The 61,702-nt window shown below is 48.6% G+C and overlaps 2 protein-coding genes and 1 long non-coding RNA gene across 4 annotated transcripts; 2 read left to right on the top strand and 1 right to left on the bottom strand.

Moving 5' to 3' along the window:
* Positions 1 to 11,368: 11,368 nt before the first annotated feature.
* On the bottom strand, positions 11,369 to 15,114 carry LOC142922074 (uncharacterized). Of its 2 annotated transcripts, none has more exons than XR_012939812.1 (3): positions 14,867 to 15,114; positions 11,855 to 11,999; positions 11,369 to 11,574 (listed from the first exon to the last, which is right to left on the bottom strand). It is a non-coding gene; the product is annotated as an uncharacterized LOC142922074 (long non-coding RNA). The 2 variants fall into 2 exon arrangements; XR_012939811.1 differs by lacking the exon at positions 14,867 to 15,114 and adding an exon at positions 12,684 to 12,878.
* A 12,085-nt stretch (positions 15,115 to 27,199) lies between these two features.
* On the top strand, positions 27,200 to 40,178 carry LOC142922069 (protein LSM14 homolog A-like). Its single transcript, XM_076063208.1, has 7 exons — positions 27,200 to 27,382; positions 28,944 to 29,151; positions 32,004 to 32,156; positions 32,871 to 33,023; positions 34,474 to 34,576; positions 35,774 to 36,023; positions 39,524 to 40,178. The coding sequence occupies exons 1-6, from the start codon at positions 27,224 to 27,226 to the stop codon at positions 35,979 to 35,981; spliced, it is 984 nt and encodes a 327-aa protein (XP_075919323.1). The 5' UTR covers positions 27,200 to 27,223; the 3' UTR covers positions 35,982 to 36,023; positions 39,524 to 40,178.
* Positions 40,179 to 45,649: 5,471 nt separating this feature from the next.
* On the top strand, positions 45,650 to 49,202 carry LOC142922070 (beta-1,4-galactosyltransferase galt-1-like). The gene is made up of 2 exons (XM_076063209.1): positions 45,650 to 46,093; positions 47,356 to 49,202. The coding sequence occupies exon 2, from the start codon at positions 47,440 to 47,442 to the stop codon at positions 48,817 to 48,819; it is 1,380 nt and encodes a 459-aa protein (XP_075919324.1). The 5' UTR covers positions 45,650 to 46,093; positions 47,356 to 47,439; the 3' UTR covers positions 48,820 to 49,202.
* The last annotated feature ends 12,500 nt before the right edge of the window (positions 49,203 to 61,702 follow it).

Below are 61,702 nucleotides of genomic sequence, written 5' to 3' on the forward strand. Positions count from 1 at the left end.
CAGTATGTAAGTGTCTGTATGTAAGTGTCTATGTAAGTGTCTGTATGTAAGTGCCTCTATGTAAGTGTCTGTATGTAAGTGTCTGTATGTAAGTGTCTGTATGTAAGTGTGTGTATGTAAATGTCTGTATGTAAGTGTCTGTATGTAAGTGTCTCAGTATCTGTATGTAAATGTCTTTATGTAAGTGTCTGTATGTAAGTGTCTGTACGTAAGTGTCTGTATGTAAGTCTCAGTGTCTGTATGTCAGTGTGTGTTTGTAAGTGTCTGTATGTAAGTGTCTGTATGAAAGTGTCTGTATTTAAGTGTCTCAGTGTCTGTAAGTAAGTGTCTAAGTAAGTGTCTGTATGTAAGTGTCTCTATGTAAGTCTCAGTGCCTGTATGTCAGTGTGTGTTTGTAAGTGTCTGTATGTAAGTGTCTGTATGTAAGTGTCTCTATGTAAGTCTCAGTGTCTGTATGTCAGTGTGTGTTTGTAAGTGTCTGTATGTAAGTGTCTGTATGTAAGTGTCTGTATTTAAGTGTCTCAGTGTCTGTAAGTAAGTGTCTAAGTAAGTGTCTGTATGTAAGTGTCTGTATGTAAGTGTCTGTGTATAAGTGTCTGTATGTAAGTGTCTGTATGTAAGTGTTTAAGTGTGTGTATGTAAGGGTCTGTATGTAAGTGTCTGTATGTAAGTGTCTGAATGTAAGTGTCTATATGTAAGTATCTGTATGTAAGTGTCTGTATGTAAGTGTCTGTATGTTCGTGTCTTAGTGTCTGTATGTAAGTGTCTGTATGTAAGTGTCTGTATGTAAGTGTCTGTATGTAAGTGTCTCAGCGTCTGTATGTGTCTGTATGTAAGTGTCTGTATGTAAGTGTCTGTATGTAAGTGGCTGTATGTAAGTGTCCGTATGTAAGTGTCTGTATGTAAGTGTCTGTATGTGTCTGTATGTAAGTGTCTGTATGTAAGTGTCTGTATGTAAGTGTCTGTATGTAAGTGTCTGTATGTTAAGTGTCTGTATGTAAGTGTCTGTATGTAAGTATCTCAGTGTCTGTATGTAAGTTTCTGTATGTAAGTGTCTGTTTGTAAGTGTCTCAGTGTCTGTATGTAAGTGTCTGTATGTAAGTGTCTGTATGTAAGTGGCTGTATGTAAGTGGCTGTATGTAAGTGTCCGTATGTAAGTGTCTGTATGTAAGTGTCTGTATGTGTCTGTATGTAAGTGTCTGTATGTAAGTGTCTGTATGTAAGTGTCTGTATGTAAGTGTCTGTATGTTAAGTGTCTGTATGTAAGTGTCTGTATGTAAGTATCTCAGTGTCTGTATGTAAGTTTCTGTATGTAAGTGTCTGTATGTAAGTGTCTCAGTGTCTGTATGTAAGTGTCTGTATGTAAGTGTCTATATGTAAGTATCTGTATGTAAATATCTGTGTGTAAGTGTCTGTATGTAAGTGTCTTAGTGTCTGTATGTAAGTGTCTGTATGTAAGTGTCTGTATGTGTCTGTATGTAAGTGTCTGTATGCAAGTGTCTGTATGTAAGTGTCTGTATGTAAGTGGCTGTATGTAAGTGCCTGTTTGTAAGTGTCTTATGTAAGTGTGTGTATATAAGTGCATGTATGTAAGTGTCTGTATGTAAGTGTCTCAGTGTCTGTATGTAAGTGTCTGTATGTAAGTGTCTCAGTGTCTGTATGTAAGTGTCTGTATGTAAGCTTCTGTATGTAAGTGTCTGTAAGTAGTGGCACTATGTAAGTGTCTCAGTGTCTGTATGTAAGTGTCTGTATGTAAGTGTCTCAGTGTCTGTATGTAAGTGTCTGTATGTAAGTGTCTGTATGTAAGTGTCTGTATGTAAATGTCTCAGTGTCTGTATGTAAGTGTATGTAAGCGTCTGTATGTAAGTGTCTATGTAAGTGTCTCAGTGTCTGTATGTAAGTGTCTGTATGTAAGTGTCTGTATGTAAGTGTCTTAGTGTCTGTATGTAAGTGTCTGTATGTAATTGTCTGTGTGTAAGTGTCTTTATGTAAGAGTCTGTATGTAAGTGTCTGTATGTAAGTGTCTAAGTGTGTGTATGTAAGGGTCTGTATGTAAGTGTCTGTATGTAAGTGTCTGTATGTAAGTGTCTGTATGTAAGTGTTTGTATGTAAGTGTCTGTATGTAAGTGTCTCAATGTCTGTTTGTGTCAGTATGTAAGTGTCTGTATGTAAGTGTCTATGTAAGTGTCTGTATGTAAGTGCCTCTATGTAAGTGTCTGTATGTAAGTGTCTGTATGTAAGTGTCTGTATGTAAGTGTGTGTATGTAAGTGTCTGTATGTAAGTGTCTGTATGTAAGTGTCTCAGTATCTGTATGTAAATGTCTTTATGTAAGTGTCTGTATGTAAGTGTCTGTACGTAAGTGTCTGTATGTAAGTCTCAGTGTCTGTATGTCAGTGTGTGTTTGTAAGTGTCTGTATGTAAGTGTCTGTATGAAAGTGTCTGTATTTAAGTGTCTCAGTGTCTGTAAGTAAGTGTCTAAGTAAGTGTCTGTATGTAAGTGTCTGTATGTAAGTGTCTGTATGTTAAGTGTTTGTATGTAAGTGTCTGTATGTGAATATCTCAGTGTCTGTATGTAAGTGTCTGTATGTAAGTGTCTGTATGTAAGTGTCTCAGTGTCTGTATGTAAGTGTCTTTATGTAAGAGTCTGTATGTAAGTGTCTGTATGTAAGTGTCTAAGTGTCTGTATGTAAGTGTCTCTATGTAAGAGTCTGTATGTAAGTGTCTGTATGTAAGTGTCTAAGTGTCTGTATGTAAGGGTCTGTATGTAAGTGTCTATATGTAAGTGTCTGTATGTAAGTGTCTGTATGTAAGTGTCTGTATGTAAGTGTTTGTATGTAAGTGTCTGTATGTAAGTGTCTCAGTGTCTGTTTGTAAGTGTCAGTATGTAAGTGTCTGTATGTAAGTGTCTATGTAAGTGTCTGTATGAAAGTGCCTGTATGTAAGTGTCTGTATGTAAGTGTCTGTATGTAAGTGTCTGTATGTAAGTGACTGTATGTAAGTGTGTGTATGTAAGTGTCTGTATGTAAGTGTCTGTATGTAAGTGTGTCAGTATCTGTATGTAAGTGTCTGTATGTAAGTGTTTATATTTAAGTGTCTCTATGTAAGTCTCAGTGTCTGTATGTCAGTGTGTGTTTGTAAGTGTCTGTATGTAAGTGTCTGTATGTAAGTGTCTGTATTTAAGTGTCTCAGTGTCTGTAAGTAAGTGTCTAAGTAAGTGTCTGTATGTAAGTGTCTGTATGTAAGTGTCTGTATATAAGTGTCTGTATGTAAGTGTCTGTATGTAAGTGTCTAAGTGTGTGTATGTAAGGGTCTGTATGTAAGTGTCTGTATGTAAGCGTCTGTATGTAAGTGTCTATGTAAGTGTCTCAGTGTCTTTATGTAAGTGTCTGTATGTAAGTGTCTCAGTGTCTGTATGTAAGTGTCTCAGTGTCTGTATGTAAGTGACTGTATGTAAGTGTCTCAGTGTCTGTATGTAAGTTTCTGTATGTAAGTGTCTCAGTGTCTGTATGGAAGTGTCTGTATGTAAGTGTCTCAGTGTCTGTATGTAAGTGTCTGTTTGTAAGTGTCTGTATGTAAGTGTCTGTATGTAAGTGTATGTATGTAAGTGTCTCAGTGTCTGTATGTAAGTGTATGTAAGCGTCTGTATGTAAGTGTCTATGTAAGTGTCTCAGTGTCTGTATGTAAGTGTCTGTATGTAAGTGTCTGTATGTAAGTGTCTTAGTGTCTGTATGTAAGTGTCTGTATGTAATTGTCTGTATGTAAGTGTCTTTATGTAAGAGTCTTATGTAAGTGTCTGTATGTAAGTGTCTAAGTGTCTGTATGTAAGTGTCTTTATGTAAGAGTCTGTATGTCAGTGTCTGTATGTAAGTGTCTGTATGTAAGTGTCTGTATGTAAGTGTTTGTATGTAAGTGTCTGTATGTAAGTGTCTCAGTGTCTGTTTGTGTCAGTATGTAAGTGTCTGTATGTAAGTGTCTATGTAAGTGTCTGTATGTAAGTGCCTGCATGTAAGTGTGTGTATGTAAGTGTGTGTATGTAAGTGTCTGTATGTAAGTGTCTGTATGTAAGTGTCTCAGTATCTGTATGTAAATGTCTTTATGTAAGTGTCTGTATGTAAGTGTCTGTATGTAAGTGTCTGTATGTAAGTCTCAGCGTCTGTATGTCAGTGTGTGTTTGTAAGTGTCTGTATGTAAGTGTCTGTATGTAAGTGTCTCAGTGTCTGTATGTAAATGTCTGTATGTAAGTGTCTCAATGTCTGTATGTAAGTGTCTGTATGTAAGCTTCTGTATGTAAGTGTTTGTATTTACGTGTCTCAGTGTCTGTAAGTAAATGTCTAAGTAAGTGTCTGTATGTAAGTGTCTGTATGTAAGTGTCTGTATGTTAAGTGTTTGTATGTAAATGTCTGTATGTGAATATCTCAGTGTCTGTATGTAAGTGTCTGTATGTAAGTGTCTGTATGTAAGTGTCTCAGTGTCTGTATGTAAGTGTCTGTATGTAAGTGTCTGTAGGAGCCATCCCTTGACCGCACCCGGGCATCGATCAGCCTCCCATTATATCTGTACCATATGGAGATTCCCCCAGTACAGCTATTGAAGGCTACACGAACTACGTGGTCAAAATAGATGTTATATAATGTGGGAGCCAGAGGACATCCCTGTCGCACCCCAAGGTGTACAGGGAATGGCTCTGACTCCCGGCCACGTAGTTTTACCCGGGCCCGCTCACCATCATGAAGGTCCTTAATGATCGTGGTCAGGTACTCCAAAAGCACGAAGAACAACCCAGAGCCCAGGCCTACTGATGGTATCATAGGCCTTGACCAGGTCAATAAAGCAGAGATGTAGGTCTTGTTGGAATTCCCTACACCTCTGCTGTAGCAGACGGACAGAAAATATGGTATCTGTGCAGGACCGCCCTTTCCTGAAACCGCATTGGGGCTCCACAAGCCTCTCCTCAGCATGCCTGGCAAGGCGATGCTGAATAATCCTTGCCAGGACCTTTCCCGGCACACTGAGGAGTGAGATGCCCCTGTAGTTGTTACAGTCTGTGCGGTCCCCCTTCTTAAAGAGGGGGACGACCAGGGCATCCTTCCAATCCTGTGGAACCCGTCCAGCGGCCCAGACCGTTGTTATGATGTCATATAGGGCAGTCTGTGCACAAACGCCACCCTCCCTCAGCATTTCGCTTGGGAAATCATCTCTGCCCGCTGCCTTTCCTGGTCTCAGACTTCGGATCGCCTTCAGTACTTCCTCAACAGATGGCACCTCAGCCAGCCACTCACGGGGGGTGACTTCTTCCAATATTTGAGGCACCACAACCTCAGTAGGGTCATCCTCACTTTGTGCCACGATTTTTTCCTGGCTGAGGGATTTTCCCTCCCCCAGGACCTCACAGAAATGCTCAGCAAATCTGCAAACCTGTTCCTGGGGGTCGGAGATTGGATCACCGTTTTTTCCCCTAATGATGGTAATAGGTGTGGCGCTGCAGGTTACTTTTTTTATGGAGTTAAATAGAGATTTGTGATCACGGGCCACTGAGGCAGACTCCATCTCCTCAGCAACCCGCGACCACCACCCATCCTTGCAGCGCCTCACGGCTCTCCGAACCTCCGAGCGAAGGCTGCGGTAAGCCTCCTCATTCTCTGACGTGGGATTCTGTAGCCGATGACAGTGGGCCTGTCACTTTTTCTCAACCATCCTGAACACCTCCTCTGTCAGCCAGGGTCTCTGTGGAGGTCTGGACCGCGTACCCAAAGCAGCCATTGCAGCTGCATGAGTCACAGTCCTAAACCTCGCCCATTTACCCTCGACATCAGGAGGAGTCGGGGACGATGCCAATCCCAGCCGCAAGCGATGATGAAATTCTCGCTTGCAACTTTCATCAGATAACTGAGACCAGGCCACTTTAGGTCGGAATGGGGTCCTGGGTGTACACCCACCACCGGAGTGGAAGAATGGCAGGCGCATCTTACAGATGACTAGTCGATGGTCAGAGGGCAGATGAGCTCCACGGTAGGTCCTGGTGTCAAGGACATAGGCTCGCATCCGCTGGTCCGTCACTATGTAGTCCAGCAGATGTTCTTGCTTGGACCCGGCATGCATCCATGATGTTGTGTGGATGCGCCGATGCCGGAACAGCGTGTTGGTAATTACAAGCCCATGGGCTGCACAAAAATCTAGCAGCCTCCTACCGTTGTTATTGAGCTGATCTGGCCCATGCCCTCCAATCACTCCAGACCAGGTTCCAGTATCATGACACACACACACAGACACACACACACAGACACACACACAGACATACACACACACAGACACACACAGACACACACAGACACACAGACACACACAGACACACACAGACACACACACACAGACACACACACAGACACACACACACACACACAGACAACAACAACAACAACAACCGCCATTCGCCACTAAGTGGCGGTGACGTCACCACGACGCTTGTGCCAGGCTATGTGCACCCTGAGGCCACGTGAAGTGTCGAACGCCCGCTGGCAGGAGGTCACGGGGCAGACCCAGGTGCCACGGGTCGACTGACTGAGATGACTGGCTGATGCACCACCTGTGCCCCCTACTGTGCCAACCTGCTGTGCTTTAGCCACCCGGCGCTCCGCTCGTTGTTCTGAGCGTCGCTCCTCCGCCCTCCGTTGTTGTTGGAGGGCGACTACCTCCAACTGCCCAGTAGCGTCCTTCACGAGCCTCCTCCACAGATACCAACCTTGACACCGCTGGTACCAGTCATCGACAAGTCCACTCAGCTCCACGTCCTTCTGTACCACATCACTCCATCTCTTCTCTAGCCCGTGCCGCGCCCGTTTAGTCCCCTCGATCCGGCCGAACAAAAGCTGTTTCGGCATGCGGTGGCTGGGCATGCGGGCTACATGACCCAGCCATCGCAGCCTTGCCCGCCGGAGGAGCTCACCGATGGGACCTTGCTCAGATCTTTCAAGGATTTGTGAGCTCCTCACACAATCTAGTCTGGTTAAACCCAGGATGGATCGTAGGCAGGCCAGCCTAACTGTTTCTAACCGGTGAAGATGTTCCATTAGGGGGGTCCACGTTTCGCAAGCGTAGAGAAGGGAGGGAATGACCGTGGCCGAGAAGACCTGAAGCTTAGTGCGGAGCGATAGACCAGGTAGCTTCCACACAGCGTCACGCAACCGATGAAAAGATATTGCTGCTCGACTGATTCGGAGTGAGACCTCTGCTGTTAAACTGGAGCCGGTCATAAGCACACTGCCCAGGTATGGGAAACTCATACTCTTTGGTTCTATTCGGTGAAGTCACGTAGGTAAAAAATAAATATGGGAATCTCTCCACTCTCTCCACAACTGCCCCATCACCGATTGGGAGTTGTGGGGGTGGAGTGTCCGATGGTACAAAATACCCAGGCAGGTGCTTAGTTTTGGTGGGGGTGATGGTAAGGCCCCATCTCTTAGTGGCACGCTCCAGTCTCAGCAGCCAGCATCTCCAATTCCTCCTCTGAATGAGCAGCAATTACCAAATCATCGGCATACATAACGTGGTTGAGCAATAGGGAGCCATCCCTTGACTGCACCTGGGCATCGATCAGCCTCCCTTATATCTGTACCAAATGGAGATTCCCCCGGTACAGCTATTGAAGGCTTCACGAACTACGTGGTCAAAATAGATGTTAAATAATGTGGGAGCCAGAGGACATCACTGTCGCACCCCGGCCACGAAGTTCTACCCTGGCCCGCTCACCATCATGAAGTTCCTTAATGATCATAAGCAGAGCGTTAGGGACTCCGAAAGCACTAAGAACAACCCAGAGCCCAGGCCTACTGATGGTATCATAGGCCTTGAGCAGGTCAAAAAAGCGGAGATGTGGAATTTCCTACACTTCTGCTGTAGCAGACCGATAGAAAATATGGCATCTTTGCAGGACCGCCCTTTCCTGAAACCGCAATGGGGCTCTGCAAGCCTCGCCTCAGCGTGCCTGACAAGGCGATGTTGAATAATCCTTGCCAGGACCTTTCCCGGCACACTGAGGCATGAGATGCCCCTGTAGTTGTTACAGTCCGTGCGTTCCCCCTTCTTAAAGAGGGGGACCACCAGGGCATCCTTCCAATCCTGCGGAACCCGTCCAGTGGTCCAGACTGCTGTTATGATGTCATATAGGGCAGTCTGTGCTCAAATGCCACCCTCCCTCAGCATTTTGCTTGGGAGATCATCTCTACCCAGTGCCTTTCCTGGTCTCAGACTCCGGATCGCCTTCAGTACTTCTTCAACAGATGGCACCTCAGCCAGCCACTCACAGGGGGTGACTTCCTCTTCTATGAGGCACCGCAGCCTCAGCAGGGTCATCCTCACTTTGTGCCACGATGTTTTCCAGGTTGGGTGATTTCCCCTCCCCCAGGACCTCCCAAAAATGCTCAGCAAATCTGCAAACCTGTTCCTGGGGGTCGGAGATTGGATCACCGTTCTTTCTCCTAATGATGGTAATAGGTGTGGCGCTGCAGGTTACTTTTTTGATGGAGTTAAATAGGAATTTGTGATCACAGGCCATTGGGGCAGACTCCATCTGCTCAGCAACCTGCAACCACCAACCATCCTTAAGGCGCCTCACGGCTCTACGAACCTCCGAGCGAAGGCTTCGGTAAGCCTCCTCATTCTCTGACATGGGATGTTGTAGATGATGAGAGTGGGCCTGTCGCTTTTTCTCAGCCAGCCTGAACACCTCCTTTGTCAGCCAGGGTCTCTGAGGAGGTCTGGACCGTGTACCCAAAGAAGCCATTGCAGCTGCATAAGCCACAGTCCTAAACCTCGCCCATTTCCCCTCGACATGAGGAGGTTTGGGATGATGCCAACCCCAGCTGCAAGCGATGATTAAATTCTCGCTTGAAATTTTAATCAGCTAGCTGAGACCATGCCACTATGGGTTTGAATGGGGTCCTGGGTGTACACCCACCACCGGAGTGGAAGAATGGCAGGCACATCTTAAAGATGCCAAGTCGATGGTCAGTGGGCAGATCAGCTCCTGGTGTCAAGGACATGGGCCCGCATCCACTGTTCCATCACAATGTAGTCCAGCAGATGGTCTTGCTTGTGTAGTGACTGTGATTGTCACTGTGTGGTGCCGGGCTTACGAAACCGCAGCGGATAATGTCTTGGCATTATGTGTAGTCCGCTTACTGGGCGAAGTACCAGCCCTCACGGGGCTTGGGTGAGCGCTGTGCAGCGTGGAGGCACCATGTGCGGTGTGCGGTGCGGGCTCCCGGTGAGGGAGCGAGAGGGAGTGTCAGCCAGCCAGGGTTACGTTGGGGCATGATACGCTGGTTGGCCTGCCGACACGTAACCGGATGATATTGGAGGGGGGCCTCCGGTGGACGGGGGCCGCTGGGCGGTCACGTGGTATAGCAGAGCTCTTGGGGAGCCTTCAGAAAGAGCCGGAGAGATCTGGAAGGTGGGCGGGGCGAGGGGCGGAGCCAACCCCAGCCCAGGCCGATATAACGGGGGCCCCGGGAGGGGCTCGGGGTTCTTCGTGTTACTGGTGATGAAGATCCACGTCGGGTTGAAGAAGCCTCTAGCCACGTGGTCCGGGACCCAGCTTGTGGTCTGGGCCGGGATAGCGAACCGTGTCTAGTTCTGCCGTAGCGTGGCTAGATGAGCATTCAACACCCAAGTGTAGGTTGTGTTATGTTACGTTGAGTTTCTGAATAAAGTGTTGCTCCCAAGACAACGTCTGCGACTCAGTTGAACTCGTTACACTTGGACCTGGCATGCATCCATGATGTTGTGTGGATGTGCCGATGCCGGAACAGCGTGTTGGTAATTACAAGCCCATGGGCTGCACAAAAATCTATCAGCCTCTTACCGTTGTTATTGAGCTGATCTGGCCCATGCCCTCCAATCACTCCAGACCAGGTGCTAGCATCATGACCAACTCGGGCATTGAAGTCACCCAACAAGATGACTCTATCCCGAGGGGCCACTTTAGCCAGTATCTTTGACAGGAGGTCATAGAAGCCATCTGACTCATCGGCCTTGCCTGCATCCTTCCAGATGTTCGTCTTCAGTGGGGGCATACATAACCACGACCACCACTCCTTGCCTCTGGTTGATGGGAAGGCGAGCCCAAAGTAGCCTGGGGATTACAGCATCCCACACCTGACCGCCACACTCCCACGCCCCCTTCATTCTTTTGTTCAGAAGAAGAGCCATTCCCTGTTGTTTGGCAGTCTCCTGCCCCGAGTAAAGGACTGTCCACCCCTCATGGTGGCAGGAGCCAGAGCCGGTCCCCTGGACCTCCTGAATACCATAGAGATGCAGGCGGTACCGGTCCAGCTCCCAACAAAAGAATGGAAGCCTCTCCTCCGCAATGAGCGTTCGAACATTCCACGTGGCCATCCGTAGAGGCTTTTTGTTGTTTCTGAAGAAGCCCCGAGGATAAAGATTCAATCTCCTCGCTCCGCCAAATGGGGTTTGGCCAGGAGACGTCATAGACGCCCGTACCCCTGGTGCCTCCGGCACAAACTTAATAAATGCATTACCTCGTATTTTAGTGGTAGTTAATTGAAAGTGGAGGGGTTACCAGTCCCTCGCACCGGTCCAAAGCCCCCTTTTGGCCATTGTGGTGGTAACAAATGCCATGAAGGGAAAGGCCAATCTAAATTGGCCCTCCCCCCACGGCACTGCCCACCACAATTTTGCCGTCCGGCACCTCGAGGAGGTAGGGGGTTGTTTTTGCCGGACAATACACACACACGGACATACATACACATACACATACATCCACACACGTGTACATACATACACATACATAAACAAAGACCCTCCATATAGCCTCAACAGACTGTAGGGGCAAGTGCTGTTAGCGAGCACCTATGAAGAGACCGGAACGGCACACGAGGGGGTTGGTGGCAAGCACAACGCCCGACCACCTTTGTCTGCTCAGTGGCGATGTTTACACACCACACCAGGTACTCAATTGAGGCTGAGTACACCTAGGGGAGGCCCAGGACCATTTCAGATAATCTTCACCGGTGTTGGCCACGAGCGGGAATTGAACCCGGGTCGCCGGGTTCGTAGCGCTAACCACTACTTTACCACTACCCATCTTGGTGTGGGGGTCACCTGAGTCTCGATGTTGTGCCCTTTGAGTGCCGAGCGGATGAAGTGCAGCACGCAGTCCACCAGCCCCTCGCACTGCCGCATGCTCAGCCGCCTGTCCGGGTCTGCCAAGCTCAACTCCCTGCAACGTCACCGCCGTGACGTGAACCCTGACGTCCCCGTCACGTCAACCACGACATTCCCGTCGCGTCCACCGCAACGTCCCCGTCACGTCTGTCTCGGCGCGCCTTACCGCAGGCACGCCAGGGCGTTGCAGAACGCCGCGGAAGGCGAGGCGGGCGAGCTGAGTGAGGAGGGTGAGACGGGCGAGCTGGGTGAGGACGGTGAGGAGGGTTTGTCTCCAACGTTGCTCCTCCAGCCGCTCTCTGGCACCAGCACGAGCTCCACCAGCGCCGGGAGGCAGAGCTCCACCAGCGCAGCCCTCAGAGGCTCGTGGCACGACAGGTTCCACAGCGTGCCTGGGGTAGGGGTGGCGAGGGTGGGTGGGTGGTGAGTGTGAGTGGTGAGTGTGGGTGGTGAGCATGGCGAGAGTGGTGAGCCTGGTGAGAGTGGTGAGCCTGGTGAGAGTAGTGAGCGTGGTGAGAGTGGTGAGCGTGACGAGCGTGGCGAGCATGGGTGGTGAGTGTGGGTGGTGAGTGTGGGTGGTGAGCGTGGGTGGTGAGTGTGGGTGGCGAGAGTGGGTGGTGAGTGGTGAGTGTGAGTGGCGAGAGTGGGTGGTGAGTGTGGGTGGGTTGCTACCGGTGATCTTCTCCAGGGTGTGAGGGTTGTGAGTGCGTCCCAGCAGGCTGGCGAAGGCCGCGATGCCTCCATTGTTGCAGAGGGCCAATGCGCCAACATGGTTGGAGCTGAGGACTTGCAACACCTCACATGCATATGCACGCACCTGTGGGGGCACGGGGAGATGAGGAGATGCACAAACAACAACCGCCATACGCCACCAAGTGGCGGTGATGTCACCACGACGCTTGTGCCAGGCTATGTGCACCTTGAGGCCACGTGAAGTGTCGAACGCCCGCTGGCAGAAGGTCAAGGGACAGACCCAGGTGCCACGGGTCGACTGACTGAGATGACTGGCTGATGCACCGCCTGTGCCCCCTCCTGTGCCAACCTGCTGTGCTTTAGCCACCCGGCGCTCCGCTCGTTGTTCTGAGCGTCGCTCCTCCGCCCTCCGTTGTTGTTGAAGGGCGACTGCCTCCAACTGCCCAGTAGCGTCCTTCACGAGCCTCCTCCACAGAGGCCGATTTTTACACCGCTGGTACCAGTCATCGGGAAGTCGACTCAGCTCCACGTCTTCTTGTACCACGTCACTCCATCTCTTCTCTAGCCCGTGCTGCGCACAGACAAAGATACCCCGTATAGCCTTAACAGACTGTAGGGGCAAGTGCTGTTAGCGAGCGCCTTTAAAGGCCGGCACAGCACACGAGGGGGTGGGTGGCCAGCACTATGCCCGGCCGCCTTTGTCTCCGTAGCGGCGATGTTTACACATCCCTCCAGGTACTCATTTGAGGCTGAGTCGACCTACACACACACAGACACATATCCTTGTGCGCCCCACCCGTGGTCTCACCTGGTCGTCGTCCTCACGGTCAGTGAGCAGCGTGAGGAGTGAGCGCGGCGTCCCAGCCGCCCTCACCACTGCCACCGCCCACTCCTCGGGTTGCTCGCAACCACCACTGCCACCACGGCCACCACCCCCACCAACACCACCACCACCGCCACCACCACCAACACCACCACCCCCACCACCACCAACACCACCACCGCCACCAACACCACCACCGACAACACCACCACCACCAACGCCACCAACACCACCACCAATAACACCACCACCAACACCACCACCAACACCACAGCCAGCGGCGGTGGTGTTGGTGGTGGTGCAGCAGCAGCAGCAGCGTCTGAGAGCGCCCAGGAAGCCGAGCCACCAGCGGCACAGCGGGGAGCCAAGCGGCAGTGCGGCAGTAGCAGCAGGGACAGCAGCAGGAGCAGCAGCAGGGACAGCAGGGGCAGCGGCGGCAGGGGCAGCAGGGGCAGCGGCGGCAGGGGCAGCAGCAGCAGGGACAGCAGCAGCAGGGGCAGCAACAGCAGGGGCAGCAGCAGCAGGGACAGCAGCAGGGACAGCAGGGACAGCAGCAGCAGGGACAGCAACAGCAGGGACAGCGGGGGCAGCAGGGGCAGCAGCAGCAGCAGGGACAGCAGCAGGGGCAGCAGGGACAGCAGGGACAGCAGGGACAGCAGCAGCAGGGGCAGCAGCAGCAGGGACAGCAGGGGCAGCAACAGGGGCAGCAGGGACAGCGGGGGCAGCAGGGACAGCAGGGGCAGCAGCAGCAGGGACAGCAGGGGCAGCAACAGCAGCAGGGACAGCAGAAGGGTCAGGGCGCAGAGCGTGAGACAGGGAGGCCGCGTTGGCCATGGTGGTGACAAAGTCCTCGTCCTGGGGGGGAGGGAGGGGGAGTGGGGGAGTGGTGAGTGTACTAGTGGTGAGTGTACTAGTGGTGAGTGGTGAGTGTACTAGTGGTGAGTAGTGGTGAGTGTACTAGTGGTGAGTGGTGAGTGTACTAGTGGTGAGTAGTGGTGAGTGGTGAGTGTACTAGTGGTCAGTGTACTAGTGGTGAGTGGTGGGTGTACTAGTGGTGAGTAGTGGTGAGTGGTGAGTGTACTAGTGGTGAGTGTACTAGTGGTGAGTGTACTAGTGGTGAGTGGTGAGTGTACTAGTGGTGAGTGTACTAGTGGTGAGTGGTGAGTGTACTAGTGGTAAGTGTACTAGTGGTGAGTAGTGGTGAGTGGTGAGAGTACTAGTGGTGAGTGTACTAGTGGTGAGTAGTGGTGAGTGGTGAGTGTACTAGTGGTGAGTGTACTAGTGGTGAGTGGTGAGTAGTGGTGAGTGGTGGGTGTACTAGTGGTGAGTATACTAGTGGTGAGTGTACTAGTGGTGAGTAGTGGTGAGTGGTGAGTGTACTAGTGGTGAGTAGTGGTGAGTGTACTAGTGGTGAGTGGTGAGTAGTGGTGAGTTTTGAGTAGTGGTGAGTGTACTAGTGGTGAGTGTACTAGTGGTGAGTGGTGAGTGTACTAGTGGTGAGTAGTGGTGAGTGTACTAGTGGTGAGTAGTGGTGAGTGGTGAGTAGTGGTGAGTGGTGAGTAGTGGTGAGTGTACTAGTGGTGAGTGTACTAGTGGTGAGTGTACTAGTGGTGAGTAGTGGTGAATGTATTAGTGGTGAGTGTACTAGTGGTGAGTGGTGAGTAGTGGTGAGTAGTGGTGAGTGTACTAGTGGTGAGTGGTGAGTAGTGGTGAGTGTTGAGTGTACTAGTGGTGAGTGTACTAGTGGTGGGTAGTGGTGAGTGGAGAGTAGTGGTGAGTGTACTAGTGGTGAGTGTACTAGTGGTGAGTGGTGAGTAGTGGTGAGTGTACTAGTGGTGAGTAGTGGTGAGTGTACTAGTGGTGAGTGTACTAGTGGTGAGTAGTGGTGAGTGTACTAGTGGTGAGTGGTGAGTGTACTAGTGGTGAGTGTACTAGTGGTGAGTGTACTAGTGGTGAGTAGTGGTGAGTAGTGGTGAGTGGTGAGTGTACTAGTGGTGAGTGGTGAGTGTACTAGTGGTGAGTGTACTAGTGGTGAGTAGTGGTGAGTGGTGAGTGTACTAGTGGTGAGTAGTGGTGAGTGTACTAGTGGTGAGTGGTGAGTAGTGGTGAGTGTACTAGTGGTGAGTGTACTAGTGGTGAGTAGTGGTGAGTGTTGAGTGTAAACTCACCAGGCGATGCTGAACCCCCCAAACCCGGATCCAACTCCACACGACGAACCGGTTCCAAACACAAGTCGACAAGGTATTGATTCAGACTCTAAGTCGATTCCTCATGCAATTCAATGAGCAATCGAATTCTAATACAACTCTTCAATCCGATTCCCCGTGCAAGTCAATAGGAGTCGATTCTTAATGCGTTTAAAAAGGAGTCGACTCCTCACGAAACAATGTTGAGAATCAATTTATACGGTGGCGTCACGGAGGTAAAATAAAACAAAATAAAAGAAAACAATTAAATCACGACGTTTTGGAGGCAACACAAGTCTCCTTCTTCAGGTGGAGCAGACACAACGGTGTACTAGTGGTGAGTGGTGAGTAGTGGTGAGTGGTGAGTGTACTAGTGGTGAGTGTACTAGTGGTGAATAGTGGTGAGTGGTGAGTAGTGGTGAGTGGTGAGTGTACTAGTGGTGAGTAGTGGTGAGTGGTGAGTAGTGGTGAGTGGTGAGTGTACTAGTGGTGAGTGGTGAGTGTACTAGTGGTGAGTGTACTAGTGGTGAGTGTACTAGTGGTGAGTGTACTAGTGGTGAGTAGTGGTGAGTGTACTAGTGGTGAGTGTACTAGTGGTGAGTAGTGGTGAGTGGTGAGTAGTGGTGAGTGGTGAGTGTACTAATGGTGAGTGTACTAGTGGTGAGTAGTGGTGAGTGGTGAGTAGTGGTGAGTGGTGAGTGTACTAGTGGTGAGTGTACTAGTGGTGATTGGTGAGTGTACTAGTGGTGAGTAGTGGTGAGTGGTGAGTAGTGGTGAGTGGTGAGTGTACTAGTGGTGAGTGTACTAGTGGTGAGTAGTGGTGAGTGGTGAGTAGTGGTGAGTGGTGAGTGTACTAGTGGTGAGTAGTGGTGAGTGGTGAGTAGTGGTGAGTGGTGAGTGTACTAGTGGTGAGTGGTGAGTGTACTAATGGTGAGTGTACTAGTGGTGAGTAGTGGTGAGTGGTGGGTGTACTAGTGGTGAGTGTACTAGTGGTGAGTGTACTAGTGGTGAGTAGTGGTGAGTGTACTAGTGGTGAGTGTACTAGTGGTGAGTAGTGGTGAGTGGTGAGTAGTGGTGAGTGGTGAGTGTACTAGTGGTGAGTAGTGGTGAGTGGTGAGTAGTGGTGAGTGGTGAGTGTACTAGTGGTGAGTGTACTAGTGGTGAGTAGTGGTGAGTGGTGAGCAGTGGTGAGTGGTGAGTGTACTAGTGGTGAGTGGTGAGTGTACTAGTGGTGAGTGTACTAGTAGTGAGTAGTGGTGAGTGGTGAGTGTACTAGTGGTGAGTGTACTAGTGGTGAGTAGTGGTGAGTGGTGGGTGTACTAGTGGTGAGTGTACTAGTGGTGAGTGTACTAGTGATGAGTGGTGAGTGTACTAGTGGTGAGTGGTGGGTGTACTAGTGGTGAGTGTACTAGTGGTGAGTGTACTAGTGGTGAGTGTTGAGTAGTGGTGAGTAGTGGTGAGTGTACTAGTGGTGAGTGTACTAGTGGTGAGTGGTGAGTGTACTAGTGGTGAGTGGTGAGTAGTGGTGAGTGGTGAGTAGTGGTGAGTGTACTAGTGGTGAGTAGTGGTGAGTGTACTAGTGGTGAGTGGTGAGTAGTGGTGAGTGGTGAGTAGTGGTGAGTGTACTAGTGGTGAGTGTACTAGTGGTGAGTGTACTAGTGGTGAGTAGTGGTGAGTGTACTAGTGGGGGAGTGGTGAGTGTGCTAGTGGTGAGTGTACTAGTGGTGAGTGGTGAGTGTACTAGTGGTGAGTGTACTAGTGGTGAGTGTATTAGTGGTGAGTGTACTAGTGGTGAGTGGTGAGTAGTGGTGAGTAGTGGTGAGTGTACTAGTGGTGAGTGTACTAGTGGTGAGTAGTGGTGAGTAGTGGTGAGTGTACTAGTGGTGAGTGTTGAGTAGTGGTTAGTGTACTAGTGGTGAGTGTACTAGTGGTGAGTGGTGAGTGTACTAGTGGTGAGTGTACTAGTGGTGAGTAGTGGTGAGTGTACTAGTGGTGAGTGGTGAGTGTACTAGTGGTGAGTGTACTAGTGGTGAGTAGTGGTGAGTAGTGGTGAGTGTACTAGTGGTGAGTGTACTAGTGGTGAGTGTACTAGTGGTGAGTGGTGGGTGTACTAGTGGTGAGTGTACTAGTGGTGAGTGGTGAGTGTACTAGTGGTGAGTGTACTAGTGGTGAGTGGTGAGTAGTGGTGAGTGGTGAGTGTACTAGTGGTGAGTAGTGGTGAGTGTACTAGTGAGTAGTGGTGAGTGTACTAGTGGTGAGTGTACTAGTGGTGAGTGTACTAGTGGTGAGTGGTGGGTGTACTAGTGGTGAGTGTACTAGTGGTGAGTGGTGAGTAGTGGTGAGTGTACTAGTGGTGAGTGGTGAGTAGTGGTAAGTGGTGAGTGTACTAGTGGTGAGTGTACTAGTGGTAAGTGGTGAGTAGTGGTAAGTGGTGAGTGTACTAGTGGTGAGTGTACTAGTGGTGAGTAGTGGTGAGTGTACTAGTGGTGAGTAGTGGTGAGTGTACTAGTGGTGCGTAGTGGTGAGTGTACTAGTGGTGAGTGTACTAGTGGCGAGTGTACTAGTGGTGAGTAGTGGTGAGTGTACTAGTGGTGAGTGTACTAGTGGTGAGTAGTGGTGAGTGTTGAGTGTAAACTCACCAGGCGATGCTGAACCCCCCAGACCCGGATCCAACTCCACACCACGAACCGGTTCCAAACACAAGTCGACAAGGAATTGATTCAGACGCTAAGTCGATTCCTCATGCAATTCAATGAGCAATCGATTTCTAATACAATCTACAATCCGATTCCCTGTGCAAGTCAATGGGAGTCGATTCTTAATGCGATTAAAAAGGAGTCGACTCCTCACGAAACAATGAGAATCAATTTGTACGGTGGAGTCACGGAGGTAAAATAAAATAAAACAAAAGAAAACAATTAAATCACGACGTTTCGGAGGCAACACAAGTCTCCTTCTTCAGGTGGAACAGACACACCGGAACATCAGTGTCAAGCGGACAGCTCAGTGACACAGAATTAGTAAAGTTGGACTACATGTTTATTTCTCGAAAGCATTTTGGCTGTAGACCAGTGTAACAAGTCAAAAATTTAACTGGAGGCTTTATTTCTTCCAGCACAAGACGCATGATATGGTAGCTGCAGTAAGCCACCCACCGCCGACACACACACACCCACGTGTATTTGTGGATGCACTAAGCCGACACACACACACACACCTGTACTTGTGGATGCACTAAGTCCGACACACAAACACACACCTGTACTTGTGGATGCACTAAGTCCGACACACACACCGACCCATCTGTACTGGTGGATGCACTAAGTCCGACACACACACACACACCGACCCACTGTTCTGGTGGATGCACTAAGTCCGACACACACACACCTGTACTTGTGGATGCGTTAAGTCCGACACACACACCGACCCACCTGTACTGGTGGGTGCACTAAGTCCGACACACACACACACCTGTACTTGTGGATGCACTAAGTCTGACACACACACACCTGTACTTGTGGATGCACTAAGTCCGACACACACACACACACCTGTACTTGTGGATGCACTTAGTCCGACACACACACACCTGTACTTGTGGATGCACTAAGTCCGACACACACACCTGTACTTGTGGATGCACTGAGTCCGACACACACACACCTGTACTGGTGGATTCACTAAGTCCGACACACTCACACACCGACCCACCTGTACTTGTGGATGCACTAAGTCCGACACACACACACCTGTACTTGTGGATGCGTTAAGTCCGACACACACACACCGACCCACCTGTACTGGTGGATGTCCTCGAAGGACTTGGAGTTGTTGATGGCGAAGACGCAGAGGAAGTGCTGGCGGTCGGAGACTGAAATGGTGGCGGCTGAGGAGCTTGTTCACTAGCTCACTCCTTGTTTAAAAAATGTTGCTTTGAAGGTCTCCCTCTCAAAATAACGCTCCCAAATAATCAACAGATATTGGTAGTGTGCTGCTATCGACCGCCTAGTGGGAAGGATGTTGAAGCTGCGTCTGCACTGAGAGAGCTTTTTGGGCGCCTCCCTAAAGGTGAAATAGTTTTAGTGGGTGATCTAAATTGGAATTGGCTAAACCCGCCGGCCGTGGCCACACATTTTGCAGATGAATTTAATCTGTTTCAATTAATAAATGTCCCCACAAGACCCAACCTAAAATATTCGGGACAGTCAACTCTGCTTGACGTCCTATTGACATATGCCCCTCACAATTTCACACTGACTGGTGTTCTGGGTAATAACCTTAGTGATCACTCCTTCATTTTTGGAGTGAGATCATCAGCCAGACCCAAAGCCCCCCTAAATTGGTTGAAAAGCACTCTATGAGACACTTCAGCACTCAGGCATTTGCTAATGATGTGCTTCACTCGGATATTGACAAGGTCTGTGATATCCCCAACCTGATTACAGCTTGGGAGACTTTCAGGTACACGTTTCTCCAAATTCTTAACAAGCATGCTCCGTTGGTTAGATTTAAAACTAAATGCAACCGCCCACCATGGTTTGATCATTTGATTACAAAGCTAATGAAAACTAGGGACAAGGCTTGGGCATGTGCTGAGAAAAGTAATTTGGTCAATGACTGGCTAGAATACAGGATTTTAAGGAATAGATGCGTCAAAAAAAACGGCATGCAAAAAATGCCTACTTTTTCTCCACTCTCCTGGAATCACATGGAAATGCCAGGATTTTCTTGAAAACAAATATATCGAAAAGGCATCCAAAACAGACAATCTGCCCGTTGAGCTTAACCGAAATGGGGAATATTTTTCAGATCCCAAAAAAATAGTTGACAATTTTAACCTTCATTTTTCTGAAGCTGGTAATCTTTTTTTATAATGTATTGGGAGTCACCTCTGCTCATGCAAATTCCTACACCCCTGTCCAAACATTAAACGAATTTAGTTTCCAGACAATCCACGAAAGTAATGTTCTGAAACAACTGTCTTACCTCAAAGGGTCTTCCTCTTCCGGAGCAGATAGTATTCCCGTCTTTGCTCTACTAACTGTTGGTCACCTAATATACAAACCTATAGCCCATATTTTCAACCTGTCCATCAAAGAAGCATCAGTTCCTCTAGAATGGAAACATTCCTATGTCCGTCCACTTCACAAAGGGGGCCCTAAAGATGATCCAAATAACTACTGACCTATCTCAATTTTGTCCCCGTTGATGAAAATTTTTGAAAAATTATTGACCTACCAAATTAGCAGTTTCCTGTCCACCAACAATCTACTACATCTAAAACAATCTGGGTTCGGAAAAAAATACAGCACCACATCTGCTGCATTAGACTCTCTGAATCACATTTACAGTAGCCTTGATAATAAGCAGTACTGTACCTGTCTTTTTCTAGACCTGTCCAAAGCTTTTGATACAGTAGACCACAACACCCTGCTTAGTAAATTAAGTTCCTCGGTTTTTCCGAAAACACAGTAAAATGGTTACAAAATTACCTCTTTTCTCGCACCCAAACTGTATTCACAGATGGTTGGAGGTCAAACAGTGTTAAGATAACAAAAGGGGTTCCACAGGGTTCCATCCTCGGCCCCCTTTTCTTCTCTCTTTATGTCAATGACTTGGGCACTGACCTGGATCATTCCAGGGTAAATCTTTTTGCAGATGACACAATAGTGATTACTGCTGGCCACTCTCCGGATGACGTGATTGCTAAGCTACAGGGTGATTTCAACAAACTACAACATCAGCTAGTTGCTCTTAAACTAGTCCTGAATACCTACAAAACCAAGGTGCTATGCTTCTCACCAGGACTAAAGCAGGAAGTCATGTTTCCCCAATTACATTCCTTAAATAATTATAAAATAGAGCAAGTCAAGATCTATAAGTATCTTGGGGTCATCCTGGATTCAAAACTGAATTTTGAAGATCACATTGATTATATTGGTAAAAAGACACAAATAAAAATTGGTTTTCTGTATCGACACAAGCACTGCTTCCCCCCAATGTTCCGTTTGGAATTGATAAAAGCTACCATACTGCCTCTACTTGACTACTGTGACATCGTGTATAAATCAGCCCCAAGTACTGTACTGAAGAAGCTTGATTCCATCTATCACTCGGCCTTAAAATTTACATTGAACTGCACATATAGGACTCACCACTGTGATCTCTACATTGGGTCAAACTTAACGTCTCTTAATGTTCGACGGCTTGTGCACCAGATCTTATTTATTCACGATGTACTTACAAAAAAATCCACAGACTACCTGCTGGATCTCCACTCTATTTCAAATAACAAATTTGACCTCAGGTCTTCGCTCATTTACCAGCTTCACATTCCCTATTGCCGTAGGAAGGGCCTTTGCTATTGATGCCCCCAGAGTCTGGAATGCTATTGCCAATAAACTGCAACTTGAATCGCTACCAATGAGATCTTCTCTCAAAACTGCTCTCGAGGAGTTGTACACCCCTAGCTGCCACTGCTATTCATTGGCGTAACATAAAATAAAATGTTTCGCTCCGGATAACGCTCCAAAGTATTATCTGTATTTTGATTTAGCGTGCTGATCTTAAAGGTACATTGAGTAATTTGATACTCAGACCGATGCATCTGTTGTTGTGGAGTAACTCATGCAGCCAACTATGGCTCTAGGATTTGGTGTTACATGTTATTTATGTAGTTAATTGTAAAAATTCGGTCACAGTCCCTGTGATCACTGTTACGCTGCAATTATGGCTTTATTTTTTGGTGATTTGGAAAACGTTTTTAGGTTTGGACATGTTTGTTTTGTTGTAGTACGGAGTTAAACTGATGGCCTTAATCTAAGTTGTTGTGGTTGTTGTTTGACTTGCATCCCACTGGGATTTTTTGCACACAGCGTTGGTGTACGGCTAATTTTCAGGAATATTTTGCTGTTTTTTTCATGGATTTTCTGTTTGCACAGTCACATAGTCACTTTAAGATGTTTTTCTTGTTCGTGTTTTTGTTTTTTTTGTTTGTTGTGGTTGCACCCGATTCAAGAGCCGAATCGCTCACAGGGCTAAAATAAACTGAAAACTGAACTGGGCCTTCAAACCGTCACGGAGAGACGTGGGTGGAGGAGGGGCGGGGTTTGAAGGGGGCGTGGTGGAAGGAGGCGGGGCGGGGTGGAAGAGGGCGGGGCGGTGCAAGGGGGCGGGGTGTAAGGGGGCGGGGTGGGGGTGTAAGGGGCGGGGTGGACGGGGGGCAGGGTGGGCGGGGTGGGGAAATGCCCCTCGGTTTAAAAAAACGCCGCGTATTTCTATTGGTCGAGAAGCATGCACGTGACCTGCTTTATATTTCATGCAGTTCACATTCCTGGTTCTTTCGGTAAAGTCACGTAGATAGAAAATAAAAATTAAATTAAAAATTACTAAAATGAAACACAAAGCAAAAAACCCACGACGTTGAGCGGAAGAGAAACAAATCCCCCTCCCCCCACAATCCCGCCCACGTGGCGCTACCCAGAGTGCATTGCAGTGCCAGTGGCGTGTCCGTGAACACGTGGGGGATACGCCGTGAGTTGTTGCCATCATCATCAACACCATCATCATCATCAACAACACCACCATCATCATCAACATCACCATCATCATCAACACCATCCTCATCAACACCATCATCATCAACATCATCAACACCACCATCATCATCAACAACAACACCATCATCATCATCATAAACACCACCATCATTAACACCATCATCACCATCATCAACAACACCACCATCATCATCATCAACACCATCATCAACATCACCATCATCATCAACACCATCATCATCAACACCATCATCATCAACATCATCAACACCACCATCATCATCAACATCACCATCATCATCAACACCATCATCATCAACACCATCATCATCAACATCATCAACACCACCATCATCATCAACATCACCATCAACAACAACACCATCATAAACACCACCATCATTAACACCATCATCACCATCATCAACAACACCACCATCATCATCATCATCAACACCATCAACATCACCATCAACAACAACACCATCATCATAAACACCACCATCATCATCAACACCACCATCATCAACACCACCATCAACACCACCACCATCAACACCACCACCATCAACACCACCACCATCAACAAGACCATCATCATCAACACCACCAACATCATCAACACCACCACCATCAACAACACCACCACCATCAACACCACCACCATCAACACCACCATCAACAACACCACCATCATCACCATCATCAACACCACCACCAACACCATCATCATCATCGTCGTCGTCTCACGATCCGGGCCAAGTTCCCCCCTCCCCCCCCTCCTCCTGCCCGGCCCCACCAAGGCGGCCCCACCAGCCCCTCTCGTCGCCCGTAGCCAGAGCCGGCGACCATGGCCACTTGGGCGGCCTGCATGGGCGTCAGGATGAGCTTGCTCTCCATGGCGGGCATCCGCTACGAGGGCATCCTCTGTGACATCAACACGGACGACTCCACCGTCGTCTTGGCGAAAGGTTACGCACTGGGGGGTGGGGGTGGGTGGTTCACGGGATGACTGTGGACACCGCGAAGCTGCGGGTTAGGGGTTTAATGAAGCCGCTTGAGTCGTCCTAACAGGCGACTCGCTCGGGCAGCAGCAGCAGCAGGAGGAGGAGGAGGCCTTGGGACTGGGGAAAGTTTGCCAGGAGGAGGTGAACGTGTCGGCGACGTTGTCGCCTTCTGGACAGATTGGTGTGGGTGTCGTGGGGTCAATGTGTGGGGGGGGTATTAAAGAGGGGTTTGACCCTTTTCAGGGCAATCAAACAGGAGGTGTTAAGATGCTCAAACGACAAATAAGATAGTCTTTGGTTTTTTTCGGTAAAGTCACGTAGGTGAAAAAAAATCAATAAAATAAATGAAAATAAATAAATGAAATCATGATTGTATTGGATTGCTGTATGTACTTTTGCGTTTTCAATTAACCTGGATTTGTAAGAGAGTCCTTAATCTCAGTGGGAATTGCCCAGAAATGTTTAAAATAACAGCCATTGATACGTCACGTGGGGGTCAGACATTTGTGACGATGTGTGACGAGGGGCGGTGGGGAGTTGAGAAATGTGACGTCACATCAAAATTCGCAACTTTAAATATAGACAACACGTTCTACTTATCTTGGTTATTTCGGTAAAGTCACGTAGAATGGAAATAAAATAATAAAAATAAAGCAATAACATTTAATTTTCAATAAAATTTTATTATGTTTTATTATTTACTTTATTTGATTTTTTAATAAAATGTTATTTTATTATGTTTTATTTTATTTCCATTCTACGTGACTTTACCGAAAGAACCAATAAGATGGATCCCTGCAGTCACGAAAGCTTTAAATCAAAACGTTCTACTTAATTAAATAGACTTTTTAATAAATGTTTTCACCTACAACATCAGAGTGCAGCGCCACATTAAATACGCGCTACAATGATAATAGTTTAAAGAGATTTGAAGCATGTTTTATATTTTTTTTTGGGGGGGGGGTGGCAAAAATCGTCCAAAATCGCGCGACGTCATTTATGGCCGGCGCCTCTAGCTGTACTGGGGCAAAGTTCTTCAACTCGTCACCCGCTTAATCACGAATGTTCTGAGGTTGTTGTTCTTGCTGGTTCTGGGTCGCAGTGGTTTCAAGTATTTTTCAACGAAGGTTATTGGGTGCACAGCCGTTTCAATACGGGCACACATTGTTTCGTCCATCTGTTTGCGTTTCTCCCTTGGCAACGGGACCTCGTTGGCTAAACGTTGATGTTTATAAGGGCAGGGGGTGACCAATAAGGGTTTGAATCGATCTGTAACAATCTAGGGGCACTGATAAGGGGTTGACAGCTATGCCAACACGAACGCGCGATTAACCCCGTTGACCTGAAAAAGTTCGTGGTTTCGGTGCGTGCGCGTGTTCAAGTTTCAAGTTTCATTTATTAGGTATACCCCTGTGAGCCATGCGGCTCTTAAGTCGGGTGCAACCGCAACAAACAACATTTGAACACAGAACATCTTAAAGCGACAACGCGTAACAGAAACATTCTGGAATAAACCAGCAAATATTCCACACAAAAAAAACTTATTAAAACGCTGTGTGCAAAAATCAAGTGTTGAAGCCGGGTCGGTAGTCACAGGGCAATGAGACGCGGCTGGTCATAGACGGCGCGTGACCCGGCCAAAGAGCCCGGCGGTGCCACATAAGGGGCCGTCCATAAATGACGTCACGTGATTCTGAACGATTTTTTTGACCCCCCCCGCCCTCAAATATGACGTCACAAAGCTCTGCCCCCTCCCCCCTCACCCCCCCCCCCCCCCCCGCAAAAAAAAAACATGCTTCAAATCGCTTTAAACTATTGTTGTCATTGTAGTGCGTATTTAATGTGCCGCTGCACTCTGATCTTGTAGGAGAAAACATTAAAAAGTCTAATTAAGTGGAACGTGTTGTCTATATTTAAAGTTGCGCATTTTGATGTGACGTCACATTTATCAAACTCCCCCCCCCCCCCCAGTCGTCACACATCGTCACAAATGTCTGACCCCCCCCCCCCCCCAGGTGCGTGACGTCATTTCTGGACGGCCCCAAAACAGTTAATTTGGAAATGTTCCAGATTCATTTTTGCCTTCATTCACAGATTTGGGCCAACGGCACCTGTCGGGATTAAATTGGCACAATGGAGAACTTCTTCTTTGCGACGGTGATGATAGCGATTTGTGATGTTGATACCCATAAACATTCAATACCTGCAGGCATATGGCTAATGGATGACAGGCTATTGGTTTTAATACAGCTAAGACGTAATAAAATAAAATACATATAAAATAAATTTCATTTATATTTTATTTAAATAAAAATAAAATAAATTTCATTTTGAGTTTATGTTTTATTTTTATTATTTTATTATTTCCCTTCTATGTGACTTTACCGAAAGAAACCAGAATATTTAATACAGCTTGTTGCAGGAAATAAATGAATCTCAATTTTTGGCTTGCAGAGTTGAGAAATGTGTGCAGCTCGAAACCCCGCGAGCTAGATTTGATTCCTGGCTACAGACAACGTCGTCGGTGGTGGCTTTGTATCCCAACACATTCTGGGCTTCGCGTAGGTAGACTGCCTTCAAGTGAAGTTACCTGGTGCGGTGTGTAAGTGAAAAAGATGATTAAATCAGCACTGGGGAGAATGAAGGTAGCTGAACCAGCTAGAAACTATTTTAAAGAATTGTTTAGGTTGCGGGTAAGGCCCACTTACTATATCGCTCTTTCAGAAGCGACCTGCCCACAAATGGTAGGTAGCGCAACGAAGTGGCTTAGCGCGTGGGAACGTTTAGCCGCCAAATACTCTAAACGGATTCACAGATTTGGGCCAACGGCACCTGTCGGGATTAAATTGGCACAATGGAGAACTTCTTCTTTGCGACAGTGATGATAGGGATTTGTGATGTTGATACCCATAAACATTCAATACCTGCAGGCATATGGCTTATGGATGATGGGCTATTGGTTTTAATACAGCTAAGACATAATAAAATAAAATACATATAAAATAAATTTCATTTTAATTTTATTTAAATAAAAATAAAATACATTTCATTTTTATTTTATTATGTTTTATTTTTATTATTTCCCTTTTACGTGACTTTACCGAAAGAAACAAGAATATTTAATATAGCTTGTTACAGGAAATAAATGAATCTCAATTTTTGGCTTGCATGGCTTGCAGAGTTGAGAAATGTGTGCAGCTCGGAACCCCGCGAGCTAGATTTGATTCCTGGCTACAGACAACGTCGTCGGTGGTGGCCTTGTATCCCAACACATTCTGGTTTTCGCGTAGGTAGACTGCCTTCAAGTGAAGTTACCTGGTGTGGTGTGTAAGTAAAAAAGATGATTAAATCAGCACTGGGGAGGATGAAGGTAGCTGAACCAGCTAGAAACTATTTTAAAGAATTGTTTAAGTTGCGGGTAAGGCCCACTTACTATATCGCTCTTTCAGAAGCGACCTGCCCACAAATGGTAGGTAACGCAACGAAGTGGCTTATCGAAGGACCTGGAGGGGGGGGGGGATCCGCTCGACCCATGGGAAGAGAAAACCTCGCTGACTCCAAATATACAGCAGGTGTTGTCAGGGTTGGGATGAAACGCATGACCTTCGATATATACCAGGCGAGGTAGTTAACGTCTCACCACAGTGGCGCCCAAAACCCACAACCACGCACCTGCTCCGACCTGCATAGGTGCTCTCGACCGTAACAACGCTTGACCAAACGGGTACGTGGAGGTCTGTACCGGCGGCGGGCGTCTTTGTGCGCGCGCAATGCGCTTGCGCGGGACGGAGGGGCGCCCCGCCGACCGTCCCATTGCCCCTCGCGAGGAGGTCTTCGAACACATCGTCTTTCGCATCAGCGAGATCAAGGACTTGACCCCGTGCGAGTACATGCTGTCCGCTCTGCACCACGACGTGGCCATGGTGCAGGTGAGAGGTGCAGCCGCTCTTTACCATTAAACTCTTTATTTATTGTACCATGTGAGGCCCACCGAGCTACTTAACTCTCTTTTCAGAAGCGACCCGGCCACAAATGATTTGCTCAACGAAGCGGTTTATCGCGTGGACATTTCCAGCAGCCAAATACTCCAAATGCACGTCGGTTCTAAAACGTGGAGGTAGAAACTGGATGACCCAGAGAAATCCACGTGACCACGGGGGAGGACGTTGAAAACTCCAAAAATATGCAGGCGTCGGGGGTCTGGATCAAACCCCACGACCTATTGTACTCCAGGCGAGGTAGTTAACATCTTGCCACTGCAGCGGTGCCATGGTTTAGGGGAGCGGTGGCACAGTGGTTGATGCGCTGCACCACAAACCCGCCTACGACCCACCGGGGTTTGATTCCCACTTACGGCCAACGCCAGGTGACGATTATCTGAAACGGTCCCGGGCTTTTCCTCAGGTCTATCCAATGAGCACCTGGTGCGATGTATAAACATCGCCACTGGGGAGAAGGCGGTCGGGCGTGGTGCTGGCTTCCCCACCTCCTCCGTGTGCTTTGCCGGCCTCGTAGTTGCTCGCACTGCACTTGCCCCGAACGTCCGTTAAGCCTTTAAGGGACATCTTTGGCAACATGTTGACAAAATGTGGAAAAAAAAGTCAACGCTGATCGGCCGCATTTCGGGCAAATTTTCCCTTCACGGCACTGGAATCGAGGAAGCCAGAGATGGTGGAGAATACGAGGTTGGAGACTGCACTTCACACTCGGGGGGCTTGATGAAAGTTGCATTTGAGAGTTACAATAGTTAGCTAACAGTGGTAGCTGTGGAGGGTCTTTACAGGTTGAGGAGGAGGAGATGGAAGAGGCTACCAAGATCCGAGCCCGGGTGCCAGCGTGCCAGTGGCTGAATTGCGCAACCCTTGGCACCTGATTGGCTCTCGGGTGATGACATCGCAATTATCCCTCCTCCTAAGACCGAAACGGGAGAATCTCTCATGGTAGCCAGATGGCTTACAGAGGTTCTCTGTAAGCCATCTGGCTACCATGAGAGATTCGTTCATGAGGCTATCCACATATACAAACACAGAGACAATTTCAACCGAGAGGAAGGAATTCTGGCTTAGCAATCATTGGAAGGATTTGATAAACCATTCCGGGTCTTAATTGATTGTTCACGCTTACGGTGGCTTTCAGACCGCATCCATCATTTTCGTCTCCCCCCTCCTCTTTTCCGAACATAGATGGACTCGTCCATCTGAATAACTGCCAAATCGCTCTCCGTGGTGCTAACGTAAAAAAAAAACCCGCCACTTTTTAAAAAAAAATGTCTTGCTGTGGTTTTTACACCTGATGATGATTGCTTGTCTTGCAGTCGAAACGTCGTGAGAATTTTAAAGTTTTATATTTTTATTATTTTATTGTTTCCCTTCTACGTGGTGGTGACTTTACCGAAAGAACCAAGAAGGTGCATAAGAAGTTTGACATGCGTACGTCGTCCGTCGTGATTTGTTCTAATCGCTGCCTAACCCACCCTCACCCCCCGTCCAGTCCTCGCCGGGCACCCCGGGGGGGGCCGCCACTCGCTGCCACACGTGCGGTATCGGAGCGGCGGCGAGCTGCCACTCCGCGCCGGGCACGCCGACCGGACCCCCCCGCGGTGCCACGGGCGGCCACCCGGGCCACGCGCGGCACGACGCCTGGGCCACAGCGGTCGGGCACCGTCCCTCCGTGCAGCCTGCGTACGGAGGAGCTGCGGGTACGGGAGGGGGGGGGTGCGGTGTGCGGTAAACATCGGCACTGCAGGGCTGCACCTTTGCCCTCTTAATGCCACGTGGTTTCCGTTGCCCAGTGGCCTTGCCTCGGGTCGTTTTCGCCTTTTGCTCGTTTAGAGGCAACTGCGTGATTTCAATGCGATCTTAATTGAACACAGTTGAGTGCAGCTATCTTCATAGAATTATTTCCGTAAGCGCATGCAGGAAAATAAAAGGCTCTGTGTATAACAGCTCGATGATGATAATGCATAGTGCATGCGGACGAGCATTTTTGTTTTTACTTTGCGCTTGACGGTGATACCCAGTGATTGTATTTTAAATTGTCGCCTTTTCAGAATAACCCGTCATTTAAAGCATTATTATTTGGTGCCCTCTGTCAATGGACTGCTCTGCGAAGGCCACGCTGTCTTGTCATGCGTGGTGGGGTGGTTATTTGACCTGCCACGCTTCACTTGTGCGGTTGTGGTGAATGGGTGGGTGGGGAGCCAACCACCGATTTGGATATAATTTGCTCGTGATGTGGCTGAGAATCGAGTTATTTTTTGCGTCGTTGGGTTCGTAGTTGTGCGAGAGCCACTCTTCTACCACGAGATAATACAAATGTGGTGCTAAATGGGTTTTGTTGTTTGCAATAATGGCGTTTATCAAGAAAGCTGCTTTATTCAACGATCATTTGTGGCAAAGTGGCTTCTGAAAAAGTGCAAATATAGCTCGGTGTCTTGCCTGATAAAAAATAAAAACGTTTTAAAATTACCCCTCTTCCACAACTTAACCCAATTAAGATTTGCACCAACAAAATTTAATTGCGGCTTCAAGGTCCTGCACGATGCATTTCTCCATGGCGATGATGAACGAAGACTTTCTTTTTTAAAATCTGTGGTTTTGTGAGAAACGAGGTTGCCAGAGGCAACTTGCTATATTGATCTCAATGAGGTGCTGTCGTGGTGCTGAGGTTGTGGCCACCCTGTTCACTGGCTGGGTATTGAGAGATGAGGGGATTTCTGATCGGATCGCCACCTGCATCTCTTACCAAACACCTGATGCCCGATTTTGTAATGTCCAATGAGACGTCGTACGGAAATCTGATTGTTTTTTTGGGTTTTTTTCAACATTCTGGTTTGCCGAAACCACGTAAATTGGTGTGGTGCTCCAGGTGACAAATTTGATTTGTTGGGTGGCAGATGGTGTAGCAGAACATTGGGCATTGTAGAGCAGTACCCCAATTTACATTGGTGATGCGTTCCTGAAATGTGCGACGTAAATTGAAACATACCGTACATCAATAATATATTTTGTCATCGAAAGCACAGTACATGTCGTCATGCGCGCGACACCACAGGGTAGTTTACAGGGTAGGTGAAGCAAGAGGCGATGGGGATACGAGAAAGGATCGATGCTGTCACTGACGTAAATTGGGTTAGCGGTGTTCATAATAAAGCGACGACGTGAAAGGGGTGTAAGTTGTAAATTGATATTACTGTGTTACCCCACGATCGTCTCGCCCAGTGGTTCTTAACCCAGGGGTGCACGCACCCCTTGGGGGTTGCAAGATCCCCTTTCTGGGGATTTCTTTCAAAGGTATATCATCGAAATACAGATTGCGCGCGGGCCAAGTGCAACCGCTTTGTTTCATCAAACCCCTATGTCTGTTGACGTTGCACGTTGTTTGTGAACGATTGAGAACCAAAGGGGTTGCAAGGCTGCGGCAAAGGTTACAACAGCCACCGGTTTTAACGGAAACGTCGTGGATCCTCGTGCCGCCCGTGTTGGTGTAGCCGAGGCCTCCCTCTGCAGGCGGGAGGACGAGTCGTGAAGTCTGCCGTGGCTTGTGGACAATAGCCCCGGTGACCCTCGTTCCACCGTCTCGTTTATTAATGTTAACCCCCCCTCCCCCCCCCATGTAATGCCGCCCGACCCATAAACGTTGCGCGCAAACGCCCCTAACGACAAATGTGTGCTAATATTTTTATATTTTAAACCCGTGCGAAATAAGCATTTTTGACAAAATATATGAATGGTGGTGCTATGGCAATTCTAGATTTAAAGCTTTCGTGACTGCTAGGATCCATACTCTTTGGTTCTATTAGGTAAAGTCACCACGTAGATAAAAAATAAAATAACAAAAATCACGACGTTTCGGCCACAACACAAGCGGCCTTCATCAGGTGAAGGGACGAGACTGTCTGGAGGACAGCGCTGGAGTGTCCTCCAGACAGTCTCGTCCCTTCACCTGATGAAGGCCGCTTGTGTTGTGGCCGAAACATGATTTTTGTTATTTTATTTTTTACCTACGTGGCTATGGCAATTGGTTTCATCAAGAGCAAATGAAAGCGGAGTTTCCGTTTCGAAAATGTCGGAGACGCAAACGGGGTGGTCGGCAAACGCTGCGCTTGGCCGCCGAGTGATCTGTGCGGTTTTGACGGCCTCGCTCGAAGCGACGTAATAATGGCACGCTCGGCTACACTAGGATTTGTGTGCGGTGAGCCCCTCTGCCTGGTGACAACACAAACGTGTGACCTGCAGTCGTGAGGAACGATAGGGGGGGAGGGGTTGTGGTGGTAATGATGATGACACTGACACCACGATGGGTGATGGAGGGCTATGGCACTTGTGTCTTGCCCACACAGCTGTTGTAGAACGCCCCCCCCCGCCCCATAATACCAACAGCCGCCTTTCGCCACTAAGTGACGGTGACGTCACCACGGCGCCCGTGCCAGATGAAGTGTCGCCGGTCGTTGCCGGGAGGCACCGGGAGGGTCCCACGTGGCCCCCCCCCGACGGGCTGATGAACCGAGACGACCGGTGGGTGCGCGCCGGCTGTGCCCATCGCCCACAGGTGCGGCAGCGCCCACGGCCGGCGCGGCCGCTGCGCGCGTCAACGCCACGCCGCAGCAGCCGGCGAGGAAGAGCGGCACAGTGGAGCGGGGGGTGCAGACGGCGCCCCGGCGGCGGCGGCGGTGGCGGAGGGCCCCCGTGAAGCAGATTGCAGGTACGGCTACGGGTGGTGTGGGTGGTGTTCGCCCTCCCCACCCGCCACCCCCCCATGCCGTCATTCATCTTTTCATCAAATTTGTAAGTTCGTTTTGAAGCAACGTGTCCCAATTTACAGTCGGCGTCTCGTACCGACGGAGACTAATTAATGCGTTTGCGTATTGAAGGCTCGCCGTGCACAGCTTCTGTGGGCGCATTCGTCGTGGGGCTTTGTAAATCGCGGTGGGAAGGCAAAAACCCCTTGCCGCTTTTATCACTGACGTTGCCTCAAAGGCGACGCGGTGCATTAGCCTGGACTTTGGCAATGGCCTTTTGAACATGTGCAGAGGGCGGAGAGAATAACAAATTCTTGGCCGCTGGTGCCGACCTGAATACCGGGCAGCCGGTGCGCTATTTTTTTATGGTCGTGAATATTTACCCAGGAAACCTGGGTCTAAAGTAAGAGACTCACATTTGTCCATGAGGGTCCAGCAAAAGTGTTTTTCTTTGCAGCAGGGTGTACTCATTGATGCATTATTCCAATGGAGAAAGTTTGCAGGAAATGTTTCACATTTGGGGAGAACATGCAAACTTCCAAGTATACAGCAGGGGGTCGGGATAGAACCCACGAGCTCTTGCGTACCAGGCTAGGTAGTTAACATCTCACCACCGCCACCACCGCGGCGTTGGTGGATCACAAACCGAGCTGCCGTTTATTTTTCTCTCCCCGCAGGCTCGAGCCGCCATGGGCGCCCCCAGAAGGCACAGGCCCTGAACCTGGGCGATGAGTTTCAGGCGGAGTTTGACTTTGAGAGCAGCAACGCGCAGCTGGACCGCGAGGAGCTGGACAAGGAGTTCCAGAACAACAAGGCCAAGCAAGGAGAAGGTGGTGGACCTTTTTTTTTAAAAGGAGCACTTTGAGGGACCCGGTTTCACACCACCACCACTCCTGTGGGATGTCTCCTTTTAGAATCAGAATATTTATTTGTCCACTGGGGGATTTCGATGCGCTACAAAGGTTTTTTTGTCCACAGATGTTCAGTAGGGGCGGGTCAGAATGTAACAACATACAATACAAAAACACGATGGGAGTGCACAGTCTATAGGTCAAGTGAACAAATCGCTTGAAAAAATAAAAATCAACTAATCTTGTCTTACCAGGTAAAGATCACTGAGCTATTCGCTTTTTCAGAAGCGACCTGGGCACAAATGATAGCTCAATGAAGTAGCTTATGTGGACATTTATATTAGGCCCTTTTTTTCATACGAGTTAGAGTAATCGTGAGGAATGATAACTTGAGAAACTCTCCGCATGTGACAGCCTTTAGTAAGCTTGGCTGTCACTGCACTTGTGGGTGAGGGCCTCGCATCACTCTGGTCAGGTGTGGGTTGCAGAAAGAGTGGAGCTTGGATAATGTAAAGCATGGATGTGCAGTGCAACAGTGGATTTGTCTTACACCGCCTCTCTTGTGCCAACAAATTATTAGGCGGCTGTGGGGGGGGGGGGGCTACCTTGCCTCGTGGGTTTCACCAAAACCCTGACCATTGTATATTTGGAGTTTGCATGCGTCTCTCTCCCCGTGGTAGTGTGGATTTTTCTCTGGGTCGGTTGAACATGTAGGCTTTTGCGACCAATATCATCCATGATAGATTTTTTTTGGGTTGGATCACGATCTAACCCAAAAAAACCTGTTTTCTCTGAGTCATCCGGTTTTTCCCTCCACATTTTAGAATCAACGTGCACTTATTGGAGTTTACCTGCCAGAAATTTTCATGTAATAAGCCACTTCGTTGAGCTATCATTTGTGGCCAGGTCTCTTCTGAAAAAGAGCCATATAGCTTGATGGGCCTGAAATATAATGCAAAGTTTATGGTCGTATTGTTTTAGCCCTGACTCGCATTGGTGAATGGTTGTATTTTAACAAATGGTAAAAAATTTTGGAGAATCCCCTGTACTAAATGTTGGTCCCTTTAGGACCATGATGCACTTTTGACAATTTTTGTTCACGAGGAGCAATCTTCACGAGCGTCCATCACGGTGGCCTGTTGCCACTGCTGCCACGGCGTCTTCTGTTGAAAAGTTTGGTTCAACAAATCTGTACCGTCGCCCCCCTCTAGTGGCTCACCTCAGCCATCGCCATGAGGGAGACGAAGGTGGCCGGGCATGGTGCTAGGCCCACCCATGCCTTCGTGTGCCGTGCCGGCCTCGGGGTGCCACTCACTAAGAGCACTTGCCCCGATAGTCTGAAGCGAAACGGGGTGGGGATCTTTGTCTTTAATTGTCCAGGCCATCCCTTAATTAGTTTCTGACATTGACGTCTCCCTTTGTGCTGCAGACATGCAGAGGGGTCCCAGCAGGAGCTCTGCCGTGTTTCCTGACAAATGCTTCTATGACAAAACAAGATGCTTCTTTGACAACATTTCCAAAGATGGCGGCAGGTAATGGCATTTCTGCCACTTGTGATTTTTAATTGGGTCTCCTTGCTCATCGCGGGGTTGATGGTCTCGGACGGGCAGTGGTGGCGGCACACCTTTATATACAGCGCCTGGAGGAGGCAACGGGTTGGTGGTTCACAATCTTCTGCCATGTGCACCGACTTGCCAGGAGGTAGCAGTACAGCATGTTGATTCATCTCCATCTGTACGGAGATGGGGTTGCTGTTCCCCCCCATTCACTCTCCCACCTTTGCACGTGTGGGTTTTCTTTGGTTTCGTCCCTCGTGTAATAAAAACTCACAAATGGAGTTGGCCTAACCATCCTAATATAGGATGACAGATCTCGGGCAATTGTTGGTGCCGTTGCTGGCTGCCTTCTCACTCGTATGCGGTTGACTACGCCTCCTGAATATCTGGAAACTTTGGGGCGTTGCAAATGTGTGACGTTAACTTTAATTACTCTGCGCAGAAAATGCACGCTGCGTGAATTGCGGTGTTGCGCTTGATTCGGGAAAAAATCCTAGCTCGAAAATAAGAGGAAGAACCGTGTAATTATTTGACTGGGCACGAGGCGAACATTTCTCTAAAACGCAGGATGGTGTGGAACCGTGCAGGGAACCTCTAATGTAGGGTTTAGCGTTCACTCGAGCAATTCTGTAGTACCGTGATCTATCGTCATCCACAGGCCACTCTTCAACATGGTGTGGGGTGAGCCACTGCTCGGAGCGTCAGACAGAGTCGTTGTCGCGTAACAACAAAACTATTCGCGGTGCAAATCTAGTGGCTGCTCTGATTTATAATACTGCGGGCGCATTAACCGTAGGGATGTACGCCTGCTGCTTGGCAGGGAACATTCAAAGAATCCCGTGACGTGTTTTACAAGTGGCAGCCATTTTTCGTGTGCCGGTGTAAAAACTGCGATATTTGCCAAAATGAAAATGAGTGACTTACTGTGGCCCTTCTGCCAGTAGTAGTGGCACGAGCAAGAAGTTGTGGCACTGCATCTTTATCTCCTCCCTCCACCTCCAATACCAACACGCGCCATTCACTGCTCGGTGAAGGTACACGTGGAATGTCGAAGGCTCGCTGACAGGAGGTCATGGGACAGACCCCAGGTGGCCATGGATAGACTGAGATGACTGGCAAGATGCACCAGCTGTGCTCACAACCCCCGCCACCCCCTTCCTTCCATCTTGTAAGGAACTGCCGCGTGACGTTGGCGGAGGAGCAGCGCTTGAACATGCAGACGTTCGGGGAGAACCTCCCGGCCGCGCGCAATCGCCGCTTCTGGCAGAGTTGGGGCCACGCGTCCTGGCTCAACCGCCGGACCCTGTGGGGTGGGGACGGGCGGCCGGGCATGTCCAAAGCAGGGGTGCGGTCTCCTCTGCTGGCCAAGGTGCAGGCCTAGACAGATGATGATGATGAGGATGAGGAGGAGGAGCACGTGCAGGTAAGGGCAGCTCCCGCTCCTGCACTCCCGTTAAGCTGCAAAACAAAAATATCGAGAATCTGCTCGTGCCTCCCTGAGGAAGTCACGTGACTTGTGTGGCCATCCCTGCTGAATCCCTTACCCTCTGCCCCCAAACCCCCCCCCCCCCTGTGAAAATACCCTGCTCCGTGGAGGATGATAGAGAGACCCTTTTAAGGTATTGTCTCTGATCCCATTTTTCCATTTGTCTCCTCTACCCCTTTCTATTCCTCTTCCCATTCATTACGTCCTTGACTCTACTCGCCTTCTCGTGGTTGTAGCCATGGGTACTCTTCTAGATTTAAAGCTTTCGTGACTGCAAGGATCCATACTCTTTGGTTCTATTCGGTAAAGTCACGTAGGTAAAAAATAAAACAACAAAAATCACGACGTTTCGGCCACAACACAAGCGGCTTTCATCGGGTGAAGGGATCAGGCTGTCTCGAGGACAGCGCTGGGGTGAAACACAGCCACGCTCAGACCGCGACCTTTAAGCTGTGTGCGAGGAAACAAGGTGCCTTGACAAAGGAATTAGCATAAAAATTAGCATTTGATTGGCCGACTTAGCATAGAGGTGGTGTACGTGCGGGTGAACATGCCGTTTGGCGGGGGGGGGGGGGGGGGGGAGTTTACCTATTGATGGTGTGAAAGGGGAATTTTTAAGAGCTGCGAAAGTTTGGGGTACCACTACTTGAAAAATATACTGTACCATTGAAAATTAGTTTAATGTTTAGTTCGATTTCGAACATCTTTCCAATGGTTGCTTAATTTGAAACCATCTTCTCGGTGAAGGGATCAGGCTGTCTCGAGGACAGCGCTGGAGTGACTTTACCGAATAGAACCAAAGAGTATGGGTACACTACCGCATTTGCTCACATAATATAATTTGCGTATTATATCGTGAACAACTTCTCAATCATCATTTATATAAAATCTTAAACATGACTAGATTTTTTTTATCGATCAATCGCATGCCAAATTTAATGCTTTTGTACGATCTGACCTGCTGGAGGGCTACATGTGTAGTGGCCTTATTGATGTCGGAGACTGTTTACTTGAGGCAACACATATTTATTACAGACACTTCTGTTACAGTTGCGAGTCTTATACTTGAAGAGGTAACGGCCTCTTCACCCGTACTTTATAGAGGGAAACGTTCCCCGAGCTTTAGCCCACGCTAGCTCCCTGGTTCCCTCTATCCTGTTCCTCTCCCGGGAGGCTATCTGACCTGGCCCAGCTTCGGCGCAGGTCCCGATCACCAGCCATACGAGTCCGGCCCTCAGAGGGACATCGGCCGTCGCGGCTCCGGTGTCGCACCCTGGCTTGCTTTGCCCGGCCCTCAGAAGGTCAGCGAATCAAAGGAGTTCCAGGGTCTGGCTAGTCAATCTTCGTTCTTCACTGGCTCTTCATCTTGCTTGAGTTGAACTGCCTCTCAGCTCCCCGGGTCCCACCTTTTATACTGTCTCTCACTGAGGGGCGGGGCTGGGAGTGATCACAGCATCCCCCACAGCCCCCCAGGGTGGTGACCGTAGCGGACGTGTTTGTGGCCACCGTTATACAACCGCGTGTCACCCTCCCGTAACACCTCTACACGTGTTTGGAAGATCAAGAGGTACAAGAATGGTTATGGCCAAGATTGGTACAGGTTTTCTTCAAGTGTCAGAATGTCCTCTTGACGATTCTATTTGGATGCCACGGTGGCTAGGAGATGTTAACTCACTTTGCCTGGTATGCAGCAGGAGGTCTGGGGTTCCATCCCAACCCCGACGCCTGCTGCATATTTGGAGTTTGCAAGTTCTCCCCGTGGTCATGTGGATTTTTCTCCGGGTCCTCTGTTTTTTTTTCCCTCCCACGTTTTTAAAAGCATGCGTTTTAGAGTATTTTGCTGCTATAAATGTCTACACGATAAGCCACTTCGTTGAGCTATCCATTTGTGGTGGCTGTCTCGGCCTCACTACGCTGCGTTGCATCACTGTCCGAGTAGTAAACCTTCAGAGCCAGGGTGACCATCCGACTCCAACGTATTTAACGAATAGAACGACATAAAACTCATGGGAAAACACAGCACAAAATAGAGCATCTGTTAATACTTGCAATATCAATATAATTAATTAACACTGCAGCATCATAACATTGTCTTGGACAACATGAATCTCAATCATAGGTCCTGGATGGACCAGGTACCTACATTAGCACTGAATAGCTCTACAACAAGAGAATACGCTACTATGTTCAATAAGGTCACTTTGTGTAATCACCATACTGCAGCCCAAATGTACAGCGCTGCTGCACATAACACTGAACTGTAGACGAGATACATCTTCATCCTTGCTCTCAAGAATGCATTAAAGTTACATGGGCACAAGTCTGGCTCGACTTATCTAATTACAAACAACTATTCACAATAATGCAAGTGGCAGGCTTCGTTGTTAACCAGGCCTCCATATTTATCGTAACAATTTAACAGCATTATAAAGGCATTTACAGCATTATAACGGCAATCCTAACATAACAGGAGTCCCAGTAATTATAAGAACACGAGGGGGTTTGGTGGCCAGCAGCACGCCCTGCCGCCTTTATCTCCCCAGTGGCGATGTTGACACCCAAGCAGTTACTCGTTTGGTGGCCGTGAGCGGGAATCGAACTCGGGTCGCCGGGTTCGTAGCGCAGCGTAGCGCTAACCACTACACTACAATGCGTTACGCTTCCACATGCGAGGGTCACGTGACAGATTTGACGCCACAGCTCACTTGCCGTGCAAAAAATATATGCATTATTGAGCTCCCCTCCCCCCTAAAAAAAAAAAGTGTATTTTTTATCATTTTTGCGTGGTGTACAGTCTGGTAAGTACCCACATGGCCAATTTCCAGTTGGTTGCAAGTCGGGAAGTACGCTAAACATTTTGAACAGGCACAAATTCACAACTTTGCCTTTTATATATATGGAGATAAACGAACTTGCAGACAATGATTCTTAAATTCCCACAATGAGCAGATGCTCCCGTATTCGCTGAGATGCTAATTGTGCCTCCATTTTGTACTCTTTGTAATGACTGACACCCCTGCCTTGCCTCGTCGCTTCGAGACCCTTAACGCGTCACTTCCAGGTCACATGACCAAACTCGACACCATCATATCAGGAAGTTCCTGTGTAAACACAGCCCCATATCTGCCGTGGGGCAGAACAGTGGCCATGTCTCTCCGGAAAGAGCGCTGCATAGCTCCGTGGGCCTTACCTGGTAAAATACAAATGTAGAGTAGTTTCTTTCAAATGGAGTTGGTTGGCAACGCTCTCGTGCCCAATTTTAGAGATTGACGAAGGGAATTGGATGGTTTGGAGAGGCACCTTGTCACCAAATCTTGGCCTAAATCGGGACCACGCAAACCAAATTCTCCAAATGAGAATGGAGCCCTTTGTGGGGTCGACGATGATCTGTTGGTTTTGCTTCTTGATGTCGGCAATGCTTGCTTTTGTTGTTGCAGGTTGCAGAGAACTTCCTCCCAGAGTGTACAAATATTGGGGGTTTGCTTGATTTAAAAAGTTAAAATTTGTTGGGTCTGAAGAAACGTTACGTAGAGGGGTAGTGCAAGGACTGTATGTGGGTTGTGTTAATTGATATGCGATTCTTTTAATGTCTATGGTGTGTAAATAAGATACACACCTCGTTTAGTTGAACACTTTACACATTTATAATTGTAAGTATAGTTTTAAACTTTAGTCTAATGGGTGTGGTAAAACATTTCTGTAAAGTCGGACTTAACTTTAAAGCTTTAATTGTCTCCTAAAATTGGTTATTTTGTGCGACCGGTCTTAAGCTGTAATGAGCATGGACATGACAATTTAATTGAGTTGTGTTTGTATTTCACAAGGCAGCATTAAATGTTGCTGAATTTATATCGGTGCATTCGCTGTGGTGAAATGGCCGGCAAATAATTAAGTTGGCCAACTGTTAGCTTTACAACATTGCTTCGTTGAATTTTTACTGCATTGCTTTATATTCCTGTAAACTTTGTCCGTAATGTAGTACAATGCATGGCTTTAACAGGATCAGGGATGGTGGGAGGGGGGGGGTTGCTGTATTTGAAAAAAGTAAAGTGCATTTCAATAAATTGAGGCATCTGTTCCAGCTTGAGGGCCGATTTTGAAAATTGAATCTGTGCTTGGTATGTTATGCAGCGTGGTGTGGTAGCCCAGCCCCAGCCTGCCAAGGTGCCACCTCGGCCGGCTGGGCAATCTAGGCGAGGCCGGGGGCTCTGCACGAGACTAGGCCTCACCACGGTACTCTGAGTAAGAAGTTAACTGCAATAGAGTCGGTATATACTACTGTTGAGTCGGTAGATACTGCTGCAGAGTAGATGCTACTTTAGAGTAATTAAATACTGTTATAGAGTAAGCAGACACTGCTATAGTCAGCTGATAATACTATAGTCAATAGATATGACTATTGATTCCATAGATACTGTGGTGCCACAGCAACGGAGCAACTCCGCCGGCGCCACCATCCCCTCGCACCCCTCCACACGAACGTACGCACACTCCCACTAAACACACACACACACACTCACGTAGGGTCTCGAAGGGGGGTGCCTGGCCCACGGGCTTTCATCCGAAGGGCCCCTAGCAGGGATGTCCCCCGGTTTCCCGTTGCCAGGAGATTGGCTGACCCCCCCCCCCCCAGGCCGGATTACACGGCGGCCCCCCCTAAAATCAGCTTTAAAAAGTCGCAGGGGCGCATAGTGCTTTACAGGCTGGCCGCAATGAAGCGCACGCAACACGGGAGATGGGGCCTCGAGGGCAGAACACTCCGCTGGCAGCGCAGACGTGGAGGTGGGAGGGAAGTTCCTAGCCACGCCGCGGGGTGGGGAGGACCGGGTGGGGAGGACCGGGTGGGGAGGAGGGGTGCGTAGACAATGGGTCAAGGCGCAACGGAAAGTCACGCTCCAGGTAAGGGCGGGAACATCGGTTTAAAATCGAAATGTAGGCGCTCGATTGGTCTGCGCAGGATAACACCACGTGACCCTGGATCTTCGGATTCCCAGGGCGTCAAAGGGAGGGAGGTGAAAAAACGTTCAGGTGGTTCTCCTCCAGCCATCCAGCCACCCCAGTCTGATTCCCGGCCGCTCGCGGCGTCCGAGGGACGCTGGCGAGCGCCGCTATGACTCGACCCCAGGCGGAGACCTCTTGGATCATCGTCCCTCCGACTCCCGCAGCTTCCGTGCGACACCGTGAGTGCATCTGCGAGTTGAGAAGTAGAGTTTTGGGGGTACACCCAGGGATTGAATAGGGATAGGCTACACGCTGCTCGTGGAATATTTACTACTGGGCCGCACAGGGTTTTCTTTAGACGCGTCATTAATAAACTTCAGTTCAGAAGATCGGTGCGGTGCGATTTCTGTGTGCGCGTGTGGGCGAACTTCGGCGTGGTGTCTGTGAATTTTAGTGGAGCGACTGCGTGCGGGGCCGGGGTCCGTGAGAGAGCGAGCGCGGGGCTGCAGTGTGTCGGCCCGGGGTTGGTGTGTGAGGTGCGCATCTGTAGTGGATTCGAATTAGGTGCACACACAACTTCCTGGGAGGCAACACTTATTTATTAATGAACACAACAGGTAGCTCTTACATTACGCATAGGGTGGTGACCACCGACTTACTCTAGCTAACACACACTTCTCAGATACCCTAGGGAGGTACAGCCTCCTGTCTTGGCGGGACTTACACGTCTACCGCTATCCTAGAGTCCGCCGGCTGGGACCTACACACGGATCTCTTCTTGGCGTCTTCACGATGCATCTTCATTCTTGATACGGGCAGCCTCGAACCTCGTGAGGAGGCTGCTTATATGGGCCTCGGCGTGCCCGGGCTCCGCCCCGGCCACGCCTCCCTTCGAGAACCCTCTCGAAGCCCCCCCCCCCCCCACTTGCTGTCCACATGCCCCCCGAGGTGCCCTCTAGGCCCCCGGCCCCCACTGGGGTCCAGTCACGTGTCCAGCTGGGGTCACAGAGAGGGCCACGACCTCACACCACCCTCGTGGCCTCCCGAGTCCAGAACCGGCCCTAACGTCATTCCCGCCTCCAGCCGGGATGACGTCATGTGTGTGTGTAGACCGGCGTGGTAGGGACGCTCCCCCGCATAGTGACGTCACACGTGTGCGTGTGTACGCAGTAGTGATGCTACCATCACTACAGATCTATTACCGTCTATACGACCGCCACTGGTTACACGGGGTACCGCGCGGTGTGTGTGTGTGTAGAAGACGCGCGTCTGCAGCGCAGCGTGAGTGATTAAGGTGGGGTTCGGGGTGCGCTAAATCCACTCCACCGCCGTGCGCGTAGATCGCCATCTCTACGACCCGCTACGGTTTACGCGAGGGTTTCGCGTGGTGTGTGAGACGCGCGTCTGCAGCGCCGTGCGAGTGATTTGAGCGCGTGAGGCACTCCGTGTACTGCAGCACACGGAGCGGCCGTGCTCGCGTTAACGGTGAGGCGTGCCCCATAGCCTGGTCCCAGCCATTCCTTTCCCGCTTGCATTAGCACCTGTGCACAGCGGATTAAGGCTTATCCACGGTGGGGGGGGGGGGGGGTGTGCATATTTGTAGTGTTCGATTTCACTCGGACAACTTTTGTCTTTCTTCGAACACCGCTTTATTTACAACTCTCCACGTGTCCTCAATACTTCACAGTATCCATGTCGCCACGGCTCGCTCGCCACCTTTGTCTCTCCACTCCCCACGATTACTGCGCTTACTCCACCGCTAACTTCTTCGTCTCCGCTCTCCGCTATCACCGTCACGATGCTCTCTCCACTGATAACTTCTTTGCCTCTGCTCTCCGCTATCACCGTCACTATGCTCTCTCCACTGCTAACTGCTTCATCTCTATTCACTGCTATCACCGTTAAACCCGCTACCACCCGACACAGCCAACTAATAAGGTGAAACACCGTCGTACACGAATCCCTTAGTGATGGTCACATTAAAATAATATCAGAACGTTTATTTTGTTTGCCACCTTTGCTGTTGTTTTCCCTTATTTCACGCCGTTTGTGTTATCGACGTCACGGCAACGCGTGGCGCGTGGCCCCGCGTCAGAGAAAGGGGCACCCGCAAGGTGACGTCAAGCGCCGCTCCTCCAGTGAATCGGCTTCCTGATCTACACAACGGGCACGCCTTTCGTACGTCTCTTAAAAGGCGTCCGTCGCAAGTCAATGAAACCTTTGGAGCGAGAATTTATCAAAATGAAGTGAGACGCGCAGGAGAGCTCCATTCAGCGCATCCAGGGAGCCCACGGTGGGCCCTCCAGCCCAGGTCTCACTTCGGGTGGGTCCGCAGGATTATTTTGGCAAGAAACATTTTATTCTCTAGGTGCGGACCATTTTATTTCCATGTGCATATTTACGCGTGCGTGAATTGTACCTTCAATATTTTTTTGTAAATGCTTTGTATATGTTTACGCATATATATGGTAAGCGGTGCAAAGATCCACCGGACCAATGTGAATTTGTATCAGGTAGATATGTAGTGTTCGATTTCACTCGGACAACTTTTGTCTTTCTTCGAACACCGCTTTATTTACAACTCTCCTCAATATTCCACAGTATCCATGTCGCCACGTACACGATGTGTGCGCGCAAACACAGTACCATGTATACACGGAACACACATGCAGGATGTTTACAATGATTATGAATGTAACGTCTTACACAGCACAAGTTCCACAGTACTGTTGAGTCCTTGTCATACTTCCCAAAGCCACATTTACTACACCGTCATCAGCAGCTATGATCGAGCCACTGCTGGGTGAAGGCCTAAGGTTATAAAGCAAACATTTGTTCCGTGGTGTAACCCCCCCCCCCCTCTGCCCCCATCCCAACTCACCAGGCAATTTCAATGAATTGTCACAATTCAGGGTCGCGAATTGATTAAATAATCCATTCTTCTTTTATATATAAAATTGCGGTGAATGTATCGGCCACTAGTGGCTGCTTCGAGGGTTACACGATCCCATGACATGCAACATACGTATATGATTTCACCAAAACAAATATTATTTTTACATGTGCACGCACACACGATGATGCATCGTGAGGTTAATAATTCAACATGAATCAGTGCATCATCTCTAAGAGACCGTTGTTTTAGTCACGTTTGAGGAGCTGAAGAACGTCTATGAAAGCAAATCTCAGCAATCTCTCTAATGGACTTGGCGGTCCCGCTGTGGTTAGAAATGGAATGTTTACGTCAGCAGTGGCAGGTAGTGTGCTCCTCAACACACTGTGGTGCTCACTTCTGGCTTTACTCTGAAACATTTTTTCCAACACCAACTTCTCTCTCTCTCTCTGCCCCCATCATGTTAATCCGCTGTTCTTTTACGTCGATCAACTGCGGGATGAATGCCTCCCCATGCCGAGCGGTCCGCGTGCGTTATTTGAACACATTTCATCGCGCCGGTCAGTGCGGGTTGGTGAGAATGGGGGTGCGTATGAAGTGGGAGCGTAGAAGAACGCTACAACAATGAACTTTCCTGTACTGCCTTCTCCTACCACACCGCATTGCCCCAGTCCTCTTGTACACGGTGGTTACTCATCCATGCACTAGCCGGGCTCAAACCTGCTTAGCTTCTGAGTGTTTTGATGACCTGGTGCATTCTGAGAAAATTGGTCACACGCTCTCGAGACGTTCTGTCACCATGAACACGATTTTTTTTATGTTGAGCCCCACAATTCACACAGTCAGCCCATTTTTGCAGTCTTTCTCTCCTTCTTTCCTCCCACTGCTCGACTTTGAAATAAACTAAAACTAAACTCTGAACTATCTTTCATTTCACCAGGAAAGGCCCCACTGAGCTACACACAGGCAGGTATTTTTGTCAGAAGTGAGCAATCTGGCCACACATTATAGCTCAGCGAAGTGTGCTTATGTTGTGTGTGGTGGACATTTATAGCAGCCAAATATTCCAAATGCATGTTTCAAAAATGCGGAGGGAAATCCGGACCACGGGGAGAAACTGCAAACACCAAATATAAACATAAAATACCCCTCGTCACTTTTCTTAAGTTCTTATTACCTTGCTTATTGCAGGAAGTGTGTTGACGCTTCTCTTTTGCATCTTCTAGTGCACTGTTTGTTGCTGGCTCATTGACATATTGAGCACAAGGCAGGATTGTGACCACAGGCTTACCCCTGCCTTGAATGTCACACGTGCAACAAATCACGACTCTGGCTCAGATCAAGGACCGCGTTCCACTCCCATCAACCACAGCTCCCATCAGAGTGCTGTTTGTGCCTGGCCGCCTCGCACGTTGGGCCTCTACTCAGCAACTGTTTGCACGCAAAATGTACAGGCAGAAACCATCGCTTCTATGATTTTTTTTAATGTTCAATTTATTATTTTTATTCGAAAATGTTATTTTATTATTTTTATTTTCTATCTTCCTGACTTTACCGCAAAGAACTAAGAATATTGTAATACATTTACACTGTCAACTTTAGCTGTACATTGTGAATACGAAGTGTATATGGTATATTTATGTTTTATATAACGTAACACAATCAGCCATAGATCGGCGGGGTCGTGGTTCAAGCGCGGGGTCAGAGGTCGGCAGGAAGCACGCGGCAAGGTCAGAGGTCAGCAGGAAGCACGTGGTGCTGGCGGCAACGCGGCCTCAGTCCAGTTCCATGTATTTGGTATAACCCTGTGAGCCATTCAGCTCTTGAATCGGGTGCGGCCCTTCCCTCTGCTGCTGCTGCCCTCTGCTACTGCTGCTGCCCTCTGTTGCTGCTGCCCTCTGCTGCTGCTGCCCTCTGCTGCTGCTACTGCTGCTGCCCTCTGCTGCTGCTACTGCTGCTGCCCTCTGCTGCTGCTGCCCTCTGTACTGCTGCCCTCTGTTGCTACTGCTGCCCTCTGCTACTGCTGCCCTCTGCTACTGCTGCTGCCCTCTGCTGCTGCTGCCGCCGGTGCCCGCGGGCTGCATTGAGCTTCGCGTGCGAGCCGAAGGGCGACGCGAAGCGGCGCTTCTACGGAGAGGAACAGCAGCAGGAGCACAGCGCCCTCGACTGGCAGGTGCGGTGGTGGCGGCCTGGGGTCGTGTTAGTGGTGGCTATGGTGGTGGTTGTGGTGGTGGTTGTAGTGGTTGTGGTGCTGGTTGTGGTGGCTATGGTGGTGGTTGTGGTGGTTGTAGTGGTTGTGGTGGCTATGGTGGTGGTTGTGGTGGTGGTTGTAGTGGTTGTGGTGGTGGTTGTGGTGGCTATGGTGGTGGTTGTGGTAGTGGTGGTTGTAGTGGTTGTGGTGGCTATGGTGGTGGTTGTGGTGGCTGTGGTGGTGGCTGTGGTGGTGGTTGTGGTGGTGGTTGTAGTGGTGGTGGTTGTGGAGGCTATGGTGGTGGTTGTGGTGGTGGTGGCTGTGGTGGTGGTTGTGGCTCTGGTTGTGGTGGTGGTTGTGGTGGCTGTGGTGGTGGTGGTGGTGGTGGTTGTGGCTCTGGTTGTGGTGGTGGTAGCTGTGGTGTTGGTTGTGGTGGCTGTGTTGGTGGCTGTGGTGGTGGTGGTTGTGGTGGTGGCTGTGGTGGTGGCTGTGGTGGTGGCTGTGGTAGTTGTGGTGGCTGTGGTGGTGGTGGTGGCTGTGGTTGTGGTGGTGGTGGCTGTGGTGGTGGTGGTGGTTGTGGTGGCTGTGGTGGTGGCTGTGGTGGTGGTGGCTCTGGTTGTGGTGGTTGTGGTGGTGGTGGCTGTGGTGGTGGTGATTGCGGCTCTGGTTGTGGTGGTGGCTGTGTAATTGGTTGACAATATTTTGTATTTCTCTCAATTTCAATAGATTTTATAATTAGTATTGGCCAGTATTAAGACTAAAATAACACCAAAGAAATATGTTGACGTTTGCGTAAAACGAATTATTATTGGCCACGACTATTTAGATCATCTGTTGAAATTGAGAGAAATAAAAAACAATTTCACCGTTCTGACAGCTGCAGGCTCAGTGCTGCTGGGAGCGTATTGTTTAGTAATACATTTAACGCATGCTTATATCCAGGTTATCGTATGGTTACTCTTTGGTTCTTTCGGTAAAGTCACGTATGTAAAAATAAAATAAAACAAAAATAAAAACAACTAAATTAAATCATGACGTTTCGGGCGCAACACAAGCGTCAAATATTGCATTCACTTGCAGAGAGTTGTACCTGTACATATCCGCCCTGAAGCCAATACAGTCTTTTGATTTTGGAGAGCTTTTCTTTTTCTGTGAGGTTTACCTGAAATGGAATTGTGTAAAGTGTTGTGCATTTTTAACGCGAAGCTCTGTGTGTGTGTGTTTTTACGTAAATGTAATCACAGGCCGAGCGATATCAGACTTTTCGTCCCGAGACGGCGGTCTAGAGATTTGATCCAGACGTCTTGTCTCCTTGCACGCCTCGAAGGATGATGAAGCTACGCCTCCCGGTCCTGTTCCTCTCGCTGCTGCTGCTCAGCGTCTCATTGCTGCTGAGCGTCTGGTACATGTACAGCTGGAAGGGTTTCCTCGTTCGCGACCTCGACGCACTCGGCAACTCGTCCGTCTTCAGGCCAAAGCCGGGGTCTGCTTCCGATAAGATCAACCACGTGACGCTGTGCGGGCAACGGGGAGCGCTGCAGAACACGTCAATGATGCGCGTGCGCGACACCAAGATATTCTTGGTGTCGGCGTACCACGACCAGCGCGAGGCCAGTCAGAGCACACGCATCATCGGCATCGCCAACCGGTATGAGCCGGACGTGCTCTCCTGCCACTTCTGCTGCCGAGGGCACTCGGAGATCCTGACGGTCACCGCCAGCGCCTACGTCCACTCGGATCACTTTGACTTCCCGTACGGCACGGCCGACTTCCTGTGCACGGAGCCGCTGGACTGCGAGCCGGGACACGTGTCCGTCCAGCGCATGCGCACAATACCGGACGAGGAAGAGGCCGAGTGGGTCTTCATGCCCGTGCGAAATCGGCTCTACATGCCCCCCACCATCACACAGGAATTCAGCGTCTGCATCTCCACGCTCTTCGGGAACTACGGAAACGTCCTGCAGTTCGTGCAGGCGATCGAAATGTACCGCATCTTGGGTGCGGGCCGCGTGACGGTGTACAACACAAGCTGCAGCTCTGAGCTGAACAAAGTGCTCCTCTACTACATCAAGGCCGGCCTCGTCGAGGTCGTTCAGTGGCCCATCACGGACTACGTGCGGGTGTCCAGAGGGTGGCACTACCCCGAGCACCCAGGCGAGCTGCACTACTATGGCCAGATAGCGGCGCTGAACGACTGCGTGTATCGGCACATGTACAGCACGCGCTACCTGGTCCTCACGGACATCGACGAAGTGATCATCCCTTTGAAGCACACAAACTGGAAGGACCTCATGCGGTACTTGAACGACAAGTACGGCGCCGACATTTACACATTCGAAAACCACGTGTTTCCCTACACGGTATCGGAAGAGTTTGGGTCGAAGTTCCAGGCTTGGAACGCCATCCCGGGCGTCAACATCATGCGCCACATTAGACGGGAGCCAAACCTGCCGGAGGTCTTCAACCCGACCAAGATGATCCTGAACCCACGCGCGGTGCTGCAGACGTCGGTGCACAGTACGCTCAACGCGCTGGGCATCTCGCAGATGGTGCCTGGAGACATCGCGGACATGCACCACTACCGATCGCCCGAGCAGCCCGACTTGCCGCTCGACTCGCTGGCCGTGGACCTCACGCTGTGGAGATACAATGCCACTCTGATCAGAAATGTCAACAAGGTCCTCAACAGGGTCTTCTGGAATGAGTAGGCACAACGGGCGGCGGTGGCGGCGGTGGCGTTGATTGTCATCTTGCGTTTTTTGCGGTCTTGCAATTTGAGTTAAACACCGGTGTTTGTGAGTTTTCCGTTTGCGAATGTGGTCAATGTATGGGACATTTATTTGCTAATCCTATGATTGCGTTTACAGTTAAAATTTGTTATCTTAATTTTTTTCTGCATTTTAATCCACCAGGGCACAATAGGGTTTGTATTGGTATGTCTTATGGAAGCTAGGGAAGTTAACATTGGTTTATTTTAAACCAATCCTAATTATTTCTATTGCTTTTGGGAGTACCACTCGAAATGTTTTCAGGTTAAAACATTTAAAATGTGGCACAAATTTATTTAAATAAATGTTCAGTGTGCATGTTCTACCAGTCTCTAATGAGCTTATTGTTTTCACGACTCATGTCCACGGAGGATAGTCAAATCCCAGAGTGTCAGGATTTTAAAAAGTAAATCCTGTGGTGATAAAAAAAATGCACATACGATATTAAACTTTGAATTTGAGTGATAATTTGAGTGTTTTGGGCCAAATGAGCTAGTAAAGACTCACATTAAACATTACAATAGATTCAGTAGGAATATATTTATACATCCAAATGTATATAGTTGTATATTTGAATATGTAACAACACCAGCTGTTGATACATACAGCTAATTTTAAATTATAAAGCCGTGTTAATGTATTCCTAAACAATACATGGAGTTGACATTTCTGAATTGTTGCATTAGATAGTTTCACGATGGATTATTCAGCAGAAATCATCATTATCACGTACTATCAATCTTGCAAACCAGTTTTAAACATATACAGCAAAATGCTATTACTATTCTTTATCTACATATATAATATCACAGATCTGTCCTTCTGTCATTCTGTGACTGTGATTAACGCCTCCGGATTGGTTTAAGTGCGTCACGTGACCCCGAGCAAACAGCCAACCAGAGGTGCGCCCCCCCCAAACATGTATGCCCCCGGATTGGTTTAAGTGTGTCACGTGACCGCGAGCAACCATCCAAGCAGAGATGAGCCCCTCCCAAACATGTACGCCCCCCGATGCTGCCCTGAGGCAGAGCCGTGCTCGGGCCGCTGCTGCCCCGAGGGAGATGGGTGAGGAGACATGTGAGTGACAGGAGAAGGGTGAGTGAGAGTGAGGAGAAGGTGAGTGAGAGTGAGGAGAAGGGTGAGAGTGAGAAGGGTGAGTGAGGAGAAGGGTGACAGTGAGAATGGTGAGAGTGAGGAGAAGGGTGAGTGGCAGGAGAAGAGTGACAGGAGAAGAGTGAGTGAGCGTGAGGAGAAGGGTGAGTGACAGGAGGAGGGTGAGGAGAAGAGTGAGTGAGAGTGGAGAATATATGTAATTTGTACGTGTTTATCTTAGGGATGATCCTTCGGTAGAATACTTCAATACAAAACTTCCATAAATCGTTAACAAGTTTATATGCTTAACCCAGATATCATGGCACTTATGTATTTGTAACGAGAGTGCGCCACCTACAGGACGACCGGGGGGTTATTGCAGACACGTGCTATGTTGTCTCACATCCAATCAGTAAGGGGGATCCCATCTGGGTGAAAGGTAAATGGGTAGAGCTAGCGGGAAGCCTCGAGAGCCCTCTAGAATGTTCCGAGAGGGGCGTGGCTAGAGGCAGAGCTTAGCACCGCCGAGAGGGATATAAGCAGAAGCAGCAGAGGACTCTGGGTCGTCGGTGTGTGAAGAGCCCGGGTCCGAACGTCGTCACCACCTGCGCTACCACCCATCGGCCACGTGGCGGGCTCCACCAGCTGAGCCTCCCCTCTCTCCGACACGCCGTCAGCCAGCGGCGAGGCGGAGAAAGAGTGAGTGCCACGGCGGCGGGAGGCAAAGCGTGCGCCGCCGTCCCGGGAGCAAGAGAGAAGCCAGCTGCGCAGGGAGACACGTGCTGTACTGCAACTTGAGAATAAATACAACTGAAGTTTAACCCATGTCGGAGACGCTGATTACATATTGATAAGTGGATGTTAATAAAACATGCAACTAGTAGTCAAAACCTTCTGTATTGTCATGTAACAATGTATCCGTTCACAAAAGTTAACATTTAAAATCGTGACGTTTAACAATATTCACATGCAGCGGTTGGCAATTTTACGTTTCAACTTTCCAGGCACTCGGGTTTGTTAATTCAGAGAGTGAAACAGCAAGGGACATTCTCGTCTCTTTGTCCTCTGTTTGCCTTCGGGTGCAGTGAGTTTATGGTGTTTTGCCATGGGTCCTCCCTTGCTCTCTCAGAAATTCCCTGAGTCACTTCTTGCCCATGGAAGAGTTATTCCTTTATGGCCTTTCATTAACGTTTCACCTTTTGCTACATGAGTTAGGTTTATTCCTGAGAAGCGAAATATTCGACGGCTTTAAGGCCTTCCTCAGCTCTGGTTATTCTCATCATGCCCATCTGATCAATGTCTCTTGTATTATGTTTACCCGTTTCTCATTATAGTGCTGTTTTGGCTTCGTCATCTGGTTTTCCCAAGCTTCAGCATGCAGGGAACGCATATTTGTCTCCAAGGAGCCATGATATAAAAATAGACAATATTACACTAACATTTTTTTGGAAGAGGCATATATACAACAGGTGTGGGAGCATGGCGCTGAGGTTTAGGAAACTGTAAGTCCCAGGCTTCTATGGTCTGGCCTTCCCATAAACAAAACACGAGGAATGGTAAGGGTGGTTGCTTACGCCTCCACCGACTATTAACACCAGTGGAGGGATGGAGGCAAGGCCGGTGAGTCAGATGCCTTCTATGACCTGTCACAAGTACTAGCTAAAGTCGCCCCTTGGGATGGAGTCATCCTGTCGGGTGACTTTAATGCCTGAGTGGGTCATGACACTGGCATCTGGGCCAAAGTGATTGGAAGGCATCGGCCAGAACAGCTCAATAACAACGGTAGGAGGCTGCTAGACTTCTATGCGGCACTCTGGGCTTACCAACACGCTGTTCCGGCATCGGCGCATCCACACAGCATCATGGATGCACACTGGGTCCAAGCAGGGACATCTGCTGGACTATATAGTAACAGAACACCGAATGCAAGCCCATGTCCTTGACACCAGGACCTACCGTTGAGGTGATCTGCCCGTTGACCATATGCTTGTCATCTGTAAGATTTTCCACTCCGGTGGTGGGTGTCCATCTAGGACACCATTCAAAGCCACATTGGCCTGGTCTCAGCTAGCTGATGAACGTTGCAAGTTAGAATGTCATCATCTCTTGCAGGAGAATACAAGTTAGGAAGCATTAAAGTCAGAACACAGATCAGAACATTTAATTAAATGACTGCGTGTTGTCTTGGTGTGGTCTGGGACTGTTTTGTTGGTGTTTTACTGCCTTGCCCTAGCTTGCGTTCGGTATTGATACATCGGCAGGCATGTATGTACTCATTTAATTTGTACTTAGATACTATATTTATAGTCGTACATTTTTAGTGACTTGCATTACTTTTTTCTATTTTGTACTCCTAACAAAATTGTATTGCTTGTTGTAACTTGATCCGCCCCTGCTGGACATTTGTGAAAAAGACCAGAAACCTTCACATTACAGGCATCGCAGAGTCCAATTCCAGTTGCCTCCAGACACTCAGACCGCCACACGCAAGCCCGCACTTTGTTGAAGGAACTGGTTCCCAGAGAGTTGGCTGCAACAATCCAACACAACCAATTTAACGGGGTTCAGGAGTTACATGAGGTGCATCCGAAGTCAACGCTACATATTGACAGAAATAATTGAATCACGCTCTATTGGGGGGCAGAGTGGTGCACCAGAATGTGTCTGGGATCGATTCCAGACTCGTGTGCTTTTTTGGGTGGGGTTGGCATGTACTCCCCTTGTTCTGCATGAGGGTGAGTGAGCGTGTGAGTGAGTGGAGTTGGAATGTACTCCCCTTGTTCTGCATGAGGGTGAGTAAGTGGAGTAGGAATGTACTCCCCTTGTTCTGCATGAGGGTGAGTAAGCATGTGAGTGGAGTTAGAATGTACTCCCCTTGTTCTGCATCAGGGTGAGTGAGCATGTGAGTGGAGTTGGAATGTACTCCCCTTGTTCTGCATGAGGGTGAGTGAGCGTGTGAGTGAGTGGAGTTGGAATGTACTCCCCTTGTTCTGCATGAGGGTGAGTGAGCATGTGAGTGAGTGGAGTAGGAATGTACTCCCCTTGTTCTGCATGAGGGTGAGTGAGCGTGTGAGTGAGTGGAGTTGGAATGTACTCCCCTTGTTCTGCATGAGGGTGAGTGAGCGTGTGAGTGAGTGGAGTTGGAATGTACTCCCCTTGTTCTGCATGAGGGTGAGTGAGCGTGTGAGTGAGTGGAGTTGGAATGTACTCCCCTTGTTCTGCATGAGGGTGAGTGAGCGTGTGAGTGAGTGGAGTTGGAATGTACTCTCCTTGTTCTGCATGAGGGTGAGTGAGCGTGTGAGTGGAGTTGGAATGTACTCCCCTTGTTCTGCATGAGGGTGAGTGAGCGTGTGAGTGAGTGGAGTTGGAATGTACTCCCCTTGTTCTGCATGAGGGTGAGTGAGCGTGTGAGTGAGTGGAGTTGGAATGTACTCTCCTTGTTCTGCATGAGGGTGAGTGAGCGTGTGAGTGGAGTTGGAATGTACTCCCCTTGTTCTGCATGAGGGTGAGTGAGCATGTGAGTGAGTGGATTTGGAATGTACCGTGGCGAGGCCCTAATCCGCTGTGTACCAATGCTAATGATAACGAAAAAGGGATGGCTGCGGCAGGACTCTGGGTGCACGCCTCGCCGCTAAGGCTGTTTTTACTATGCACACGCTGTGTAAGTGCGCGCGAGTGCCAGCAAGTGGGCCCCACACCGAAACCCTGCAGCCCCGCACACACCCTCTCATGCACACCGTCTCCCCACAAAAATCACAGACTCCACGCCGAGGCTCTACCCACACACACAGAAATGAACTAAAGTTTATTAACGGCACAAAAACCCGCTACCTGGAGGGGGAATATTTCGTGAGGAGAGCCTAGCCTAACTCTGCCTATGACCCCAGTTACACAAACGTCCTACCATGTACCTCGTAGCTGTTCTCACGGCATCGCACGGACGCTATGAGAGTCAGAGGGAGACGGACAAGCGAAACCCTTGCCAATCGCTGCCTCATAGCAGCACTCGCTGGCATCACATGGACGCTGCGAGCGGCTCGAGGAGGCAGGACGGCAGGCAGTGGGTCTGGATTGCCCGGAGGTTGAAGACAACTGCCCCAATCGTCCCGGGGCTCCCACCTTCATTCTCTAAACTTAAAAGGCCCAGGGTGGAATTGTACCGCGCGGCCAATCGCGCGCTTAACCTGCGCCGTCTAAATGGAGGGCCACGGGGTCTGCTGCCGCTCACCCATTGTCCTCCCGTGCTCATTAATTCTAACCCACTGGTCTGCTCTTCTGGCCAATTACTCCACACTCCGCCTATCCCAAGGTCGTGAGTAACTCATCGCGGTTGGTCCAGTGAACCTTTCCCTTCTGCGCCCATAAAATCTTCAGCCAATTTAGGGGCACCGCAGTGTAACCTGTCCTGTGGGGGGTCGGCCAATCTCCTGGCACCGGGAAAACTCTGTGCGGCAAGGCGTTTTCAGATTCATATATTCTTGTAACACCAGAGAACACACACGGGAGAGAAACCCTTCAGGTGCACTCTGTGCGGGAAGGCGTTTACAGTTTCACCAAAGCTTAAAGTACACCAAAGGACACACACGGGAGAGAAACCCTTCAAGTGCAGTGTGTGCGTGAAGGCATTTGCACAGTCATCCGATCTTGTAAAACACCAGAGAACACACACAGGAGAGAAACCCTTCAAGTGTGCTCTGTGCAGGAAGCCGTTTGCAGATTCATCAAATCTTCGAAGACACCAGAGAACACAAAAGAATCACAAGGAGCAAAGTCGGAGTCTGAAATCAGCTTGTGAAAGTCAAAGTGCCGCAATGAGCCCATCCCTCATGAAACACGAACCGGAAGAAAATCCCAGCTTGGACACTTTTAAAGGTATAAAGGTGAAATATGAAGAGGTGATGGTGAAATGTGAAGATGAAGATTCATTTCCAGAATGGGACCTTCACATTGATGAAGGCAACGTGAAGCAGGAGGAGAATTCTGACTGAGGCAGAGCGAGGCAACTCCCAGCAGTTTGTGGAAGTGGAGGTGTGGGTGGACTTGCTTCTAGACAATACAAAGTCAAGTGGAGACCCGGTAGATGTGTAAGCTTGAGACGATGTCGCTACAATAGATGCACCTTTGTCACAGGCCTTTAATGACAGGAACGTGAAGTTGAACACTTTGTGGGCCCGTGGGTTGGGTAGATCTCTAACCAGGAACAAGAGCCAATAAGCTCCCAAGCATTCACTATGTTATCATAATAATTGATTTTACATGGTGCTTGGTTAATTCCCTCAGCAACTCGGAGTTTTGTGTCGTACCTCGTCTGAAACACTCGAAGAGCATCCCCAAGTAGCAGGGTTTCTCTCCTGTGTGTGTTCTCTGGTGTTTTACAAGATCGGATGACTGTGCACAAGGTGGTGGCCCTGCACCAGCCTGCATGTGGACAAGAGCCTGTCAGTAGGGGGCGATGATTGATGCGTCATCTCAGTTGTGTAGTTTGTAGGCAATCTTCATTCGAAGCTTTCGTGACTGCAGGAATCCACACTCTTGAGTTATTTCGGTAAAGTCACCACGTGGGTAGAAACATAACAGATCACGGCGTTTAGATCACAACACAAGCAATCGTCATCAGGTGGGACAACCACAGCAAGAGAAACTGCTGAAGTAGTAGGCGCCTACTCCAGCAGTTTCTTCTTATTGCTGCTGTGCTTGTCCCACCTGATGACGATTGCTTGTGTTGCCATCGAAACGCCGTGATCTGTTATTTGTAGTGTGATGTTTTAAATTTGCTACATTTTGACCCAGACGCCAGCATGCAACGGCCTACTCGTTTTGAATGACGCAACAATAGTACGTTGTACATACACTGTTAAGCAGACGGTGCGTATTTGTAAAATAACTTCTTGTTAATACGATGTAACGTGATGCAGTCGATTTCGCTGCAGTAATTCAATGTTGCTGATATGCCCGTCAATGATTTATAATGAATACTTGTCTGATTGTGCATGTAACATTATCTGAGGGTCACACATTGAACAAGTGATGTTAGGACAAAGTGTGTGTGTGTGTGTTTGGAAGTAACCTGTACAGAGAACTCAGGTGAGACCAGTTGTTCTTGTGATACAGGTCAAAGGGTACTTTTGTGTTTCACGAAGCGTCTGCCTCTGGAGCAACTCATCGTCTTTGAAATAGGGAGCACGCTCGGATCATTCATCAGTTACAAGGCATACCACTTGAAAGTTACACGTATAGGAGGAGGTACATTCTCTAAAACACGAATTGTAGTTTTGTCTTACGTGTTAACGTAGATTTTGTCTAACTAGGACTAGAAATGCTCCTTGCTAATTGACGTCTGGATGTTCGTTACCTATCGGTTGAAGCAAACCCCACTGCTGTTGTTGAGAGGCTGTGCACCAATAATGGTCCAACACATTGACGGCCTTCAGGCCAGGAAAGTCACAACATTTGCACACGAAGGACACATTCACACAAGTACCCCATGCTCCGTTTTGAAGTTTTAAAATGAAACATCTTTGAATTGTGTTGTGTTATGAATTAGATGATTTTATTTTTTCATTAAAAGCTTGTATCAATTTACATCTGGAAGACTTCATTGAAAAGGACATTTCGTGTGAATTTTCTCTCGTCATTAAGTAGATGGCCTTTGCCGGGGGTTCGGACACACAGTTTACACACACAGTGTACACACAGTGTACACATGCACACAGTGTACACACACACAGTGTATACACACATAGCGTACACACACACAGTGTATACACAGTGTACACACACACAGTGTACACACACATTGTACACGCACACAGTGTATACACTGTACACATACACAGGGTATACACTGTACACACACAGTGTACACACATACAGTGTATACACAGTGTACACACACGGTACACACACAGTGTATATACACACAGTGACACATAGTGTGCACACGCAGTGTACACACACTGTATGTGTACACAGTGTACACACGCAGTGTACACACAGTGACACAGTGACACAACAACAACCGCAATTCGCCACTAAGTGGCGGTGACGTCACCACGACGCTTGTGCCAGGCACAGTGACACAGTGACACAGAGCGACACACAGTGACACACAGTGTATACACATAGTGTACACACACACAGTGTACACGCACACAGTGTATACACAGTGTATGTCCACACAGTGTATATATGTACACACACACAGTGTATACATAATAATGTCCACGTTGTTGCTGAGCTCACACACCAAAGGGAGGGAGCAATGGAAAATTAATCTAAATCAGCTTAAACTCCAACTCTGTGACGTCACCACTCTGCATACCTCATCGGCGTGAAACGCCAGGGTGAGGTGTACCTCGCTAGTGACGTCATGTCACCAAGGTATTCCACCGTGCTCTTGAACGTGACGTCACCTCCGCCAGTGTCACTGCAGATATCTTTCCAGTGGCAATCCTTATTTGGGCAAAGCTACGCCCAGTGACTGGCGGCTCATTAACATAATGTGACCGTTAAAGCCGTCTCGAGTTTATTGCGACGGGTTCAGCGCCCACGCCCCCATCCCTCCACATATGGGCCGGCCTCATTAACATAATTTATTCAGGTACAGAGCCGCTCTTGGGAGGGAAGTGACGTCATACTACTTCCTGCTGTCGCTAGGCAACAGGAAGCTGCCCTGTGCGCGCTTGCACTGAAATCCGAGGTGAGAAATTCTCATCGTTGTGGTGGTGGTGGTCGTTGTGGTGGTGGTGGTTGTTGTTGTTTACCAAGGTAGAGCCTCGCTCTCTCTCGTAGGGATGTCAGTTGAGTAGCAGCGAGCATGGGAATCGATGTCCAGGTTGGAACTTTACAACGCGGGGCCTAGCCACGCGGGGCCTTGCCTCCTGCCCTCGCCTGATTGCATTCACTTTAATTATCTCGCTTAAATTTAATTTGTCTTCACCCGGCTCGCCACTTTGTAACTTTGTTTTATTGTAAATATTCACGCAGTTTTTATTTTATTTTGTTAGCAGGCCAAGCCCGCTTGAGCTGCTATACCGCTCTTGTTATCAGAAGCAACCTGCCCACAACAACACAAGGTGAGGCTTTGTCAACGTGTGTGAATGTTTTGACTTAAAACTTTGGTGACTGCAGGAATTAATATTCTTGGTTATTTCGGTAAAGTCACGTAGATAGAAAATAAAATAGAAATAAATAAGAATAAATTGTAAATAAAGCAAAAAAACTCACGTTTTGATCGCAACACAAGTGGTCTTTATTTAATGTAATTGTATTATCTGTTATTGTTATTTTCTATCTACGTAACTTTACTGAAAGAAACAAGAATACGTGTGTCAATGTCTATCGGTCAAAGACGCTAAACGGAGTGACGCGCAAACTCCAAATATACAGCAGGCGTCAGGGTCGGAATCGAACCCACGACTTCCTGTGCACCAGGTGAGGTAGTTAACATCTCACCACGGAGAGAGACACGTAAACTCCAGTTAGCCTCGGCTATGTTCATTGATCCTCAATTAATTACTTGGTGGAGTGAGGAAGCATTCATGCCAAGCAGATGAAGGTGGCCAGGCATGATTCTAGACACGCCACCGCCTGTTTACCCAGTGACAGTGTACAGTTTGTGTTTGCAGTAACGTCTGTTAACTCTGTTGAACACGGAGGTTATAGCGTAACAATAGTTTACTTTTGTTTTCCTCTGGAACTCTTTATAAGAATGGAAACAGGAAGTTAACACAGCACACACATGCAGCTGAAATCGGAACTGTTCATCCCAGCATTCAAGGACATCTGAGCCTGGATTCACACCTCTAAGTTGCGATTGAACGTTAATTTATGAATTTCTGCACAACACAAATAGTATTGTTTTCAACACCCTTTGCTGTGTCAGCTGAATTTAGCTCTCATAAATATTCCTTTTGAAGCCAGACAGCTGAAATTGTGTGGTTGGAGTTTTTGGTGAACATTCATTTTGAAGATACGAGGGCTTCCAGGCATGTTTATGACCATTTGCCCTCTCATTGTGTGCCATAACAGCCCTGTGATGAATTTGGGAAACGTTTTTACTACATCATGAATATATGAATGTAGACGTGTAAGTCACATGTGACTATATATGCATTCCTCTGTGCCTCGATACTGACGTGTAGATGGTGTGGATATTATTTTTTTCTGTCTGCAGCTGACGCTTCCTCTGACGCTTCCTCCGCAGAATTGGTCTGATGGAGCAAATGCGCTCAGCGCAGCTCGGTAGGACAAGGCTCCAATGCGACCGGTGTGCATACAGCACGGATCGGACTGGAGATTTCACACGGCACAAGAGAACTCACACGGGAGAGAAACCCTTCAAGTGCACTGTGTGTTGGAAGGCGTTTTCACGGTCATTTGTTGTTAAAAAACACCAGAGAACACACACGGGAGAGAAACCCTTCAAGTGCACGATGTGCGGGAAGGCGTTTGCACAGTCATCACATCTGCAAAGACACCGGAGTACACACACAGGAGGGAAACCCTTCAGGTGCACTCTGTGTGGGATGGCGTTTGCACAGTCACATCTTAAAGTACACCAGAGAACACCGAAGCATCAGAAGATCCACAAGGAGTGCAGTCTGAAATCAGCTTGTGAAAGTCAAAGTGCCACCATGAGCCCATCCCTCATGAAACACGAACCGGAAGAAAATCCCAGCGTGGACACTTTTAGAGGTATCGAGGTGAAATATGAAGAGGTGATGGTGAAGAGGGAAGAAGTGATGGTGAAGAGCGAAGAAGTGAAGGTGAAATGTGAAGATGAAGATTCAAATCCAAAATGGGACCTTCACATCAATGGAGGCAACGTGAAGCAGGAGGAGAATTCTGACTGTGAGGCAGAGCGAGGCAACTCCCAGCAGTTTGTGGAAGTGGAGGTGTGGGTGGACTTCCTCCGAGACAATACAAAGTCAAGTGGAGAACCGGTAGATGTGTAAGCTTGAGACGATGTCGCTACAATAGATGCACCTTTGTCACAGGCCTTTAATGACAAGAATGTGAAGTTGAACACTCAGTTTCTAGGTTCTATCTGCAGAGTAAGGGCGAGCGGCCAGTCTTTGTGGACCTGTGGGTTGGGTAGATCTCTAACCAGGAGCGAGAGACAATAAGCCCCCAAGCATTCACTATGTTATAATAATTGCATTTACACGGTGCTTGCTTAACCGCCTCAGCAACTCGAAGTTTCCTGTCGTACCTCGTCTGAAACACTCGAAGAGCATCCCCAAGTAGCAGCTGCCCCTGTGTGGCACAAGGTGGTGGCCCTGCACCGGCCTGCATGTGGACAAGAGCCTGTCAGTAGGGGGCGATGATTGATGCGTCATCTCAGTTGTGTAGTTTGTAGGCAATCTTGATTCGAAGCTTTCGTAACTGCAGGAATCCACACTCTTGAGTTCTTTCGGTAAAGTCACCACGTGGGTAGAAACATAACAGATCACGGCGTTTAGATCACAACACAAGCAATCGTCATCAGGTGGGACAACCACAGCAAGAGAAACTGCTGAAGTAGTAGGCGCCTACTCCAGCAGTTTCTTCTTCTTGCTGCTGTGCTTGTCCCACCTGATGACGATTGCTTGTGTTGCCATCGAAACGCCGTGATCTATTATTTGTAGCGTAATGTTTAGAATTTGCTACATTTTGACCCAGACGCCAGCATGCAACGGCCTACTCGTTTTGAATGACGCAACAATAGTACGTTGTACATACACTGTTAAGCAGACGGTGCGTATTTGTAAAATAGCTTCTTGTTAATACGATGTAACGTGATGCAGTCAATTTCGCTGCAGTAATTCAATGTTAATATGCCCGTCAATATGCCCGTCAATAATTTAGAATTAATACTTGTCTGATTGTGCGCGTACATGTAACATTTTATCTGAGGGTCACACATTGAATAAGTGATGTTAGGACAAAGTGTGTGTGTGTGTTTGGAAGTAACCTGTGCAGAGAACTCAGGTGAGACCCGTTGTTCTTGTGATACAGGTCAAAGGGTACTTTTGTGTTTCACGAAGCGTCTGCCTCTGAAGCAACTCATCGTCTTTGAAATAGGGAGCACGCTCGGATCATTCATCAGTTACAAGGCATACCACTTGAAAGTTACACGTTTAGGAGGAGGTACATTCTCTACAACACGAATTGTAGTTTTGTCTTATGTGTTGATGTAGATTTTGTCTAACTGGGACTAGAAATGCTCCTTGCTGATTCACGTCTGGATGTTCGTACCTATCGGTTGAAGCAAACCCCACTGCTGTTGTTGAGACGCTGTGCACCAATAAGGGTCCAACACATTGACGGCCTTCAGGCCAGGAAAGTCACAACATTTGCACATGAAGGACGCATTCACGCAAGTACCCCATGCTCCGTTTTGAAGTCTTTAAAATGAAACATCTTTGAATTGTGTTGTGTTTTGAATTAGATGATTTTATTTCTTCATTAAAAGCTTGTATCAATTTACATGTGGAAGACTTCATTGAAAAGGACATTTCGTGTGAATTTTCTCTCGTCATTAAGTAGATGGCCTTGCTGGGGGTTCGGTTCAATGCGGACACAAACAGTGTACACACACACAGTGTACACACACACAGTGTACACACAGCGTACACACACAGTGTATACACACAGTGTACACATACACAGTGTACACACACAGTGTACACACACACAGTGTACACACAGTGTATACACAGTGTACACACACACAGTGTACATACAGTGT

Source organism: Petromyzon marinus, unplaced genomic scaffold, assembly GCF_048934315.1.
Source record: "Petromyzon marinus isolate PM22_M1 ecotype Great Lakes invasive population unplaced genomic scaffold, UKy_Petmar_22M1.pri1.0 PM_G_Scaffold_91, whole genome shotgun sequence".
Classification (NCBI taxonomy): Eukaryota; Metazoa; Chordata; class Hyperoartia; order Petromyzontiformes; family Petromyzontidae; genus Petromyzon; species Petromyzon marinus.

What these genes read in the sequence shown, in the direction of transcription:
- LOC142922070 (XM_076063209.1), top strand. Translation starts at nt 47,440, where the DNA reads ATGATGAAGCTACGCCTCCCGGTCCTGTTCCTCTCGCTGCTGCTGCTC.
- LOC142922069 (XM_076063208.1), top strand. Translation starts at nt 27,224, where the DNA reads ATGCGCTTGCGCGGGACGGAGGGGCGCCCCGCCGACCGTCCCATTGCC. An exon ending in TGCGTACGGAGGAGCTGCGG is followed by an intron (nt 29,152 to 32,003) that starts GTACGGGAGGGG and finishes CATCGCCCACAG; the next exon opens with GTGCGGCAGCGCCCACGGCC. An exon ending in ATTTCCAAAGATGGCGGCAG is followed by an intron (nt 34,577 to 35,773) that starts GTAATGGCATTT and finishes CCATCTTGTAAG; the next exon opens with GAACTGCCGCGTGACGTTGG.